Raw genomic sequence first — 69169 nt, forward strand, 5'->3', positions numbered from 1 at the left:
CCTGCCTGGCAGTGCTGGGACCTCACCGCCGTGGCTCTGGCTGCAGAACTGACTCCCCTGAGGGTGTTTCTGGAAACACACCGTCTGGTCCCACCACAGGCAGATTGAATGGGAGTCCCGGGGGATAGGACTGCGGGGAGAGGGGGAAGGGGCTTCAGGTCATTCTGTAGCAGAGGACTGGGCACCAGGGCCTCTTGAGAGTGGTCTCATCTCGTGTGTAAGTCCAGTGGACACTAGAGCAGACAGCAGACCTAAGAGATGAAATGCACTGAAAATAGATTTATTTCTCTTTAATGCTCACTTCCTATGTCACCGAGTGACCCTTACTCAGCCCAGACACTGGACTGTCCTTAACCCGGCAGTGTCTTCCACCCCCACCCCACCCCTGTCCTGTAACCCCACACCCAGTGACGCAAGGACAAAGTCACTTCCAGTGCACTCAGGGCACCAGCTAGAGCCCAGCATGAATTATTCATCACCACCCCCCCATCATGCTCTCAGATGAAGCCCCCAGTGCCGGCTTGAAGTCCAAAAATGTGGGAAAGTTTATTTATTTCTCCAAAACATTCCTGATTTGTAATGTGCTTTCTAAAAATGTTCTAACTGACCAAGCCCCTGCTATATTTAGCCACAGCATTTAAAGAAATGTTCCTTCCACTTTATAAGGCGGGCTTTGAACAACTGCTCCCCAGTCTGGTCCTTGTCTCCCCAGGAGCAGGGTGGAGCTTCTCTCTGGCCTACAGGAACGGTCTCGGTGCTGGGGGCAGAAATAAGGACTTTTATTCATTCCCAAAGCCTCTGTGTTCACAATGGCTGGGCTGCCAGCCCTGGGAGCCCCTTTTAAGCTCCTGGGCAAAGCAAGGAAACCCCAAAGGGATTTTGCACTCCTCGGCCTGTGAAAATCAACTCTCCTGTGGTTTTCCTAGGCTCCCCTGCCATACGGAGCTGCTTATTTTGCTTTTGGTTTCATGTTCAAACGATTGGATCACCTCAAGAGATGTAACATTGCAATGAAGAGATGGAAACGGACCCCAGCCCACCTGGCTGGGAGAACTGGAGAAATCAGCCCCCAGGAGTCTCCCTTTACCTCCAGCATCATGTAACGTGAATGAGAGCTGTTGGTTCCTGCCTTTGTTACTGAACTAAGAAGTCACCGTGGAATTGTAAAACAAATGTGTTTAGATTAGAGGCCATGTCTGTACACAGCAACAAAACCTCCCATTATTAAACGCTTTCTGGGTACCAGGCATTTCACATATATTAACTAACGTAATTCTGACAGTGGTCCTATGCAGGAGGAATTACGGTTATTCCCATTTTGCAGATGAGAACTGGCCTTGAAATGTATACCCTTCATTTAATTTACTCCTCCCAACGACCCAATGAGGCAGGCGCTCATATTATCCCCATTCGTACAGATGAGAAAGTTGAGGCATAGAAGAGCGTAGTTACTTTACCTTTAAGGTACTAATGTCACACAGCAAATAAAGGCAGAGCTGGGTCGTTAGCCCCTGTCTGGGGGGGCTAAGGCCACACATATGACAAGGTCAATGTAGCTCTCCCCAGCCCCACCTGAGTATCAAATTGCTACATGGTAACAAGTCAGTAAGACGTCAACGAGAGAGATGTGCCTACAGAGACCTGGAAAAGCACAGAGCAGGAGACGTGACCAGCTACCCGGCAGAGCTGCGTGCAGCCCAGATGCTGCAGGGGCACGATGTTTGTATTTTACACTGCACATCACGAGGGTCTGAGTCACACTTTAAAGTTCCTGTTGTCCAAGGTGACAGGATCTTGTGAACACCAGGGTGTCGTCTGTCCACCCTTCCAAAAGGCCGGACTTAAGACGCCACCTGTGGCCGAGACACTTCGTTTGCACCCTATTTCCTCTGGACTTGGGCAGGAGGACACGCTCGCCAGTGTGTGGCTCACATGTTCTGAAAGGGTGAGATAGCATCGGTCACACTCAGGACCTCACCCAGTAAGGGATAACTTTGTTTTAGGTGCTCAACAAACTGATAACAAATCTACGTACCATCATGCACAGACCCTAGCAACTCAGCAAAACTTTTCCAGGTTCAAATCAGTGAAGGCAGAGTCCGTATGGCCAGGGGACAGGGTCCTGGGGGGCTGAACTCAGGCCCAGGAACTGCCCACTTAAGAGGGCCCCAGATTAGGGTCTGGAACCTCCTTTTCTTGGAAGCTTGGCAGATGAGAGGATTCCAGTTTTCTAGAAGGCTAGGTGCAGCCATCAGTACTATGAGGGACATCCTAGTCTTGGCTCTTGAATATCAAAGGTGTGGTCAGGGAAACTGCAAGCACTGGTTCCAAAGGAAAGTCCTCTACTGTGCAGGGCCATCTCTGTTTGGCCCTCCCCCAGCTTTGTGCATTCTCAGCCCCTGCTCTGCCCCTGCCGGCTGAGCCCTATGGACTGCAACATCCCAGCTCCTGGTAGGCGGGACTTTGAGAAGGGTTCAGCCAATCAGACATATCAACATGAGGAGGGTGGGAGAGGAGAGAGGTGGAGTGTTTCTTCCGGCTGTTTCCTGCACTGCAGCTGCATCCACACTCCCCTGTGCCCACCCTGGGCTGGGCCAGTCTCTTCCCTTGTGTCCCTTCCCTGTAACTAGTCTCCTCATCGCCTTCTTTCCCAGACGGTTTCTGTTTCTCAGTGGGTTTCTGTTTCCTCCTGGAATCCTGATTCTCGTGCCTGATGGCGAGAAAGGTCACTGGTACCGAATCTTTGCCCTACCACCTCCCCTCTGGCCTCCCTCCTTACTGCCAGGATCATTAAAGATACCTGACTCAACTATGTACCTTCCAGACTTATGACAGGTCCTCCCACTCCCTTCCCACAGCCACCTCCCAGGGGAGAGCTAAATTCTGTGCTCTACGTCATCTGCCCACTGGTGTAGACCCTGGGCTTGAATCCACATCTGGCCGGTAAGCCCAGTGCATTTGGCATTTGGATGCCATTGGGAGAGACAGGACCACCCCTCCCCAGTTCAGCCCAGGCCCCCCGCTCCCTATGGCCCCACCGTAAGTCACCCTGAGAACCATGAACTTGGGGCCTCTGAAGAAGGACACGTGTAGTAAAGAACTTGCCATTTGGCTATTTAGGATTTGGTCAAAACTGCTTGAAATATGAATCAAATCCTTATTTTTCCGACAAACCGATGCTCTCTAATTTTATAATAAACTTTGCTCGTTATTGTGTATTTTTGACTCTATAAAACAACCCCTACTTCATGGACGCAAGACTCCAGCCGTCACGCACACGGGAAGCCCACCAAGTCCTGGCTCTCGCTCCAGCTTGTTCCTGGAAACGCCGCCCACTCTTGTGCTGCTAACATTAGCCTTCCAGTGTCTGGGCAGACAGGCCCTGGCCTCCAGCTGTAACAATATCATCACGTGTGGCCAACTCTTAACCCACACGTGGATATACACTGACCACTTTACATGAAATGGTAGAGACCACATGCGGCCTCCTTTTCAGAGAGACACAATTATATGTGAAAACGGCTAACCACATCCTGTTCAGGTTCTAGAAAATGGTATGGGGCACTGGAGACCCAGGAGGTTAATAACCTCAGAGGCAGCAAATATCCAAGGCCAGACAAAGTGAAGGTCTTTGCAAAGTTCTCTGATCGTCCAAGTCATGCAAGTGAAGGTCTCAGGTGGGCACATCTGCCAAGATCATTTCATAAAGTCCCTGTTCACCTCACTATAATACAAAAACTAAATTATGCCAGGCTTGAGCTATATAGAAAAACAAAATCTTTCCAAAAGTGTCAATACTTGGATTATTTTGAAAGGATTCTGCACTAGATTTGAGACTATCTGTCCCACCTACGTGCAAAAAAGATGAATTTCCAAGCATCGGTATGTACCAAACACACACATATATACATATATCCACACGCATACACGCATGAATGTATACATATATGTGCACACATGTATATGCATTACTTATTTATCATCGTACATATACCTGCCATATCCCCCATATGATGATCAGTATATGCACATGTGTGCATGTGTATGAGAGAGAGAGAGAGAGAAAGACCAGGACTTGAACCAAAGATCATTTACAGAAAACAAAATGTGTACCCCTTGTTTCGCTGAGAGCACAGAAGCACACCTTCAGATTGCCTACGAGTACGGTTACTTCTGGCTCACCCTAAATATTTCAGTTAAGGGTAGAATCCACTTCTTGGTCTCACTGATCCGTAATTTGTAGCCCATCAGTAAGTCTGGAACATTAGTAAAGCTATTGGATTACTAAGACCAAAGCTCCTCTTTCTCTTCAGTAGGGAGACATACACATAAAATGGTAGAGAATCCACAGACGATGACCCACTGTCCATTTCTCTTGGCTTTCCTGAACCACATGAATGTGGGGATGAGGGAACAGAATTTCTCCGGTTATATGGATGAACCCCCTCACAAAGCAGGTACACACTTCTGCCTTTTTTTCCCTGTGACATAAAAATAATGTTTATATTATAGCTTTGGAACTATAACTCTAAAATATCATCCTTTTAAAATGGCAGTATTAGGTTATTGACTTCTCCAGAAAAGAGCCCTCGTAAATTAACAAAACACACAAGATAGCAAATAAAACACACACAAAAAAGAAGAATAAATAGAAACATGTCCTACCTACAGAGCGGAATTTTCATCTTCCTTTGTGGCATTCAGGCAGTACCCGCTGGTCCCGGGTGCTCTGCTCAAGCCCCTGAGATGCTGATGGGGTTCCCAAACAGAATCCCAGTGCCCTGGTTCCTATTAACACTGTTTGTGTTCCCTCCCAGTAATCCACTGAGCCAGTCACTGAGAGGTTAACAAAAAAACAACTTTATTCACAGAGGCTGAGACTTTGGGACAACAAAACAGCTGATGGCAGCCCTTCCACCACATTTCAGATTCCCCACGAGCCTAGGTCTCGACAAAGTTATTCCAGTCAAGGACGCTCTGCAGCTCCCTGAAGTGTTCCCACCAGCCTGGGTGGAATGCCATCAGGGAAACACGAGTTTGTAGCACATGGCTCTAAGGATGGATTCTCAGAAAGTCAACTCTGTGCCTACTAATTATGAAATGATTATGACTGTCCTAAATGTCCCTTCCAACACATTAGCTAACAGTCTCTCTTGATGTAAAGTCTGTGTCCAGTTTCATACAAGTCCTGGAAACTATTTAAAAGTTAGTTTGAAGACCTAGCTCAGCCCACCTCCAAGAACTCATGACTTACTGTGCCTTTCCAGCATCACATAAAATTAAAGTAACTGGGAGGTTCAGAAAATCAAGTTCCAGAAGCCCTAAGACAACCCAAAGACAGATCACAAGAGTTCAGATGCATTTTCTGAAAGTTCCAAGCTACACTAAACTGTGAAAATCTCAATCTTCTTCACCAGATCTTTGCGGCAGACCCCTGCCTGGTGACCCACCCTTCCCAGCAGACTTCCAGTCACCTCCATAACGGGTTTATTTAGCTGCCGGCTCTGGGTCTGCGTGGTAGGGGTTGGAGGGAGGAGCGGGGTCAGGTTGCAGGCTGGGATGCTGTCGGCTGGGAATGTCTACAAGAATCCTCCCACTGTGCCTTCTGTTCCTTGAGGTCCAGAGAGCCCGGAGAGCGGCCTGCAGCTGACACTGGCAGACCCCTTGCTCCCCCCGCCCCGGCACACCTCTCCTTCTGCCTGCCTTCCATGTGTCTGTCTCACCCAGCCTTTTCCATGCACAGTGGTCCTTCACTGCACAGCTCTGGAAAATGCGAACACAGTCAAACCTAGATCTCGAAAAAAACAGGGAAATCAAAAATCTCAGTGTTGTCTGAGACATCTTCCCTCCTCCTCACACACTTCCGGTCTCCCCTGAAATCTCTGACCCCCTCCAAACAAAAGCAAAAAGACGGGATGGCTGTGGCTGGTGACATGCGCGGGGACGAGTGTGTCGGCTAATGACTAAAGCTATGTTACATAGAGTGCACCTTCTTAGCAGTTGTTAACATAAATGTTCTCACGGGGCAGTCGTTAGAATAACAAGAATCAAGTACTTAGCCAAAGAACAGAACATGTTGTCGTTACTGTCCAGAAAGAAGAAGAAAAGAAAATTTCTGTATTTAAAGTCAAAGTGTGGTTTCTCATCTTCCACCTGGATGTTGGTTGCAAATCCTCACCAGGGCCTTAGATCTGCCAAAGGACCTGGAGAACGGATCACCCTGGGGTCCCCACAACTGGACCTCGGGGCAAACCCAGCTGCCAACGCGCGTCATCCCAAGGGGTGAAGGCCAAGTCCTGAGTCCCAGCATGGCAGAGCTGGGGACGGTGAGCCCGAACGCCGGTGGCTCTCAGACTGAAAGAACCACACGACGTCCCTCTGTCCTGCCTTCGGGTTGTTTGGGCCTGCCCCTGCCCAAGACGCGCAGGACCTGTGGGGAGTGGCTGAAGACCGCACCTTTAAACTGACCTGAGGTCAAGGTGTTCTCCTGCTGGCGCAGTAGGTCTAAGATGCCCAACTCCCACGGGGCAGGATCTTTTTAATATCCTAAGACGTCCGGGTTCGGGCAGGTGCCCTCCAAGAAGGTCCCCCCACCTGCGCGCATAAGTTGGAAAGACTTTCCAAGGTCCACACCTCAGCCGAGGAAAAGATCTTTAAGAAAAATAAAAAGTGAATCCTTCCCCCAGCGGTGGGAGCCGTGGCGGCTCACAAGCAGCTCAGACCAGGGCGGGGAGAGACCGGCTCCGCCGTCCGCTTTACTGGAAGGGAAGCACGGGGTCAGGGAGCTGCAGAGGGAAGTAGGAGAGGAAGGGGATCCCGAGCTGGTAAAAGCCGCCCTGGACGTGCGGGTCGAGCATTAGGGAAGCGTTGAAAGGTGGCTGGAGGTTAGCGGGGGTGGCAAGAATCGAGGTGCCGAGACAGCCGCTGGGCCCCTGCTTGGCAACTCCCAGGAGCTCGGCCCCTGCAGTTGGCTTCTGGTCCTGCCGTCCCGCCAGGATACTGTCTATGCTGAAGCTCTTGGACTTGTCCGAGCTCTTCGGAGAGGCGGGGCGCGGAGGGGACTCCCGGCCCTCCATCGTGTGCTCTTGCTGGCCCACCGCCACTGCCGCTGCGACCTGGACATCGTCTCCCGCATCCCGCTCTGGGGGCTCGGGCCTGGGGCAGAGGAGAGGTGCAGGCGTAGAGGAGCCTCCCCCGAGGGGCCAGGGACGCGCGGGCGCTCCCTCGTGGCGGGGGGTTGCGGGGCCGGGGCGCCTTTCCTGGCTCCCCGCGTCTGGCTGCGCCTCTACGCCGCGCTCTTGCGTCTGGGCATGAGACCGCTTGGCCTCAGGGGCCCCGGGGCCGGGCTTGGGCTTCCTCTTCCGGCGACGGTAGTTGCCGTTCTCGAACATATCCAGGCAGCGAGGGTCCAGCGTCCAGTAGCTGCCCTTGCCCGGCCGCCCTTTCTCGCGGGGCACCTTGACGAAGCAGTCGTTGAGCGAGAGGTTGTGGCGGATGCTGTTCTGCCAGCCCTGCCTGTTGTCGTGGTAGAAGGGGAAGCGGTCCATGATGAACTGGTAGATGCCGTTGAGCGTGACCCTCTGCTCGGGCGCGTCCTGGATTGCCATGGCTATGAGAGCGATGTAGCTGTAGGGCGGCTTCTGGGGGGGCTCCGCCCGTCCCGCGGCCGCTAAAGCAGCCGCCGGGGCGAAGGCCAGAGGCAGCCCGGGTCTCTCGGGGCCGTACAGATAGAGCATGGGCGAGGCGGCCAGAGCAGGCAGCCGGGGACCGAAGAGGTGGCTCATGGCGAGCGGGAGGCGGTGATGCGCTCCCCGAGACGCAAGCGACCCGGGCGGGCTCAGGGACTGCGCCCAACGCCGCTGGGGCCCTCCCGGGGAGCCCGCCGTGCGTCCGTCTCCCGCTCCGCCGCTCTCCCCGGCCGCTGCACGCTCTGTCCCTTCTTCATGGCTTCAAAAATGTTAAATAATTGTTGTAAGTTTGCTATTATATGTTGACTTAGCGCTGGAAAATAAATTGTCTATGATAAACAGTCGTTGTGTTCTCAGCCCACCCACATTAATTAAAATTTCATTGCTGAAAAACTCCAAGCTTTTCTCTCCACGTGTCTTTTTGATACCAGCCAATCGGTTTCAGGGCTATTCCTTCATTTGTTTATAGAATTAGTCTGTTGATAAGTCCGCCCACCCAAGTTGAATCAAGCTGTGTTTATTTGGAAAAATTTCCGGGCACCCAATATATAAACGCACTGATCTGATGTTTGAAATATCACGTCCACCCCTTGACGCTGTAAGCACACACAGTCAGCGCGGCAGGATGTGGACCGTGGTGGCTGGGAGCCGGGTCTGCCGGGCCAGGAAGGAGAGGTGGGGATGGGGGGCGGTGCGCAGGGGTAAGTTTTACTGCTGACCTAGGGGAGCCCCCGCAACCCCCGGGGCCTCCCACAAAAGGTCTTTTCTTCTCCCTGTCTTAATCGGAGACGTGGACATGCCATGGTCTCACAAGATGCCTTCTAAGGTTTTTGAAAGCTTTTACATATGTGGTGGGGAGAGGCGTCACTATCTAAGAGGTTCGGGAGTCTGAGGAGAAAGGATGCCATCCTCCGTGGAAAGATTCTGGGCATGCCCTGCAGGAGTCAGGGCCTTCGCTAGGTGGCTAGTGTCCAAGAGGCAGCAAGCCTCGACCCCCAAGGCTCCCTGGGGACACAGGGAAGGGGACTTCCGGAGCCCAACTTCTCCTGAAGCAGAGGTATACAGTGCAGGGGAGCTGGAGAAGGGGTGCGTTACCTGGTCCAAAGCTCTGTTGAGGGAAATTTCAAAATAAACCCAATTGGAGAGTTCCGGGAGAGAAATTTAAGGTCTTTCTGCTGGGACTGAGGTTGCAAGCAAGAAACACCATAAAAGGGGAATTTGGCAGCTGGCGTGGGGAGAACTGGTATTTGTGAATGCGGGTCTCTTGCTTTATATTCTGCGCTTTCCTGTTTATAACAAGGAGGGGGGTTATAACAACTTTACAAGTGCACGCAGCTGGCCCGTGATTACATTAAGCATTTGCAAAGCCTGTTTGGTCTCCCCTGACCCACCCACTCACTCTGGGGTGCAGGCACCCCCCCCCACCCCAATGGATTTTACACTTAGCCACGTCAGACTTAGAATCAAAAACCCTGCGTGAGGCTGATTCCGTTGGAGGTCATTCTGCCCTCCCTCCACCGCGGTGGGAGGAGTGGTGCGTGCAGCGTGACCAGTTCCTGTATATGATCTCTGATTAATACTTTCTAAAGAAAAAAAAAACACTGGGGATAACTGAATTAGCGTTTCATTGAGTAAATCGGCAGCAATGCCAACGAGAAGAGGGAGGGGTGGGGAGGCAGGTGGGTGTAGAAATTGCCCAGGACTGGCTCCCACGGGAGATGGGGAGAGAGGGACTGCGCGTGCATCAAGGGGTGGGGATGGAGTGGGGCACAGCCGCTGCTGCCGCAGAGAGGGGACATAACACTGCAGACTGGCTGAGAGTGCTCAGAACTGCACCTCAAAATGGGGAGTCCAGAAGTTTGGAGGTTCTGGAGAGCCTGCGAGGGAGGGGATACGTGTGAAATACCGAAAAGAACGTGGCAATCAGGGTCGAAAAACCGGTTTGGGTGCAGGCACTCATTGAGGGAGAGCCAGGCCAGGCCCGGGACACGTCCAAGCTTCTGTCCAGGGAGCAGCATTTCTAACTGAGACCGAGCCTCCTGGGCCTAGGTCTTGAAGGTGGCCCTCTTGCCTGGAGGGGGCGGGGGCGCTGTCCACTGTCTAGATCTCTAGCTCTCCGGCACTTACCAGAGTACCCCTTTTAACTCTGGAGAGGGAAAAAAGACCCTCGATGACGCGCTTTTGCAACCCGCGGTCCCACAGTCCCCGGGGTTCCCCAAACTCTCCAGATCAGCGCGCCCTCCGCAAGCTCAAGTTTGGATCCAGCTCGGTTTCCAGCCTCTAACGAACCCAGAGTAAGAGATAAAAGGATGTCACTACGCACCACCACCCCCATCTCCGCACCCTGAGCCCTTCTTGGAACTTCCCGGGCAACCGGAGTCCAGCACGCACATCCCCGCCTCTCTTGAAAGGCGCGCCGCAGCGACGCTTCTCCTAAACTCGAAGGCAAATCCGAGCTTGAATTCGTACAATAATAAACACCACCCAATATGGGCATGGGCCGGGCGCGGGAGGGGACGTGCGCGGCTGGTGGGCGGGGCACTGATAGTAAAGGGGAAAAAAACAAAAACCCGAGTTCTAGTTGCGGTCTGGAGAGCGCATTTGCTGAAGTTTGCAATGTTTCTCGGAGGATGTAGCCGTAGAACGCCGGCCTGGCGCCCCAATCCGGCTCCCGCGCGGAGATGAATGCTGGGTTCCCAGGCGAGGAGTTTTTTGTAACTGCAGTAGGAAGGACAGCGCTGGGGCGTATTTCCGGGGAGCGCGAGGCTCAAGCCCTTTCGTCTGAGATCGGATGCGCCCTCGTGCGGAAGCTCTGTCCAGTGAGGACACAGCAGAGGCCCGGGCGGGGCCGGGGCGAGGGGCAGATGAGCGTAGGAGGCAGCCGCGCAGAATGGGTGTCCCAGACAGCCAGGTGGAGACACTGAACGTTTCAAAGTTCCCTGTAGGCTCATAAGTCTTCAGATCCCAGAAAAGCGCATTCACCTCTGAAGTCAGTGCAAGCGCTTCTACCAGCCTGCAGGCAAGCCCTGAGATTCCCGGATGCTCCAGGGAGGATCATAGCGCTTCCAACTCCGGGGCCCCAGCAGAAATCGGGTTCAGTGTGGGATGAAAACGGCAGACAGTACCATTCCCAGCCCCCACCTTTTAGGAGAAAGCCTTCTCCTTTCGCAGGCAGGGCAGGGGCCAGGCACCCACCAGGACCAAAGGCCTCAGAAACAGGGGCTGAAGGGGAGAGACGGGCTCCAGTCACTGCCCGCTCACTACCAGGGGCGCCTACCCTGCCTCTGCTCCACCCGTAAATTACAAGCAGACAGACAGTCGAGTTAACGACCTGCGTCCGCTCTCCAGATACATGCCTCACCCACTAAGTGTGAAGACATTTAACATACTTGGTTCTACCATGTGTGAGAACACTAATGGGCGAAAGACGCAGGACTTACTCACCAAGTACACCTTACTGACATCCTGAAAACATTGGAAAGGATAATGGTAATAAGGATACTATGGATAACTAAAATGTCCTGGAGGCAATTATATGCCAGCCCTGTTCGAAGTGCTTTCCTCGAGTTAGAGCACTCCATCCTCACAGCAACCCCAAGAAACAAAATCTTTATCGTTCCCATTCTTCAGAGTCAGAAACTAAGGCCAGGAAGTTAACTCACCCCATTTCCTCCTTGAGAGAGTGTTGCAAAGCCAGAAAAACAATCACATAATTGCCACTGTGTGTGGATGCTAAGGGCCCTGTGGCAGTTCTCTGGAGGACACTTGCAGCAGCTCTGAGAGATGAGGTGATCATCCATTTCACAGATGATGAAACTGAGGCTGGGCACAGAACACCCTGAGACATCAGAGGTGGTACATAGCAGAACAGAAATCAGAAACCACACTTTTTCCTTCAAAGGCAGATTCTCTGAGGTCTGACCACCTCAGGTGTCCACGAGACGCTCCCAGAGATGTGCCTAGAGTAAGCAAGGGGAGGGGGTCCTGCAGAGAGGGGAGGTTATTGGGCACCACAGAACTGGGAGATTTGGGCATTAAAAGTAGGAAATGGAGAGTCCTCACACCCCACTAAAACCCAGAAGGTCCTCTCCTCCCCTCCCCTCCTCTCCCACCTTGAAAGGACTGGGGAGCAGGGTCTTCTGCTGCTTCTCTGCAGTGGGTGGGGGTGGGGCAGGGGCTGAGCCATTAAGGTAACCATTGTCTGGTCAGCTGATACTGAGTGAGGCCCAGAGGGCAGGGTGAGATTTTCCTAATTACTGATGTTTTTAGAGCTCATCTTGTTCCCAGAAGTGATTTAAAGGGTCTAGAAAGGGGCGGTTAGGGCACACACACTGCCCTTCCCATCAGGTTAGCCTGATATATGCAGTCAATTGAGACGGAAGATTCCTTTCTCTTCTGTTATTCAGGTGAATCCGAACACCTAACAGCGCGTCCCTGCCATGGACTGAGCCCTGTGGGAGCACTGCCACCTTGTGCGTTGGGTTCATTAACCTTCACAGTAGCCCTATTCGATGACCCTCTCATTTTCCAGTTGAGAAATGAACCCAGAGAGAGAGGTAGCATGCCCCAAGTCACAGGAACCCTCAGCTGGCCTGTGCAGAGGGCCTAAGCTGGTGTGTGTGTGTGTGTGTGTGTGTGTGTGTGTACTCAGCTCAGAGAGAAAGGCTCCGCTGAGGAGCCTGCCTGCAAAAATAACACGAAGGCAGAGAGAGCCCAGAGGGGCTGCTGGGAAAGGGAAGGCCCAGGGCCAAGGGCCACTCAGTCATGGTTCAGGGTGGTCTGTCTGGACTCCATGACCTCCCAGCCTGGGTGGGCATAGAGAGAGCACAAAGCTGAACCCCAGGCTCAAGAGACCAGCGACTACCCTCCCAAGGCTCCCCAACTCCGTTCCCTTGAAGGGCCCTGCAATGGCGGCAAGCTCATCAATCTGTCAGCCCATCTCCTTCCCTCCACTTCAGCTTTTCACACCCTCATGGCCCAGGATAAAGCCCCCATGAGCCTGATGCCTGAGAGACACATTCAGGACTCAGATGCTACACCAGCGATGCCCCTCTGTCTCCGCGGCACAGCAGGCATGTTGCAAACGCAAGAGAAAGGCTTGCACAAGTCCAGGCAGTGGCGTCTTCCCAGGCACAGTGGCCGTCCCTGACCGTGGCAGCCCAGCCTTCCGAGTTCCCTGAAACATTCCACCCCCTTCCTCACATGCCAATGTCAAAAAGCAAACATTTCAAACATCTTGGTGCGCTGAGGCCACGCAAGAAAGAGGCAGGAAGGGAATGCTTCTCAAAGTTTGGGAAAGCATTCCAAATATGTGGGGCCAGACAGCAGTCACTGGTGACTCCGACCCGGCGTGTCCTGCTCACCTGGAGTCCAGCACCCCCCCAGCCGCCTCTGGCCTGGCTGGCACCAACACACAAACCCTCTGATTTCTACTTGTCCTTTCCACCATACTGAGAGGCAGGAGCGTACTGACCAGGGATGACCCCCGGAGCATATTCCATGAGACGTCAGGTACTAGCTCCGAGACCCCAGCACATTCTCAAGAAACTTAGTTCTGCGCATTAATCAAAGGTATCTTTCCTTGGTGCCAGTCTCTCTACCCACCTCAAGTTTATGGTTATTAATAAATTCCCATCAGGCTAACCTTGCCCAATACCTTGTCTAGGTTTTTGGATTTGGGGTGGGGAGAGGAGCGAGGAGGCAAGCATTCAGCCACAGGGACTTTTTTTTTCCAAAGGGAACCTGGGAACTCTGCTGTCTGTGCTGAGTGCAGCTCACAAGCCTCTCCCAGGCCCAGAGGTGACCCCCAGGCAGTCTTGGGGTAGAGGGGAGGAGATGGACCCCGAAAGATTTATGAGCCAAGTGCTGAAGTTCCCAGGACCCTGCTGTTTTCTTCCCTCCAATGCTGGATCTTCATTTCTTGCCACCAGGGAGGGGAGAGGGAACCACGGAGGGCCATAGCCCCAGCTATGTTGGGGGCGGGGGAAGTGCTGGGCCGCCTGAAATGCCCTTGCACTCACCTGGTCATGCTACAGATGAGAAGACCCAGGCCAGGGAAGGGAAGCCATTTGTCCGCACAGCAAGATGTAGTCTTCCGATTCCTAGCCCAGTGCTCCAGCAATTCCAGGATGCAAATCGCCACTGATTCGGGTGGTCAGAGGGCAGGCCACTTGAACCAGAGCAGGGAGGTCCAGCCAGCCACAGACCCAAGTCAGGCTTTGGAAGAAAGGTCGGAATGGGCAGCACACCAGCAGTCCTTTCTCCCTGAAAGCGGTGAAGCTGGGGCATCTGTTCGAGCCTTACAAGAAGCAGAGGCTACTCCAGCGGCAGCCTCTCTGGAGCTGGGACTGTTCAGGATGCTCAGGGGCCGCAGCGTCTCTCCAGGCAGCCTGTATCTGTCAGAACTGGACCCTGTTTAAAGACACAGTCCACCCAACTAGGGCCAGTCTGAGAGGCAGGGTTAACTTCGAGGGAAATGGTTTCTGCCATGGTCTTCGGGTTGCTTCTATGTTATTTGCAATATCTATGAGACCTGCAAAACTCTATCTTATTGGGTCAGGAAGGAACATGGTTATCAGACATGGCTTTATGCAAACTGCATCCCAGGAGCCTGCCACGGACTCTCAGGCCCTTCTATCCTGGACCTCCTTTTCCCTTTTCTTGAAAGGCCCCAAGCCTCCTAAGGACCCAGTGGCTGAAGGAAGGGGCAGCAAATGGATCAGAGAAGCAGACAACCCATGCCTGGCACATAGTTTTGCACCCAGGCAGCAGAGGTGCAGGGCCTGAGAAGTCCTGAAAAGCAGCGCAGCTGATGTCTGGACTCCCAGCTGCTCAAGGTGTCGTGCTTCAGGATCTTCCCGCTCCGTGGGGAGCAACAGATGCCTGAGACTGCCGCCAAGCCCTCAGGCCCAAGGCCGGGCTGAGCCAGCTCTGAGCTCAGTGCCCAGCACACTGGCCGGCCTTCTGGCACCGACCCGCACCTACCTTGGCCCCTAGTGTTTCAGACTGAGGGATCTTGAGGTGACGCTACACACCCCAGCCTCCACACTGCCACCTGGATAAAGCCCCAAACACAATCCCCCAAGTTGCCCATGTTCCCAAGGGAAGGGAAGGGCCCCTCGCCGTGGTCTCCACCCAGTTGGGGGAAACCTTCTGGAGCTACCCACTCTGGTGATTGGCCCACACACAGCGGGACTTCTTTAAGAAGCCTTCCGGAAGGTAGAAAACCCAGGGAGGTTTCAGAGGTGGTGCGGGGTCTGTCGCCCGCACTCCATCCCATTTCTCTCTCCTTTATTCTCCATGTGTCTCCCAGAGCTGGCCTGAGTGCCAGAACTTAAGATGAGGGCAACCTTTTTGGGGAGAGACTTTCTGAAACACCTGAGGAAGGAGAAAGTCAGCTAGAATCCTCTCCTCTTCTCCTGCGGCAAACAGCAGAAATGGAACAGGAGCAAAATGAAACCAGCGTGCCAGAACTGGGCAAGGAGCAGGGCTGCCTCTTTCTGCAGCTCACATGTCTCTGTGTGTGTGTCTGTCTCTCTCTGTCGCTGGCTGGTCCAGCTCACCCAACCAGAGCACTGTGGCCTGGAGGCCTGCCGAAGCCCAGTACGGAGCACTGGGGCTCCCCGGTCCTGCGCATTGTGGAAAGGAATAAAATGCAGTCGTTTGTTGTTGTTGTTGTTTCCACATGCCACCTCTGGGGCTACAGATCGAAAGAATCTGTGTCACGCATATGGGGAAATTTACTATGCCCAAACTTCCCCCAGTCTCATCTCAGCACAACACAGAGACATAATGCCACGTTTAAAACAACAATACAGCACCCAGGTTATGTTCCACGCCATTGCATCAGAGAGAATCACCTTTTGGGAAATCATCCTGGCCTGAAATGTTAGGGTGACAAGGAGCTTGTCCCTTGGTGAGGCACAGCTCACATACTGGGGTGGGAAACATTCACCAATTTAGAGCTCTGGCCCCAAAATTCAGACACAACGACCAGCAGGAGAGTTGTAGGTTTCAGCCAGTTAAACAGATAACAAAGCCTTTTTTCCTTGGCCACGTCTCACAAATGTTGTGTTGCTAGTAAAGTAAAAAAGACGAGATATCAAGATTAAAAAGAAAAATAATCTCCCTATTATTTAAAGTTGATAAATTTAGTCCTCAAAGCACTGGAAATTATTTTTGAAGGTCAATGAAGCCTTATGATTTTTCACTGCAATAGGGTAAAGATTTAGACACCCAGTCAAGGAGTAAAGAGATCTGAAACCCACCTCCGATCTGGGCACTACCAGGATGGTCACTGAACGCTGCAGACTCGGTCCCCTCCGGACCTTCACCGGCCCAGTTCGAACTCCCCTCCACAAAGCCATTAGAGTGGGCAGGGAAGTCCGCATTTTAGGAAATCCAGGGGAGGGAGGTCGCCCCTGGGTGGCAGTTAGCTAACAAAAAATATGTTTCCTTCTCCTACTAAATTGGGGATGACTGGACGTGCAGATGGAATGGCACTGTTTGTCTTGACAATCGGCATGTTTTTTTCTGCGTTTAGCAAAATGCATCACAGCAAACGACATTACAGCATGCAGTTGCTCCAGCAGACCGCCGACGGGACGGTTCCTGCACTGCCTCAACCGGGTGCAATTCTGATTTAATTGAAAGCCTTTTGTCACAAACAAGACAATAGGGAGGTGCCCCCATTTCTCTGTGATTTTCTTTATATATACGTCTGTCTACACATTTACCCACCTGCATAAAAAACAATCAAAACAGGTGGATTTGCAGACCCACCTTGTTGCTGCTTTTTTAATGCGAGTACACAAACACACTGTTTTTTGGGCAGAAAAACAACATGGGTTTATTTTAAGGTAAGTACAACAATTAAGGCCACATAAGACAAACACAGGTGAAGTTAAAATTTCTGAAGTTTTTTTTTTTCTTTTAGGAATGCTCAGGGAGAAATCTACTATACAAAACCATCACACTTTTGTAAGTAAAAAGTATCAGATACTTGACTTCTTTGTCAGCCAACAACAACAAAAAATAAATTATTTTCTTGCTTTGTAAAAGACCTACAACTGGGGAAAGAATTATACCTCATAATTGTACAGGAGGAAAACCCCACATAGGTTTTCTGAATTTTCAATTTGACAGAAATGGTTGGGCAAGATGAAAACTATCCAGTGAACTCAACTTTAAATATTATATTAATGGCTCTGAACAACAACAACAAAATAGCCTGATTACAAATCCACACGTTTGTACAGCACGGTTAGAGAGATTTAAAGTCACACACAGCACGTACGAGGTCTATAGAGATCCCCACAAACTTGTGGAGGTCTCTACAGAGAGTCATTGCTGGGTCGCTCTGATATTTGGTCCATAACTTAATTTTGGAAACCCCGAGTGTAGCAGAGAGCACAGCCATCCTGATAGGGGAAGGGGGCTTAAAAATGAATATTCATTTCGTTGGGCTGCGTCCCTTCACGGGGAAGCCCCTTGAGAATCTCAGAAACGGGGCGGCAAATTAAAGTTACCTGCAGCTTCCCAGAGGGCTGAAGCTGGCGCGCGCGCGCTCTGCTCCTGGGTCTGAGAAAAAGCGGGTGGACGCGTTTCGGTTCTTCTTTGCGTCTCTGCAAACCTGAACTGTCCGAGAGGGTCGCGTCTGGGAGACGAAGCCAGAGCGCTGAGAGCCGGTCAGTATTTCGTGCAGTCATAGGAATAGGGGGCGGCATGGCGGTACAGGGACGGCGTGGATCTGTAGGGCAGCTGACAGCTTGCGTTGCCGCTCACCTGGGGTTCCCCAAGGGTCGAGTTCTCAATCCCCAGGCGGTGGGAGTTGAACATCTCCCGGACGTTGGGAAAAGTCTGCTGCTGGGCCGCAAACGTGTGACCGGGGAGGTGGTTCAGGTCCCCGCTGTGGTTAAGATACCAGGAGGCCGCCTGGGCCGCGGCGGCCCCGGGCTGCGGGGCCGACTGGGGCTGGGGAGCCGGCGGAGGTGGCGGCGCCTGTGGGTGGTGGTGGCCGTGATGTTGGTGGTGGTGTCCGGCGGCGGCGAGCGCGCCTTCTTGGCCCGCGGCGAGGTTGAGGGCGCTCAGGGGCGACGTGGGGCCGCTCTGGTGGTCCGAGAGGGCCTCGTCCAGCGCCGGCGGGACGCACATGTGCGCCGGCCGCTCGGCGCCGGTGTACAGGCTCATCGCGCGCATGCTGCATTGGTAGCCCCCGGCCGCCCCGGCCTCCAGGCCCTGAGCGCACGGCTGACCGTAGGCAGCGGGCGGCGCGGCGGCGTAGGGCAGCGCCAGCGGCGGCACCACCAGGCCCGCACGCCCAGCAGCCGGGCTCAGCTCGCCGCCCGGCGGCGACGTTCGCAGCGTCATGATATTCTCCACGCTGAAGCCCGGCAGCCCGTTGGGCGCGCCTGCGTGGTGTTCCGGCAGCGAGCCGTCGGGGGAGCCGGCAGGCGTGGAGGCCGCGCTCCGCGGGCTGCCCTGCAGCGCGCTCTCGGGGCTCAGCGTCTCCACCTTGGTGATGACCGGCAGGGCGGGCGACGCCGCCTCACTCTTGATCACCACCTTCTTCTCGGCCTCCTTGGGGGCGTCCGCTAGGGGGGGCCCAGACGGGGCGCCCTTGGACGTTGCCGGGGGCGGCTCCTTGAGGTGGGCCCGCTCCTCCTTCTCCTTGGGCACGTCCTTCTTCTTGAAGCGCCGCCGGCGCCGCAGGAAGCTGCCGTTCTCGAACATGTTGTAGGAGTCTGGGTCCAGGGTCCAGTAGCTACCCTTGCCAGGTTTCTTGTCGTCGCGGGGCACCTTGACGAAGCACTCGTTGAGCGAGAGGTTGTGGCGGATGCTGTTTTGCCAGCCCTGCTTGTTCTCCCTGTAGAAGGGGAAGCGGTCCATGATGAACTGGTAAATGCCGTTCAGGGTGATCTTCTTTTCGGGCGCGTTCTGGATTGCCATGGTTATGAGCGCTATGTAGCTGTACGGAGGCTTTACCAGGTCTTTGGGCGCCGCAGGCTGGTGGTGGTGGTAAGGCGCATAGGAGCGGCCCATGCCCGCGCCGTACTGCTCCGGGTGGCCCGAGTAGACACCCATAGGGCTGGCCATGCCGCCGTAGCTGCCTGCCGCCCGGTAGTAATTCTGCTCGCTCAAGTAGGGCACCACTCCCAGGGCATTGGGGTCGGACACGGAGTAGCGCGCCTGCATGCTGCGTCCGAGACCGCTCGCCACTGCTTGTTCGCACGGACCGTGAGGAAGGCCCGGAGAGAGCGAGAGAGGGAGAGAAAGAAATGAGAGAGAGAGAGAGAGAGAGAGAGAGAGAGAGAGAGAGAGAGAGAGAGAGAGAGAAGGCAGTAGCGGGAGTGGGGGAGCCTCCGGTGCCTGAAAGCCTTGGGCGAGGTGGAGGAGCACCCGGCGCCCGGCGCCCGTCTTCGGACGGAGAAGGGGCGCTCGTTTTCAGCGAACCGGGCGGATCAGCATCCTGGAGGGCGCGCCCTGGGCGAGCGCAGCGCCGGCCCCTGCTCGCTAGCTAGCTCTCAGGACCCGGCGGGTGGCAGCCCGGGCGGCGGCTGGGGACGCGGCGGAGCCGCCACGCGCGCGGTGGACCAAGGCTGGCCCCTGGTCCGTTCCAGGAGGGGGAAGGCGGCTCTCCAAGCGACCCAGCAAATCGGTAGCCCTGAGGGTCAGCGAGCCGGGGTCCAGACTGGTTGCCCTGCCGAGCCCGGAAAAAGAAGCAAAGTCCCTTTTAGGGATTGGGAAAAGTTTCAAAAGTCGTCTTGCTGAAAGCGAGTTTTTACTTTTCACCGGCCACGCCCCCTCCGAGAACTTTGGACCAATAACTCGGCAGCTGTGGGGAGTTTGCAGCCAATCAGGGCGAGGAGCGCCGAATCCGTCGGCTCTAAGACCCAGACGCTGAGAGCCAGACTTCAACGCAGCTCTGTCTAAACTTGAAAAGATTTTTTCAAGAAAAGTTATATCTTATTAAATTTTATTTTATTATCACATTTTGTTTAGTGGGCCCACGTGCCGAGAACAAAAAGCAGCCACTCTCCTTTGCAAAAAAGTGAGTTTGAAATATAAAAGCGAATTAATTAATGTAGTCAAATATCCCTCTCCCCGAAGACCTTGTAAGTAGCAAAGACCCTGGGACTATTTTTCTTATTAATGAGTGATGAGGCGAATAATTAGATTTCCTAATTGTCGGGGCCCAGGTGTAATGGATTCAAAGCAAACGTGCTGGATTGGCAAAGAGGGGCCTCCCCTGGATGTTGTTATTATTTAAGCAAATAATTAATAATCAACAGGGAATTTCCAGGTTCAGGGCCGTCAGGAATAACCTATGAAGGTTTTAGGGGTAAATTGCAGAAATGGAATGCCCCTCACCCCTACCTGTGGAGGCTCGCCGCAATGTCTATGGGGGATAGGCGGAGCAGCGGAAAGGAGCAATGTCTTGAGAATTTAATCCTCTAAATTCTCCGTGGATTCGGTAAATCACCCGCGTCATGGTGGACAGTTTTGCGGAATTTAGGAGAGACAGTTAAAGAACTCCTCTCAGTGCCCCCTTTCCCTTCCCGTGTCGACGCCCGCAGCCCACGGACTCCAGCTTCGCCGCGGCCGTTCCCCCGCATGAGAAATTCCCTGTGACCAGCTGAGTCCCGCGCTCCCCAAAGCCGGGAACAATGCAGCAAGCCCGGGCCGGGGCAGAGCCAGGCTCCTCTGCCCGAGCGGAGAAACCCAGAAACCCGGCGACTTTCCACGGGATTTGGCCCCACGGCGCGCGTCCCTAGCGCAGGCTCCCGACCTCGGCGGGCGCCCGGAGCACCGACCTGGGTGCAGCCCCTCTGCACTTTGCAACCGGCACAGCCCCCTCGGGCTTCTCCGAGCTGACTTTTTATGTTGCAGTTGTGTTCGGGTGGTTGCTGTTCGATAGGTGATTTGGGCACCGGGCTCCGCAGTAGTAGGACGCGGAACGCGATTGCCAACGGCTACGACACCCCCAGAGATGCTGTTATTCGGGATACGGACTTGGAGAGACTCGGGGTCCTCACACTTCTAAACGTTCTTCTCTCTAGGAATCTCGGGAAGTTTGTTTATTTGTGGATTGAATACTTATTTTCCTCGAATAATCGGACCCCCTCTGCCCGCTTCCCCTGAAGGGGCGGGACCCCCATAAGAAGAACTAAAAGCTGATCAAAATTCTTCTGGAAGCTGTCCATCCGGTTGGGTAAGAAAGAAGACCCCATAAAACTTGTTTCAGGTTTCTTTTTCCTCCCCTCCTAACTCTTGTTAGATTCCCAAGAAAAGGGTGAGAGACTCCAGCGTCACTTGCAGCTTTCGGGAGGTGGACAGGAGGTACGGAGGACGTCTCACTCATTTCCAATGAAAGAACAAAAGGAAAAAGACTTGTATACATGATCTACGAATGATAGTATCTCATGATAAATTCAGAATCAAAGAGAAAGTACAAAACAGGTTCCTCTTACCTCAAATATTCTACTTCTGAAATATTATTTTTTTTATGGCTGTTCTGAGTTCTTTTTCTAACTTGACTTTCTTTTTGCAACGAAGTAAAATAAAACTACCTTAGCTCACAGGTGAATGGTTTGAACATTCTCTCCCCCCCACACACACACAACTCCCACTACGACTTTATTATTTTTAATACCTCTAGTACATTCATTACATCTTAAAAAAAAAAACCTCTGGCAAAAACTGCCTTTCTCCTGGAGTGTGTGACAGGCACTCTTGAGTTCTTCTTACACTTTTACTGGAAATGCAAGCTATTGATCAAGAAATAATCCTCAGTCTGTAGGTTTCTCAAAGAAATATTATTTACTCTGCTTTTACGAGGTGCTTTAAAAAGAAAAAAAAAAGGCTTTATCACTGAGCAGGCTAAAACCCAAAATAGCTAAGGACCATGGAAAATAAATTCAAAAAGATCAGTTTCTGCCTGAGTTGGCATTTACAAGGGTGCCCAAGTTTAAACCAATGTCATCTGAAAAGAACTAGGTTGAGTTGCCACAATCAGTACCCCCCTCAACTAAGTGGGGGTTGGAGGCCAGAAACCTTATAATCAAGACAGAAAAGGTGAGAGAGACATTTTCCTTTTCCCCTGGAATTAGGTTTCTTCTCCACTCAGTAGAACTCCAGGAGAAATGTTTGTTCAGGCTATTAAAACAACACCTTTCACACACCTGGACTTTGCAAAAACCATATTTCCAGTCTTTTCTTTAACCTCCCAGGGTATTTTGGAAAGGGGGTTGCTAATTTCTTTCTTATTTCTTCCTTTCCTGACCTGGTTGTCAGTGAGCCGAAAGTGGAATCGGGCCCCAGAGGGGCCTGTGTGTTTCTAGAATAATAAGCGATGATTAAGGCAAAAGATATCCAAGTCACCTCCCCCGCCCCCCTACCACCACCACCACCACCATCACCACCACAGACCGCATTGCACGTCTCCTGGGCGCCACCAGCCCCTCCACCTGGAGGTAGCTCCCATCGACCTGGGGTTTGGGCACCACCTTAAGGCCACCAGAGAAACTACTCTTTAAGAGAAAGATCAGACCATTCTGGTTACAATGAAGGTGCTGACACCTTATGGATACGACTTAGCATTGCAGGGCAGGAATAAAGCCTCCGCAATCCGTGAAAGTAAATAAACTGTGCAGTGCGGTGTGTCGTTTAAAAACAAGACATTTTCCACAGCTTTGCAATGTGTCAAGAACATGATCTATTGGAAAACAGACATGCCTTTGAAATTTCCAGTGGAGTGAGAAATTCTCTCGAGGTAGATTCTCTCTGGTTTTAGGCAAATAAATCTGTGCCTCTTAGGTGGCTAGAAGTCTGGGTATTATTATATTGTTGTTGTTGTTGTTGTTGTTGTTGTTGAACAAATTGCTCCTCCATGTCGTCCCAGGGCATCTGTCTTTCTGCAGTGCATGTGGGATGAGTTTCGGGGAATTCATCAGAGAAAAATGCTTGTACTACTCGTGTATGTAGCATTGGCTTTAACTAGAGGAAGGTTTTTGAATGTGTCTGCAGCCGCGTCTGCTTTTGAGGCACAACGGAACTGAAAGAGGGGCCATCCTTTCGGATGTTTGTATCTTTTGCCTCGATATCCTATTTCCAGTACTTTTGACTCGATATCCTTCAAACGGTTCCCGTCTGGACTCACGAGATATCCCAGGTTTCAGGGAAAGGGACTGGGATGACGAGCAGTGCCAGGCTTCCACAAGCCACATGCGGTCTGGTGGACCCTTGGGTTAAACAGAGTCAATGCTGCTTCTTAAAGTTCCACCGCAATGCAGCTCCTAGCAATCCTCTTTTTCCAGGACAAAAAGGGTGTCCCTGGTGAAAACTATCTGAGCCCATTTTACTGAGCATGACTGTCCCAGGGAGTCACCATGATACGGCACCTTTCACAAAGGGGGGTGTCATGAACTAGGAAATAACAGGCGTTAGGACTATCCTTGGTTAAAAGATTAAAGAAACTTCACAATTAAATGCAATATTTGATCCCAGATGGATAATATTGTGTTTTATTTTATCTTATTTTTGTTGTATTTTATTGCTTTTGCTACTACAGTTGTCCTGCTTTCTCTCCCTTTGCCTCTCTCCACCCAGCCCCACCCCAGCCCTGGCTCAGGCAGTCCCCACATCACTGACCGTGCCCGTGGGCTGCTCACACACGTAGTTTGGCTAATCCCTTCCTCCTCTTTCACTCAATTCCCGCCCCCCCTCCCAGATGGAGAACATTAAAAAGCGAATAAAGGGCAGGTTTGAGAGTACCTGGGGAAATTTGAAAATGGAGTATATATTAGATCATAATTCTGTACCAAGGTTAAAATTCTTGAGTGTGATGATCACATGGGGCCAAGGAAGAACACGTTCTTGTTTTTAAAAAGTATGTGTGAACTGCTTCGGACTGACAGTCATCATCTCTGCCACTTCAACACGATTTGACCGAATGTGGGGCAGAGGGGGGCTGAAGGGAGGAGGAAGAGGAAGGGGTCAAAAACACAGTCAAATGAGAACGGTTGTTGACTATGTATGTAGGTTTTTGCTGGGTACAGTTCTTGCCATTTTTTCTGTAGGTTAAACATTTTCAAAATTAAAAAAAATATTCAGAGAAAAACACCTTTGCCGCTGTGAAAATTAAAAAAGGGATATGACACAAAGCAAACATCTCTCTATGGAGGAAGTTGCAGACCCTAACGTGGGGACCCAACTTGGCCCCAGTGTCCCCCTCTCCTTGTGTTCTGGAAATTTCTGAAAAAAGCAGTGGACTTATTGTGTTAAGTTGTGGTTGTTAAAGAAAAAAGAAACTGATTCTCTTGAAAACTTATCTGCCTTATAATTCAAACATTACCACAATTAATACAATCAAAGATGCAAGAAATCCGAGAGTACTGTAGGTGTTTTCGAAACAGAATATTGATAATATGTGTGTTTCTTTTTCTCACTTTTTTAAAATTTATTTTAATCATTGTTCAAGTACAGTTTTCTGTCCTTTACTCCCATCCCAGCCCACCCACCCATCCCTCCCCACCCACTGTTTCTTCTTAAAGAGAGTTAATGACAGGCTTCTCTGTGCTGCCCATTTCATGTGAGTCCTATATAGTTGCCTTTAGCTATATTGCTATGTAACCATGGTGTATCAGTCAGTCAGTCAAGGCTGGTAGATGCACAGTAACAAACACCCCAAGTCTCAGTGACTTAATCTTGAGCCAACCCCAGCTCAGAGGGGGCTCTGCTCATCAAAATCACTCAGGATCCTGAGAATGTTCAAAGTTGCCTCTCCTGTTACCTGGGCAGGGACAAATGAGGGAGATTCTGCCCTGGGATTTTTGTTCCAGCCCACCAGTGACACGTGTCACTTCCATTCACAACTCTTTGGCCAGAGATGGACATATGGGCCCAACACACCAGAGGACAGGAAGTCTCCCCTTGCCCAGGCACACAGGGCTGGCTGACATTGGTTTAGCAGCCTTATGTCTGCCACACATGCCCCAGGCGGGTAGTGGCTCTGCCTTGGTTCCCTCTGCAGTCCCAGTGCCTCGCATAACACCATGGCACACAGTAGGCGTACAAGAAGCATGTAGCAAGTGAATGGGTGACTTTTCCAAGACTGCTTCCCTAATGTATGAGAAAATGCTATGTGTGCATACCGGGTGTCAAGCCCTGTGCTAGATGCTCTGTCTGTGACAGCTCATTTAACCTCCTTTTGGGGGTATACACCATGAACATCACTGCTTAACGGGTGAGAAAACTGAGGTCCAGAGATCTGGAATAACTAATTCAAGTGTTGCAGCTACCAAGTGATGGAATCAGGATCTTTTAATCCATTCCTTTGCTGTCTCTTTGAAATTAGTTAAGGTCTGGGCCTTGGAAATTAGAGAGGACTTAAAAAGTTAAAATAGAAACTTCTACATAAATAAAAAGTCTGTACGGAAACATACCTATATATAATTTTCTGACTATATATACACAGTCAGTAGTGTATGCATGAAGGCATGACTTCTGAATGCACATGACTCAGTGCCTGTGAAACACCAACTTCACACCCTGTAATTAACCCTGTCGGGTCCGTGACTCATTGTCAGAGCCCATGAAGCAGGCTTCCCCCAGGAGGTGCAGACAGACAGGGCTTAGATTGTTGGATAAGGGCAGGGAGAGAAAGAGGTAAGGAGATGACTTGTGTTTCCCCAAACTAACAGCTTGTGGGGTGGGTGCTCTGAGCCCCAGGGAATACTAGACTTGGATCGCAACCAGGGGGCAGCTTTGGCCGGTGCCTCAAGGTGACTGCTGGGACTCAGGGTGGTGATAACCGGAGAGGCTCCAGAGGGACCCTCAAGGACAGAATGAAGTCAGCAGCACAGAGTGGCTCCTGGGATCAGAACTTGGCTGGCACTGGCGGCTCTTCACCTTCAGGAACCGCAAGAAAGCCAGGAGTATTCTCCCACCACGTGGGTGCACTGCACTGCCTGGGCCCTCCGCAGGGCCTCTGCAAGTGCTGCTGTGCCCTTAGTCCAGGGCCCTCAGCCCCTGACTGCATTGCCACCTCCTCTGAGGCCTCTCCCAACCATCTGTGCACTTCTCCTCCCTCCCTTACACACCCCTCATCCTGATTAATTTCTGCCCTGTCCGACACAGTCCTGCCCGTCCCTCTGTTTGTCGCCTGCCCCCCACCCTGCCCCTGCCACCCTCACCAGGACACCAGCAGCAGGAAGGCAGACTGGGACCTGGTCTGCCTTATGCACCCCACGGCACCCGGCGCCCAGCACCCAGTGCTCTGCTCAGCATGGACTCTGTGCTTGGAAATTCCAAACTGAACAAACAGATGTCACCTGGGGGTTTCAGAGACACCCCTCCCTCCCGCCATAACCACAGGCAGGGGCCGCTATTTAGCGGTTCAAACCCAGAATTCAAGTCAAACGTGCATGGACACTTATTTTAGGCAGAGGCTGCCTGAGGACTGGGCGGGCACTGTCCAGTGCTCCCTGGCCCCCACACTGTGGCAGGCACCAGGCTGTCCTCGAAGGGACTCACAGGCTGAAACTTTAACTTTAGCAAACACACGAAGAGTCCTCACTGCGTTGCAGGCACTGTTCTCACAGTCAGCGTCAATCCTCTCCATCAGCGAGAGGCAGATGCCAGTAGGCTGTCACCCTGCCCTACGGATGAAGGAAGCGGAGCACAGAGACCTCCAGTCACTTGCCCAGACTCAGTGCTGGCCGCAGACCTGGGAGCTGGGCTTGCTGTCCCTTCTGTGGCCCTCCTGCCCAGAGGGAGGGGCAGGCCTGAGCAAACTAATATTCTAAAAGGGGAAAGAGGACTCAGGAGAGCTTCTTGGAGATGTGGGCAGTCAAACTGGGCCTTGAGACCTGCATAAGGAAAACTTCACACTCAGATGGACAGCTTTTTCCTTAACACTGGAAGGTGTCAGATTTATCGAATTAAAATACAGATGCCCACACTGTTGACATGGGATATAAATACACTAAAAAAACATTGTTTATCTGAAATCCAAATTTAATGGGGATTTTGTATTTCATCTGGCAAACCTGACCTTGGGGAAAAAGAAGTTCTTTAAACACCTTTTTGGTTATGAGCTTATTAGACAGTCTACATCTATTAAGTGTTAGATGCAGCTCCAAACAGCTATGCAGCATTCAAGTTCACAGTGAAGGGGGCCCACAGGAGGAAATCTCCTCTCCGCCCCGCCATTGCGCAGCGCTAGACGCAGGAGACACAACGATGGCTGGCAGCTTGAAATAGGGAAGAAATGATACTGATTTTATTTACTTATTTTTAAAGATTATATTTATTTATTTTTAGAGGGAGGGGAGAGAGGGAGAGAAACACCAGCCTGTGAGAGAAACACTGATTGGCAGCCTCCAACCGGAGACTTGGCCCACAACCCAGGCACGTGCCCGACAGGGAACCAAACTGCTATGCTACCCTTGGGTCCATAGGTTGACGCCCAACTCGCTGAGCCACACCAGTCAGGGGTCTGTGAGCATGAGTGCCATACATTAATTACATGGCTAAAAATCCGATAGCACCAAAGAGTTAAAATGAAAAGAGCATCTTCTTGCCACTCCCCTCCCCCAACTCTGAGACCATTAACTTCTGTCTCTGTTTCCTCTGGCAGTTACCAATGTTTCTGGAAAAAAAATAGACTCTGTTGCTATTTCTTTTCTTGGTGATGATCTCTATGATCCTGTGCCTCCCCGCTCTGTGTTTAAAGATGGTAATAAGTTTACTTAGAAGAAATTGGCTGGTTCCTGTGTGCGGGGTGGGGTGGCAATTGAAAACATGACCCACACGGTTCCCGGTTATCCCTGCTGCAAAGTGTGTATGCTTTAAATTAGCATTTGGGTTCACCTGAGGATGCCAGAGCCCTCCCTCCGCCCCTGCACAGCTTCCCAGAGAGACTTTTTTCAGTTCCTCTGCAGGTTCCTTGTATGCCTTTAAGTAACGCCTCTTCGCTTTCACTGCTTCTTCCATCAACTTTGACGTTTGTTGACTCCCAGCTTTGTTAGAGGAGTTTGTCTGTTCCCTACCCTTCCTCCTGAGAGTTCCCAGGCCAATTTGGGGTGAGATTTTTGGCCTGTGAAAACAATGGTGGGGGAGGGGCAGGCATTTCCGTGATGGAAAAAATATGAACAGAACCTGGTCGCAGGAGAAAGCCAGGGCTGAGCTGATAGGGGTGTATTGTCGTTGGGCTGAGAGCTGAGGCTTGGATTGTCCAGTTGAAAAGTTTGTGTTCTGCCAGGTGGAGGCAGTGGGGAGCCACAAGGTCACAGCTGGATGTACAGGTGGAATTCAGGTGTGCAGAGGGCAAGAAAGGGAAAGCGGAAGAGGAGCAGGAGGGAAGAGCAGAAAAAGAGGAGGGAGAGGAGGAGAGGGAGAGAGGGAGGAAGATGAGGAAGAGGAGGTGGAGAAGGAATCGGAGGAAGAGGCGAACTCAGGGAGGGGACAGAATGGGGAGGCAGGAGGCTGTTGTGGTCTGGGCATGGTGAGTGACATCTGGCCTGGGTGGTAGCCATGGGAAGGGCAGAGTATCACTGTGACACTGTGGGCATCCTTGTCTTGCCAAAGTACAATCTCCTGTGAAATGCCAGGTGCTGGTGATCAGGCCTCACCTGATCCCCAGGATGGGACAGGGCACATAGCTCAGAGCAGAGCCAGTGACAAAGGAATGTCTGAAGGTGGAAAGGTAACTTCTAGCTTCTCAGGAGGCAGCCTTGGCTGTTACTAGAATTATTCACTTATTTTCCTTTTGTTTTTAGCGCTTGGGGTGTGTGTGTGAATATGGTGCAGGTAGACATCAGAGAGCTCAAAGCTGAATGTGACACTCAATGTGTTAAGCCCATATCTGTGACATGTAGGGGACTGGAAGGGCAGATTCCAGAAGCATACCACGGAGAGATTTAGCAATCAGTGCCCCAGCACCTTGGGTGAATCACTGGGCCTCCCTTCCCCTGTCGATCTAACAGGATTGTTATGGAACAATGAAAGCGAACGTCTTTAGTGTGCTCGCTGAGGGCTGGGCAGGCATGGTGGCCTGGACTGCGAGTGTAGCAGCCCACCCCATCCTCCACACTTCACAGAAAACTGCTGATGCTCAGAAAGGTGGCGTTAACTATCCAAAGTCACACAGCACTCCATGGCCCAGCTTTTCACCCACTTACCGTTTTCACTGTATTTCTTCTAGACAGGTTCTAAAGCACTTGTAAGAAAATGCCTATGACAAGCTTCAGAATCCTCAAGTGATCTTGCACACGAATGTTTATAGCAGCTTTATTCATAATTGCCAAAACCAGAAGCAACCAAGATACCCTATAGTAGGTGAGCAGGTAAATAAACTGTGGCACATCCAACCAATGGAAAAGTATTTGGCACTGAAAAGGCACGGGCTATTAACCCATGAAAACACATGCAGGAACCGTAAAGGCCTATTACGAAGTGAAATAAGCCATGTGAAAAGGCTGCCTGCTGTGTGATTTCAGTTCTGTGACATTCGGGAAAAGGCAACACTATGGCAACAGGAAGATCAGTGTTTGTCAGGGGTTAGAGGGAGGGAAGGGTGAACAGGTAGAACACACAGGGTTTTCAGGGCAGTGAAACTACTCTGTGTGATCCTGTAAGGATGGATATGTGCCGTTATACGTCTGTCCAGTCCACACAGTGTGCACTGCCAAGAGTGAAGGCTCATGCAAATGGCGGACTTTGGTTGTGTCTGAGCTGGGGCTACCATAACAAAACTGCCATAGACTGGGTGACTTCAACAACATTTATTTAATGTTGTTCACAGGTTTTGAGGCATGGAAGTTCAAGATCAATATGAGGGCCCTCTTCCGAGATCACACACACAGCCCTCTCACTGTGTCCTCAAAGGTGGTAGGAGATAGGAAGCTCTGTGGAGTCCCTTCAGTAAAGGCTGTGTGTCTTGCCCCAATCCACCCCGCCGCAGGCCCCACACCTAACACCATCACACTGGGAATTAGGCTTCAGCATAGAAATCTGGGGGCACACAAGCCTTCAGTCTCTTGTGACACCAATGTATCAATGTACGTTCGTCCATGTCAATAGTACCACCGTGCTGGGGGATGTGGATAGCAGGAGAGGTTGTGTTTGGAGGAACAAGGGTGTATGGGAACTCTGTACCCCCTTCTAAAGTTTGCTATGAACCTAAAATGGCTCTAAACAATAAAGTCTATTTTAAAAAATTGTCAAGTGACCAAATGCAAGCTTACATATATGATCATGTTTGAAGCATTTGGGTTAAAGTTTTAGAATACTTTTTTACAAGAGAGCCAGCTCATTTCTTCTAAGGCATCTCTTTTAAAATTATTTATTCTTTTACGTGCCAGAATTTGGGGACACTTGTAACATGGAAATCTGGTGTAAAAGAGCTACATGGAATGTCCTTTCCTCTAGCACCTCGCTTTGTGAAATTGCCATTGGGGGAGATTGATTACGTTACCATCAGGGGGATGTACCAGCCCAGCCACCTGAGGGACTTGGGCTGTTGGCTCCAAGCCTGGTCTCTGCTCTGAGCACAACTGGCTAGTATTGAGTCTTGCACATTGCTACTGCTGGGGCCAGACCATCTTGCATAAAATACTTCCCAAAGATCCACTGCATTTTCCTGAAAGTAGGAAAGGATACCCAACCTCTCTGACAGATTTGATTTTGTAACCTATTGTACTCCTTTTGCAAGCCTGGTAGAAGACATGGCCACTTTCATGTAGCATTAAGGCCTGTTAATGTCCTTATATATTAATGCTATGGGTACCACCTAGGAGTCCAGAGTTGTGATCAGGAACCACAGATTTGCAGTAACCACAGCAAAGGTTACACCATGCTCTGTCCCTTCCCATTTGGGCATCTTTGGACAAGGTTCTTCAACATCTTGAGTCTCTGTTTCCTCCTCTCTATAATGCCAGTCACAGTTGTCGCCTAGGGTTGTTGAGGGGGTCATATTTAGATATGACCTCTATGGCACTTAGCCCAGAGCCTGGCACATTAGTAGCATCGTTCATTACTGTTATGTTCTCTCTGATGAAAGTAAAGGGCATGGGATCAGTTCTGTGAGACCTTGAGTAAGTCGCTGGAACATCCAGAAACTCACTTTGCATATCTGTAAAATGAATATTAAAATGCTTTGTCTATTCACGAGTTTGTTGTGAGGATTGTATGAAATACTGGATACATCATTTTGAAAAGCAGGTATACTTCTTGAGTACTTACGATGAGCTATGCATGTCGTTGCTAAGGCTATGCACTCTCTCACCAGGAGTGGGTACTATTGGCTTGGTTTCCCCCCACCTCTGTTTGAAGGGAAAGGGTTATCTCCCTAATACACGAATGCAAGGACAAACTAACCTTCCTCATCTTTTCAGCTAGATTGCAGGCAGTGAGGTCATGGACCTGGTTGTCCATTCAGCCCCATCTCTTCCAACGGCCCTTGGATCGACTCATCCTGTGTGTTGAATGAATGAGAGTACAAATGAGTGAATGATGTATACGAGCAAACGCAGGCTGCCACGTTTTTTCAATCTCCAGGAGATCCAGAGGCCACGATAATATCTAAGGGATGTGGGCCCAAAGTGTGGCTGGCTCACAGCCCGCTTACAACTCACCCGGCGGCTGGGGTGCATCTAACCCCAGACCCAGTGAATTCCACCCCATCAGCCTGCCAGCAATGGTCTGCAGCTCTCAGAGCAGAGGAATCTCATTCTGGAGGAGCAATCAAGGCGGCTTCCAGCAGGAGGCAGCCTCTGGGGATTAAGAGGCAGGGTGTGTTGGAATTGGCAGTGGGATACGAGAGGCCAGGGGCGTCTTCACTTCCGTAGCCCAAGTGCCCAGCAAACGGACGTCGGAGCAGGCGCTCAATGCAGGGGTGCTCCATGAACAAACCCGAGTCTCCCTCGCCGACCTTCCTCTTCGCCCGCGCCCACCAAGCCTCGGGGACGACTCCCCCGACTCCCCTTCGTGGTCAGTGCGCAGGCGTGGGAGAGCGCACGCGGGTGACGTCATTTTACATCGACCCCCCCCCCCGCCCCGGGAGTTGTCGCGCACTGATAGCGTCGCCATGGAGTCCAGGGAGGGTGAGGTTCCGTGGGAGACACCCGGGGGCTTGGGACTGCTGGAGAGAGGGCCCGGGCTGCGGAGAAACCACTGGGGGCCAGTAGCGGAGGCGCGTGGAGGGATCACAAGGGATAGAGTAGAGGGACCGCTGGAGAGAAAGGAATGGGACGGAGGGTGGGGCTCGGGGGTCGGACCCCCGGGAGATACGGTGATAATGGGATCAGAGGATGGAGCGCTATCTGCTGGGTAGGTGGTGGTGTCCGTCCGCTCGCCCGGTACCAGACATCTACCCCCGTGAGATCTGCCCTCCCATATAATTTTCACTTTACAGAATGGGAAGCTGAGGCTCGCAGCTGCTGGCAGGGGCAGGACCGGACACCAATGTAATTGAAACGCTGCGGCACTTAATCACTGTCTTCTTAACAAAAGCTTTCTGGGGCCTCGGATATAGCAGGCACTGGGGAGGCTCGCCCCAGAGTCCCTGGGCTTTGGTGATGTGTTGCAGGGTTGCCTGGCAAAGATCACACTAAAGTGGGCAGCGCGCCAGGGTCTGTCACGCCAGCCCTTACTACACGTGCAGCATGTGAACTGCAAAGTAAACAGTTGCTGTTAGTACAATGGAACGAGGGGTGGGGGAGGGGGGAGACCTTTGGAGATGCCTGCCAAGTGCCAGGACTGAGCTCAGCTAGAGATAGAAGGCAGAGTAAAACCCACGCTGACCTGACCATCCACTACAGAACAGGGTTCAGGCATTTCACACATTAATATGTGTCGCCTTTTATTATCCTAATCATTTCCTATGTTTTCGTAACTCTCCAAGGGCAAGGATATGACCTTTTATTCTCTCCCTCTCCTCCCAATTAGCCCATCGCTTTCTAAATGGGAGGCACTCAAACGTCTGTGATTAATTGACTCTGGCAAGCGTCCTGATGTCTATGCTTCTTGTGTCCCCCAGCGTCCAGCACGGTGCTGGGGATGTGGTAGGACCTTTGGGTTGTTGGTGAAAGTGGTGAAGCCTTATGATAGTTGTATCAGTGTGATTGTTTCTGTTTGAAAAAAAAAAACAAACAAGCCAACAGTGAGGGTGCTCTGCATTTTTAAAGGAAGGACATCTGTCTGCGATTGAGTCCTTAGAGAATGCTCTCTGGGGGAGGTGGCAGCTCAGCTGGTTCTGAAGCGAGAGGAGGAGCTGGACCTGGGAGGAGGAGAGGAGAGGAGGTACTAAGGCCTGAAAGAGAGAGGGCAGGCATGTGGGACTACACTGATTGGGCCACTTTTTGAATTTGAAGTGAAGAATGATGGGAGATGCAACTGAAGTGGCCAGCAGGGTTTTGCAGCTCATTCCACCCCCTGCAACAGAGGGATCCACAGAACTGTGGAGCAGGATGGAGGGGAGACTTCTGTAGGTGGAGCCAAAGCTGGGCCTTGAAGACAGGGTTTGCTGGTGAGACAGGGAGCTGAGCAGACTTTCCAGCAGAGTCCAGGAGGTGCAGAGCTCCCAGCCAGAAAGAACAGCTGAGTGCTGGAAGCTGCCCCGGTAGCCCTACCCAGGCTGACAGCAGTATAATTTCGGCCTGCGTCTTTAGAAATGTGTGTGCTCCCTAAGCATACCCGAGTCTGTGTGTTTGATTTCTGGAGTGGTTCAAAAGCACGGCTAGAGTTAAGAGGCACCAGGAAATTTCGGAGTAGACTCCAGGAGGCTCTGGGGTCTGGCTGAGAAGAGTCTTGCATGCACTCCATGCCAGCGGATCTAGGTCCAGGCTGAGGGCATAAGCAGTAGAAACGTTTAGCTGTGGCCCTTACACCTTAGAACTACACATAGAGGCTTCACAGATTGATAACAAAAATGGGCAGAAGGCTGTGAACACATATATCAGGAACAAAAGTTTGGAAACTACACACTGCCCATTAGGGGACTGCTTGAATAGATTTTGACCTGCTCGTATAGTGGAATACTGTGCGACTGAAAAAATAAGAGGGTGCATTTTGTGCACATGTGGACTAATCTGCAACATATTGAGTAAAAACAACAAAGTGCAGAGCAGTGTGCAGCTATGTGGATAGCGCACTCCCTGAGGAAAATAAAATGAGGGTGAGAACAGAAGTGTCTCCTGTGTGCAGCCTGAGCTACCCGGGGAAGGATGCACTAAAAGAAACAGGTGCATGGATTGCCTTAGGGGAGGGACTTGGAGCCTGGCACACAGTGAGGAGGGAGGCTTCGCTATTAGAATGTAATTTATTCCCATAATTTGAAACCACACAATTCAGAAATGTTTGTGGTGAGAGCCCGCTGCCTGCCCCACCCCCCTGCCCAGCCAGGCAACTCCCAGCTTTCGCTCGCTGTGGGGCTGCTCCCTTGTGCTGCTTTTGAGCAGCCTCCTCTCATTTAAGGGAGACTGAGGACCTGAGAGGTTACACCTGCCCCTCCTTCCTGCCTGAGTGACGAGAGGTGCCCCAGCCACACGCACTGTGTGTGAAACCTCAGGTTCACAGTCTGGATATGTTTAGTTACGGTGAGCACCACCTACATGCTCTAAAAAGAAGAGGCCAGCTTTTCGCTGCCAATGTCAGATACACATCAAGTACGATGTTGATAAATCCCTGCAGAGACTTTCGGGTGACGTAAGGTAGAAGAGTGTAATTTCATTGTAAATTACATTTGGGCACTGAATCTACTTCTAGGTTGGTAGTAAGAGTATTTGAGTAAGTAAGATTACCACATAATTCACAAAGCTGACCGAATACTAAGTTGTTATGAAAATAAACCAAGTAGTAGATGTTAGAGTAATTTGAAACAAACTACAAGGTTATCATTTTGGACCAACAAAAACAAAATGTCGGTGAATATTTTAAAATGTATCAATATGAATATGCTGGTTTTGTTTTTTCTATTTAACTGGAAACGTTTTTATATTTCTTTGCTCCAATAGGAACCCATAGTTAATACAAATTTTATTACGACTGCTCCAATCAAAATATAAGTGTTGCCTAAAATTACATTTCCAAAGTTGGATATAAAAGAAAAGATTCCCACACTGACAAAGGGGTTGTAATTGGTAATCCCGAATAATACTGGTGTACAAATCACTGAGGGTTAAGGCAAGCTTCCCGGACTTCAGCAAGAGTAAACCAATCACAGCTATTTGAAGACTAAGCAGCGTTAGGTGACTGAGCAGAATGGGTATCTCCGGGAATCCTGGGTTACGTGGTTTGGGTTGCATTTTGCTCTCCTACTGCCACAGGTCAGTAGAACCAGGTTAAACATTTGGGTCATATTGAGTTTACTGTTTTTGGACTTGAGCCATTAGTCATGGGTGTAGAACTTATCACTAACCCCGATTCGATAACACAGAGACAGAAGCCCTAGAGCCCGCTCTGGCCTGGGAGGGGGTAGGGGTACGGCTGCCGCAGGCACGCAGGCAGATCTGGGGCGCATGCGCTGTGGGATTCTTTCCTGCCGTTTTAATCAGTCATGCCCTTGTCTCGGTAGGTGTTTCCAAACAGGACATTCGTGAGCAGATCTGGGACTACATGGAATCACAGAATATAGCTGACTTTCCCCGACCTGTCCATCACAGGATTCCCAACTTCAAGGTACTGAAGCATTCCAGGAGCATTCAAAAGGGAAACAGGGTGTTCCTGCATGAATAACAGTAGTAGTGCAGTTACAGTCCTGTTTCATGGTGGATTCAAATTCAGCAAACAGAGAGGTGGCTTGAAGTCCAAACTCCCAGGCTGGGGTGTTTTTGTGTTTGGAGACATCCCTTATGTTACTTAAGCTTCAGTCTTGGGCCTCTTGCCTTTCTCTGCAGCGTGGGCTGGCTGGTTGTCCCATGTCGTGGGGTGGTGCTCAGTCTGCTGTTCACCATTTGATGCAGAGTGAAGTGTCTGCTTATCCCGGCTGGAAGCACGTTACTGTGGTGGCTTCGCACGGAGTTGGCTCCCTAAGGACAGCAAGGAGGGCGTGCACTGGGACAGAGCCCCACTGCTAATCCCTTTGGAAAGAGACAGCCTGCGCCAGTTCCTGATGATGCGGGCCTCAGTTTCCCAACTGTTCTGAGTAGAAGGCAGTCAAATATGTCTCTTTAGGATGGTATTGATAGGAAGAAGTTCGCTTGAAAGAGGCAATATACACAGTTCATAATCTGTGACATAGATGTTTCCCAAGAGGAAAAGAAAGCGTGTTTTGAAAATACACTGATTGCTCTCCGATCTGACATGAAGGACGCAGCCCATTAGCCTGCCATCACCCCCATTTTGGCTGGACATTCTCTCCCCTGCTCAGCTTCCAAGGAACCAGCCCCAGCCCTTCTCTGGGTCTCAGCAGAGCTGTTCCGAGGCCACCCTGTCCTTCTGAACAATTGTTCTGTCAGATGGTTTGCGTTGCTACTTTGTTTTGTTTCAGTGCTTGTTGCCCCAGGGAAAGAACTGTACTGAAGTACAGGGAAAGACGCACAGAATCAGTAATAGTCTTTAAAAAGAAACCAACTAGGAGAGGGACGGAGTTTCCCAGTTAGTACTGCAACCTTGATTTATATTCTCTGTCTTGATTTAGGTGCTGGTTGCACAGGTGTGTTCATTTTGTGACAAGTCTTTAGGCTCTCACGTGATTTGTACACTTTGCAGGGAGTGTATGTTTTATTTCAGTAATAAATCAGGGCTAGGCTAGCTTTCTCAGCCCCTTTCTACCCTGCTTTCTTAGTTGTTTCTTCGGGTGACTCTTAAATCTTGTTTCATAATCAGTGCTTCCACCGTCTGGGTGGGGCCCTGGAGCAAACTGTGCGGGCTGCAGCTGTCCTCTTGGTAACTGTGCAATTGCATTTAACGACAGGGCGCTTCTCGTGCCGCTGAGCATTTCCCACGCTTGCGGGAGTTCCAAATGGCCAGAACCGTTAAAGTCAACCCTGATGCTCCCCAGAAAAACGCTCGCTTCTTCGTCCTCGACGTAAGTGCAGCTCTGTCTGTTTGCTTGACCAGGGCTCCTTTCGGGCTTGCCAAAACATCAAAGACCTGGAAGTGTTTGCCAGAGTGCAGGAAGTTAAAGTGGACCCCGATAAACCGCTGGAAGGCGTGCGGCTGTTGGCACTGCAGGTAACCCCACCTTCCTGCCCCTGACCGGCGGCCAGTGCTGGTGGCCAGCGAATGTGTGCAGACCTGTGTCTAGGAAGATGGTCCTTCTGACTCCGTCCCACGCAGAACGCGCCCTGGAGTTGTTTTGTCGGAAACAGTCCTGAAGTCTCTACACGCTTAGCAGTCAGTCAGCTGGGAGTCCTGAGTGTTTCTAAATTCAGAGATAAAGGACATTCAGAATGATGACATGGAGGTCTTCTCAGTTCGGATGTGCTCCATCAGAGGGGGAAGGTTATAATCTGTTCATTTCCTTCTGCTACATTTGTAATATTATAGTTCTTTGAAACTTGATAACCTGTGAGTTAGGAATCTGATGTGAGTCCCCAGAATATATAAACTAAAACAGTGTGTCTTAGCTACACAGGCCCCTTTCAAGAAAAAGTTTCTCCAGGGTTGCTTTAAATTAATTTCTTATAATTCAGTAAGTATAAACATAAACCTTGATATAAATTTTAATGCTCATAGCTCTTATGCCATGATAAAACAAAAATAAGCATATAAATTAAGCACAAACAAAACTATAAAAGCAGTAACATTCAAATAACCGGTAGTTCTACGTAATGGTAATGTTGTGTTGCCGACACTGTGACTGTGGCACTGAGGCCGCAGTGCAAGGTCTTCAGGAGTGTGTCTGCGCTGCCTCACCCCTCGGGGTCCCTTGGTCCCCGCAGCTCCTGAGAAGCCGGGGCTGTGCGGCGGGGGGGGGGGTCGTCGCCCCCCCGAGGTGAGAGGAATCTCCCCCGGGGACGGAGGGCTGTAGGCACGCTGCCCTGGGTCTTTCAGCTGTTCGGTGCAGGAAGTCATTGTCTTCTGTTTGTGGTGCGCCCCAGGAGGGGCCTCTGGTCTAGGCTCTTCTGGAAGCATTCTTTCTTGCCAGCCTTATTTTCCCAGTCCGTAAATCAGTTCAATGAACTAGAGGCAATAATAGTAGCAGCAGTGGGGAAGGACCCACAGTGGGCAGTTACATGTGAGGCACATTTCTGTCTGAACAGTTTCCTATATCCATGAATCCTACCAACAACCCTGTGGGAGCAATCCCTATCCCCATAGGACATCGAATAAACCAGAAACAAATAGGTCAAGTTCCTTGCTAAGCCCCTTATCAGGCACCGTGGAGCCAGGACTGTGACCCACCGTGGGACCAGAGCCAGCTCTTGGCTTCTGTGAGGCGTAGGTTGTTCTTACCCACCAGCCTGAGCACAAAACCACAGGCCTTGAATGTGTGGGAGATTTTAGACTTGGCCAAGGCAACCTGTGGGAGGAGTGCAACCCGGTGACAGGGCGGCACAACTGAGCCCTCACTGGCACTTTATTTATTTAGGGGAAGCAAGCAGCCACGCTGCATTTCAGGCCCTATGCTGAGCACAGGGATGCAGGAGCAGAAGCACACACCGACACCTGTGGCCCCTGTGCTCCAGGGTGACCGGTCCCTCGGTGGTCTCTCCGAACTTGAGTGGGTTGAGAATCACCTAGGATGCTCCACAGTCCCACCCAAGTACAGGCAAGGATGGTGCTGCATATGGCCTCAGGCCACACCTGAGGACACAATAGCTTGTGTGTGGGGGTGCAGAGCTTCCCAGGCTCAACCCAGGCCCAGAATTGGAGTCTGTTTCTAATGAACACCCGATGGTGCTCGGGAGCCACTGGCCTCGGCCGAACTTGCTGGCCCCAGCGGCAGGCTGGTGCCCTCAGGGGAGCTGGGAGGTGATCTGCTGCCGGGGTCGGTTCTGTCCGAGTCCGAGGCTGTGAGTGGTCTGGGCCTTGGTGAGTCTTCCGGTCCCACAGACCGTGCTAACGTGCAGCTGGGGTTGAGACCCACTGAGCTGTGGGGCGAGCACAGCTTCCCAAAAAGGGAGGAGCCAGAATCAGCCTGCAGCGTGCCAGAGTCATCCAGAGACTGCAGGTGAAATGCACCCAAATTACTTAACACGCAAAGGGAAAATAGGATGTGGTCATTGTGTTAAAAAGGCTTTTGGGTTGAAAAATCTCTGTTTAGGTAAGCCAGACTGTGATTTTATAGGTCTCTTGTTGGTCTCCGGCTGCCATCTCCTGCACAGAAACTAAAATATACTATTTTTTACACAAAAAAGGTGTTTATAAATTTTATGGTTGCCTTATAGCCTACCCCGAGTGATCTACAGAGATGCCCTTGGGCAGTGGTTCCCCGATGCCCCGGCGGACGCGCCCGCCCCCAGAGCCTGCGGCCATTCCTAAGCAGTGCCTAGGGGTTTCTGCGGCTGCCACTGCTCAGGGCCCGCACTTCGACGGTCTGAGAGCTGAATGGGAGAACGGGGCTGTTGACAGAGATCAGCGTAAAATACTGATTATATCAAGTGCTGACCGCCTAGGCTGCGAATTGAACAGCAAACTAGATATAAGTGCTTAATGGAATAACATTATTAATGCAGCTCTAGTTTCCAGTTTCAAGTGAAAACAGTAACTGTATAGCACTTAATGCTCAGAACAGCATGAGAGTTATGCTCAGACACAGGAAAGTTACTGTTGGGACTTTTGTAAGACAGACCTTTGTTTGGATTTATATTGTCATTTTTGACCTGTAACAATTTCCATTGGCAAGTGAAGTAGAACTAGCAAGTGTAACAAATGCCCTTCTTTTTATCCTAAGGCAGGGTGAAGTAGTGACCCCACACGTAATTTACTTGTTTGCATACCAGTGATTTTCTTGGCACGCTGCAAAAAATTGCAGATATGATAGTAACTTGCTTCCATTCCTGAAATGTTAAAAACATACTCAAAAAAGTTCCTATTTCATTTTGTAATTTACTGTTTGTCTTTGTTTTAAAAGAGCAAGAAAATGTTGTTGGTCCCAACACCACGACTGAGAACAGGGCTGTTTAATAGGATCACCCCACCCCCTGGGGCGACCAAAGACGTCCTGAGGAAGTGTGCCACCTCGCAGGTAAGGGCGGGAAGCAGGCCACTCCCCAAGGAGAGAACGTCCTCAGCCGCAGCTTCTGGTGAGTTAGAATAGCATAAAATACACCACAGAGTTTGCAGTGTATTTTTAACCAAGTCAAGTGAACAGAGATGTTGAAGTATTCAGCAATCCTGTCATTAAGGGGGCCAAGCAGAGAAACTATGAATACGTGGATTCCGTTTTTGTAACTTGGTTTCTATTTTGCACCAAGCTGGCAAATTACAAATTCTGTTTAAAAGGAAAAGGAAAAACAAATGACCCGGTACGCGGGCGCCTTCTAGTGTTAATCCGTGCCGTGCCCGGTGCTCTGCAGCGTTCCCTCGGCGCCCGCCCTCCAGAGCAGCTAGCTGGGGCGCGGGGCAGACTGTCCAGAGGGTGCTCAGTAGGAAATGGCCTCGCAGTTCTAAATTTGTGATTGTGTGTGTGTGCGTGCGTGCGTGTGTGTGTGTGTAAAATTAGTATGTATAAATATAAATATGTATCTTGTATGTATATAAGATTTTCCTGAATGTCTCACAAGGTAGTAAAACCAAAGTGTGTAAGTATTACATTAGGGTGCATTACAGTGGAGTTTGTCCTGTAGTTTACAGATGAAGAAATAGAATTTGGTGGCTCTTCAGAGGCCTAGAGTACACTCCAGTCACTTGATTTCTTAGTTTACTGGAATAAAAAATAGAGCATCAGGATATTCCTTTTTTAAGGGACTTTCCACTTAAATCTAATGTAAAAACCTAAATGCTTTGTTGTTATTTATTGATAATCTGTTTTATTCCAGAAATAGAATTTGATGTGGCTTTAATAATACTTATAAAGTAAAATAATAAAACATGTGTGGAAAAAGAAGCAAAGGGAAAAATAAGGGCAGAAGAATAAAAGACAGCAGTGGTTCTGGTCGCTGCTCAAAAATGCAAACCCTTTGATTGTCTGCACTTGGGAGTGGCAGCCACAGATTTGAGCCCGCGTGTCTTGGAGCCCACAGGGAATGTGATCAGTTGTAAGTCCTAGGTCCATAACCGGGACAGCAGTCTTCTCCTGGGACCCGGGTCCAGGTCAGAGCACCCGTAAGAGCGTTCCTTTCCTCTCTGGAAGGTGGCCACCGCACTGCTTACTGCCAGGAGGTCCCATGAGGCACGGGCCCCGACCGGTCTCACGCATGCCCCCCTGAAAGTAGAGCCGGGCCTGGGGAGCCAGGCCAGTTCTCGTGACGGGACTTTTTAAGGGTGGAACAGCAGAGCTCGGGCTTTTTGGTAACATGAGATGCTGCACTGAAGTCAGAGATCCAGAGTCATTCTCATTCACTTTACCAAAAGATTCTCTTTTACTTTATGGCATGGGGGAAATGGTCAAGTGGAGAGAGACGCCAACAGCCACCTCCACATGCACATGCAAATTTCAGTGCGGTCATTATTTTGCTTACCAAGCAGTGGTGGAAATACTGCCGCAGGGCATGTCTACCCCGAGACACTCGATAGCGCCTTGTTTCTTGGCAGGTATGTCTCTGAATTTGTCCCTCACCACCTCCCTGCCACCGTCACACCCCAACTGCCTGTGTCTGTCACCACTGTCTTTGTATATATGTGCTCTGACAAAGGAGTGTTCTGGTGACCACCCCTGCGGGCAGACTGAAAAGCGTGTTAATCGAGTGATGAGTCTTTCTGCCCATCAGTGATTCTTTTTGTTGATTTGCACGTGACCTTGGAGAACCCGGAGACTCCTGGTTGCCCATGTTCTGTCTGGCTAGACTCACCAGGTGGGGCTGACCGCACAAGGGGAGAGGAAGTGTGACGGCCGGTTCTAAAACAAACCCCTGCGTAGCTGTCTGCTCACCTAGGCCGCCAGACAGTGAGGCCTTTAACACAGAGCTGGGAAAAGGGCCCTGGACGCGAGCTGCCTGCCTCCGTGGCCCCTGTGCGATTAAGAAAAGATGGGCTTCCCCACGGTGGGAGCGGTGTGCGCCAGCGGCTGGTTTGACTGTCGGGAGTCCCCCAAACTCACCACATGCACTCATCCTGGAAGTGGCTGGTCAGGTACTGCAGAGGGGCCAGCACCAAGCCCAGAGACTCACTTCTGCCAGGTACTTCTCCGTACACCGCCCCATTCTGATTTCCCGAGTTCCCCTGCAGCCTTGGTGTCAGCGTGCTGACCAAATCAGCGTCCCTGTTGGTTAAGTACAGGCCTCCATGAGTTAGTGCACGTGGGTGTGCTTTTGGTGCATTTTGGTCGAATGAGTAATAATATTTCAGAAGTGAGTGTGCTGTGCGTGGCCTCCAGCGTTTCATACTGGGTTACGATAGCACCCACGTTTACTGGCCTTGTCTCATGTGCCAGATTTTACCTCCACGACGTCCCTTCATTCCAGCATCAGTTCGCCAAGCCCTGGAGTGGTGTCCCTGTGTTAGAGATGGGGACCCTGGAGCCCAGAGTGCTTCCTCCTGCTGAGCTCACGGGGCAAAGGCATCAGGACCACGTCTGTGTGACTGCTGAGCTTGCGCTCTAGTTACTGGGCTTTTCTGTGTCACAGAAAGAAATGATTTGCTGAAAATTATGAAATTGATATCCTATCCACCTGTGCTGTCAGTTCCCCCTGGCATCTTCCTGGGGGAAGGGGCAGGAATGTGGTAAACTGTCCCACAGTGGGTTTCCCGAAATGCCGTTTCCGCAGGACCACGTGTTTGCCATAGGGCTGTGCGAGTGTGTGTTTCTCCCAAAGGGTCGGTGGATTCAGACCCTGATGGCTTCTTGCCTGTGAGTCAGGGGGCGGGGCAGCTGCTCGGGCTGGGGAGGCCTTCAGGTCCGTGTCTCTGTCCCCAGGGCGTGAGGAACTACAGCGTCCCCATGGGCTTGGACTCCAGGGTCCTCGTGGACTTAGTCGTGGTGGGGTCTGTCGCCGTTTCTGAAAAAGGTGAGAGTAAAAGCAGAAACTCACGGGTGCGACCCCTTCCCCTGCAGCTGGCTGCCCCACCAGCTCTCTGTTCGCCTCGCAGACGCTGACAGAAAGTAATCACAGCTTTCTGGACGCCTGCCTGGCTCCCACACCAAGCGCCTCTACCGTTCATTTTGAGGAGGGAACGCCGTCCCTCCCACTCCCGGCCCCACTCAACACCTTTACAGCATTTTCACTCTTCTCAACGGGGAAAAAGAAAGTGAGATGATCTCCCTTCAGGTGGTGAAAGGCTTTCCCCCTGTTCTTAAGTTAACTGGAACTGGAGCTGAGTTTATTTGCAGTATGTCAGTAAATAGTTGGTTTTGGAGAGCCTCCAGGAAATGGAAAAACATTAAGTACTAGACCTTGTTTTTGTTATGAAGCAGCAGCCTCCTGGACAAGACAGGGTGCCCGAGCCTGCCCGTGAGGCCTGGGGCGTGGCCACGCAGGGTGCAGGGTGCGAGCAGCCTGGGGCCAGTGCTCTGCCAGGCCACCCTCGGGACTTGGGACACTGCGGTTCCTGAGGCACCTCTCCCCACTCTGCCCTGCTCCACCCCACGCCCCGCTTGGTGCTCTTGGAAAACAACCTGCTCATTCTTTGGTGGGATCGGTGGTTCCAGGTGGGATCTGCCCACCTCAAACCTGCGTTCATGCGGTGTGATTTGGGGCTCCCACTAGGAAAGTGTTCTCTCTCTTCCTGTCCTTCTGAGAGATAAAAAGAGATGCTATCCTAAGACACTCATCCTCAAAGCTCTCTATTTGAAAATTAATCGGCCAAAATCAAGTTCATTCTTCAGGAGAGGTTCCCAGTAAATAGTTGGGGAGAGATGCTCTGAGTCAATTTTGAGCTTGGTGTTTTTAAATGCTGGACTTTAAAATCTTCACTTTAAGTGTACTTTTTTTTCCCCAGCTGTCTGAGCTAATATGTGAGGTATTGTAGTTCTTTATCTTCGCTTTTCCTGTGCACAGTTACAGGTACTTTATCTGTGTCATCAGGGATGAGTCTGCACGCGGGCCTACCACTGGCCAGGAGCCAGGCCGGCAGGCTGGGCCCATGGTGGGCGGGGGGTGGGGGGGGGAGTGGACACTTGCACAACTGCCACGCGTTGTGCTCGGTGTCAGACGTGGAAGTTAGGATGGGCGTCAGCGGGGTCCGAGGAGTGACCCGCGGGCCTCCAGCCGGGCACCATCTCAGAAGTGACACCAGGGCGAGCTCTCCATGCCCTTTGTGCTTGAGGCAGGGGGGAGAGGAGCGGGAGAGAGAGGGAGGGGCCTATTACCCAGCAGAGCCCTCTGCTGGTGGGGGCCAGTGGTCCCAGAGCCTCGAGGCCAGGGGACGGGATGTTCTGGCAGTGGGAAGTCAGCAAAGATGTCTTCTTTCAAAAGGTCATCAGGAGTTTTCTTTTTTAGCTCGGGATGTGTGAAGAAGAAACCATGTTCTGTAAATGTCATCGTCCTGATTAAAACAACAAACCTGCTGTGCCCACGTTTGTGAAATCCGAGGGGCCCGAGAGCAGCCCCTCTGCCCTTCCCTTCCTGCTGTCCCCCAGTCCCCACGGTCGGCAGTTCCTTGTGTCAGTGTACAGGACGCCTTCACCGTGGGAGGCACTGCAGGGGTCGCATGCACTCTGTGTGCAGGGGGGAGGGGTCATCCCATGCCTGTTTTCACGGGATGGACAGCCACAGCGCTTGGGGCCGTGCGGATGACGCTCTCCGAGTCTTCTCCACGGGTGGGCCTCCTTCTGTTAGCGAGCCCCGGCGAGGACGTTTAATGACCTCCAGAGTTGGGTTTCGTTTTTTCCCTTTCAGATGGTGTCAGGATGAGGTGGTGTCTGGTCAGATAGCCTAGTGGGTGGGCCTTTGGGGACTATTCTGAGGGAAGAACTGCCGAACCAATGGGTGGATGTTAAATCCCGATGGCTGTTGTCAGGTTTCCCCCCAGAAGGGTTGCCTGCCTCCCATCCTCAGCCCCGAGTGCCTTGCCACTCTCCCCACTCCTAGCGGATAACTGGAGTCACCCGTCTCTGATTTTTTCCCCGCCTCATGGTGAACACTGGTGTTTCATTTGTCTTTGATTTGCATTTAGTTACTGGTGAAGTTGAACATTCTCGTGCGTGCTGTTCATCTGCCTGTTTCTTTCTGTGGCCTGTTCATAGCCTCTGCTATTTTTCTGTTGAATTGTCTTTCTCTTATTTCTTTGCATGCTCAGTTGAAGGCTTTTAATGGTAAAAAGCATGATGAGATCTGAATCTCAGAATGACTCATGAGCAGCGAGGCTTGAACTCTTGGCGGTGCTGCTGCTGCTGACGTTAAGTAGAAGTCAGAATTTCTGCACTGCCCTGGGCTTCCTACCCAGAGGAATGTGGAGGCCCGTTTGGGAGCCAGAAGGCATTTTAATGTTGACTGTCTTGCCGCATTCTTTCCTCCCGCTTAGCTCCAGATAATGCTCTCCGTTGTGCCAGCTGTTTACAGATTTGCACCAATAGCGCTGGTGCTGCCAAAGCCCCCCTCCTCCAAGACCTGTGGGTGGACTGGGTGGCTCAGTGCTTTTCACAAGGTGAGGCTGTGCCGTCTTAAATCACGTATCTCTGACTTCAGTTTTTATTTTTACTTCAAGGGAAAGAGGTGAAAAAGATTATTTTTATCGTTGACACTGTTGCAGGGGCCCTCCCAGCCCCGCCCCCTTCCCTCTGGCCGCCGCCACACTGGTTTCCGTGTCCATGGGTCCTGCATGTGTGTGCTCTTCGGCTAATCCCTCCCCTTCTTTCATCCAGTCCCCCCTCCCCCCCTCCTGACAGCTGTCAGTCTGCTCCGTGTGTCCATGCCTCTGTTTCTATTCTGTTCATCAGTTAAACACTATTCTTTCTTCATTTGTAAGTAGTCCTGCTAACACAAAGCTCACATAAGTGCAACCGCAGTTTCCTTTTGTGGCACGTTGGAGAGGTCTGCAGCTCACTCCACTGTGTTCCAGCCACTGCACATGCTCAGCCTTGTTGCTCCTCTCTGAGTCCTGTGAGTCCATTTTTGGTGGGCTGCCCACAGGGTCACCATGGAAGTTTCTGTGGGAGGGCCAGGGGTATCGGATCCAGGTGTCTCCTTTCACTGTGATGCCATGGAAAGTGCACTCCTGAACGTCCCCCCGGACCCTGCAGAGAGACTGATACCCTGTGTTGTCTCCTAGGCTGGAGGATTGGGAAGGGAGAAGGCTACGCCGACCTTGAATATGCCATGATGGCGTCCATGGGAGCAGTCAGCCAGGGAACGCCAGTGGTCACCATCGTCCACGACTGCCAGGTGCTTCCTGTGGCCAGGCAGAGCCACTGCCATGCTCCTCTGAGAGTGAGGGGGAGGGAGAGAAGGGCGGGGAGAGAAAGGGACAGGCAGCAGCAGGCTGGTCTCTGCCTTCCCTCCGTGCTGTCCGTGAGTGGTGCTGGTTCGCCGGGGCCGGGTCTGCAGTGGTGCAGCAGCGAGGCCTCCTCCCCGCAGAGGGTCTGGGGCGGCATCGGGCTCCTGCTGAGCAGGGCAGGGAACAGGATGGGAGCCCTGTTCTCCATCAGCTCCTTTACCCACCTCTGTCTGACCAGGTTGTCGACATACCTGACGTGCTCATGGAGGACCACGACCTCACAGTGGACTACATCCTCACTCCGACGAGAGTCATCACCACAGGGTGCACGCGCCCCAGACCAGCAGGAGTCGTGTGGTCTAAGGTGGGTCACCGTGTGGCCTCGAGGGCAGCCACAGCATTGCGCAGCCAGCTCTGGGCCACCACTTAGAGGCATCTCCTCTCTTACTGTGTTCTCCATCTGGCATGGCAGTTGTCCCCAGGCCTGGGGTGGCTGGAGTTAGAGTTACTGTGAGCTTTTGGATAATTCGGCTTCGGACTCTCTCTCCAGGCAAGCGCCTAAGACTCTACTTTGCAAACCTGTGGGATTCTGAGCAAACCTGTGGGATTCTGAGCAAACCTGTGGGATTCTGATAAGCAGCCAGGTTCAAGGTCTCCTTCTACAAAACATCTAGCTATAGACGAGAGAAATGACCAGATCTACTAGGAGGGCTAATGACCCGAATTTACTTGCATACTACCTAAGAGATCCTGTCATTGGAAAGCTAGTGGGCCCTTCGAGGCACAAATGACGTCTGTGGAAGGCAGCACGTTTTCTGGCTTCATGTTCTTCTGAGTGTGCTCACGCCAGCATTTGTTCACCTTGGGCATTTGGAGGGACCTCAAAGCACTTTCCTCAACAACTAAGCTTTAGTCTCGTGCAAGAGAACTAATCATTTTGGTGAGTCGTATCTCATATTAGAAATACTTGTGGTGTTTCTGTTTATCTTTGCCTGCAGCTGCTCAAACACACTTGAGCGTTTTAGAACGACAGGGATTTTAAAGATCACCCAACCCAGTCTCCTCCTCTCCAGTCAGGTAAAGTGAGAGCCGGAAAGAATGCAACTCATCTGAAATCACAAAACCAGCGTGTGGCTGAGGTTAAATTAGAACCCAAGTCTCTTCTCTTGGGTTGGACGTAGATGCTGTGAGAGTGAGATTTCTGGCTTATGTTGTGCAAAGCAGTATTCGTAGGGGACAGGTCTGTTAATTTAATCATTAAAGAGAATATATATTTATAAGTGACTGATATCTGTATGCTTCAGTGAAGCATGATTGTAGCACATAAAAGAAAATCAAATTTGCTTTATACTATTTTTTTAGTTGCAGGACGGAAATGTTCTTTTTTATGTTTGATTAACAAGCAAAATCTTTCATTTTATGTGGCAAGTTGAGAAAATGTAACGACTTCCTAATTGCCGGCCAGGAAAAACAGCGGCACTGCGTGGACCTGTCCTGAGTGTGGCGTCCAGCCTGTGCGCTTGGCTCACAGAAGCCTTTCTGGCAGCTATGGGGCACCTGTCAGCCTCAGCCATTCTGCAGAGAAGTGGCAAGCCAGGAGCCGGAGAGTGTCCATTCAGAACTTGCCGGCCCAGTAGCCAGGAGATTTTCCCATTTAGAACTTGTAGGGAGTGTGGAGCAGGGCAGGGTGGAAGAGCACACTGACGTTGACTTTGTCCTTCCTCTTATCCAGTGATGGCTTTCGAAACAAACAGCTTTACAGGAAAGCCGTGCATGTGTGCACTGCAGTTTCTAAAGCTCCCTTTGCATGTGCCAGTGTGGCCACGCTGTAGACTTTCAGTGAATTTGTAACGTGAGGTTAAAACATTTTCATTATTCTTCAGCTGCTTACCACTGGTATATGTCCTAGCTCTGTAATGTGTGCAGAAGGACATATTTTTGCTTCATGTGACATGTTTTAGAATGAAATTTTCCCTGACCGGTGTGGCTCAGTGGGTTGGGCATCGTCCTGCAAAGTGAAAGGTTGCAAGTTCAATTCCTGGTCAGGGCACATGCCTGGGTTGCAGGTTCGGTCCGTGGTCGGGGTTCATGGAAGAGGCAGCCGATTGCTGTTGCTCTTGTACCTTGATGTTTCCCTCTCTTTCTCCTTCCCTTCCCCTCTCCCTAAAAAATAAAAATACACCCTGGCTGGTGTAGCTCAGTGGATTGAGCGCAGGCTGCGAACCAGACATCACAGGTTCGATTCCCAGTCAGGGCACATGCCTAGGTTGCAGGCCATGACCCCCAGCAACTGCACATTGATGTTTCTCCCTCTCTCTCTCTCTCTCTCCACCCCCTCTTCCCTTCCCTCCTAAAATAAATAAATAAAATCTTTAAAAATATATAAAAAAATAAAAAATAAAAAAATACTAAAAAAAAGAAATAAAACAATAAAATGAATTTCTGCTGCCTGAGCGTAGCGCCTTGCCCCGTGGGCCAGGTTTCCTGAGCGCACTTCCTTCTGCCGAGGGAGCTCTGTGGTTCCAATGGGCAGAGACGTGCAGGGGTGCTCACCTGGCTGGGCGACTCGGGAGCAGGCGCTGGCGGAAGCCCGGTGCTCACCAGGAGGCGAGGCCCACGGGTGCCCGTTGCTGCTGCTGGGAGTGGGGTAATATTCGGTTCTTCCCTGCATATGTGGTCACATTTTTTCTCTGATTGTAATTGCAGTTTTAACTCGATCATCCTTTGTAAGTACTAGGTCTAGTAACTTCGGAATCGAAGTATGAGTGGTTTAAGTCATTTTTAAATATTCTGAGAGAACACAAGGATGTGAGCCCTCCAGGAAGGTGGAGGGGGCACGGGGAAGAGTTGGGTTGGCTGCGCTCAGGGCACCGTTGGGGCTCTGGGACCCGGAACCTCTAGAGCACTGGTCTGTGCACTTAGTCACCTTTCAATGAGTCAGTCTGAAAGAAGGGCCGAGGGACGGACAAGTGGGCAAAAAACTCCTTTTGTTCAGAAAAGAGTAGTCACGTCTTGTGGATATTCAGAGCATAGACATGATTTTTGCCTGTGTGCCTGAAAAATGGACAGTGTCAGAAGGAGCCAGTCTCCTGTGCACAACCTTTCCCTGGTGGCTGCGAGTCGATGTGCCATTCTGAAGACCGGGGGAGAGGACAAGCACTCCCCGCAGGGGCCTCGGCCACGGCCGTGCCTGGGAGCAAGGGCTCTGACCCACAGAATAGGCTTTGCTGAGGCGGAGAGTATTATGTGCTGAGCACTGGGAGAGAGAACCAGGTACCCGAGTTCAGTTTGCAAGGAGGCCCTTGACTATGCTTAGGTGTTTGTTTCTTTAAACCTTACTCTAATTCATTGACTTTTAACCTGGGGCCTGTGCACTTCTTGTGGTTTGGAAGTCCTTGAACAGACATTGGGAAATTGTATACAGAATTGTGGGGGAGTCCTGGGGAGGGAACCGCAGCGTCTTTCAGAGGTCCCTGACGCCCTGCCAAAAATAAGAACCATTGCTCTAAGTTACATAGGCTTCTGAATATAACGAGAACATTGATGCTAGTCAGACTGTTTATTTTTGTAGAAAAATTGCACCTGTCTCGCGTGTGCTGATCTGCACTCCGCCGTGCCCGCGTCCGGAGGCGGGGGGGCCTGTGCCTGGGCCGCTGCCCACCTCTGTGCAGCTGGTCATTTGCCAGCTCTGTGCCCAGAATAAAGACAGAAAGGATCATTAAAGATGAGGACCGTCAAAAGGGACAGAAGAGTGTTTTTCTGTTCCTTCTCTGCCTCCCGTTTCCTCTGATAATACTAGACCGATCCTGCCCCAGGCTCAGTCGCCGGGCTCAGCCTAACCCAACAGGCCGACGTTCCCAGGGTCCCTGCCCCGCCAGGGCGGAGCCGGCGGGCTCCACACCGAGGGCCAGGTAGAGGACCTTCTGGCCTGTTCAGGCGGCCTCCGTGGTTGAACCTCATTTACTGGTGTCCTTCGTTGCAGGTGTCAGGAAATATTTGTAATATTCATTAGGCTAGAAGCCGAAGATGTCCTTTGTATAGAAGTCCTATCCATTGAGACTTAACATTGTATGCAGTGTGTGTTATTTTAGACTCGTTCATAGAACTGTTTTGAAAGGTAGTGTTCTGTTTCAGATTTGCCTTGGTTCCGTGTTTTCACCGAGCAGTGCTCCTTCAGTGGAGGAGACAAGAGGAGGAGGAGATCTGAGTGGCCGGTTAAAGACCTCATCCTGCCTAATGGCAGAGATCGGGGGAGGGGACAGGTGCGCAGGCAAAAAAAAAAAAAAAAAGATTTTAAAAAACACCATTGTCCTGGGGAGGTACCAGGGGAGCTGCCCTTTGTGGCCCTGTAACCCTCATCCCAGTGAGCTCAGCTGCTTCCCCTCTGGGTAGGAGGCCTTCGGTTTTCTGTTTTCTGGGCCTTGAGGAGACGAGAAAGCTGCCTGTTCTTGCCAGCTGCCAGGGCAGGGGCAAGGTGCAAAGCTACTGCTGCAGTGGGGGACCCACATCACAGAGGCCGGGGGGACCACTCACATCTGGTCCGTTGGCGCACGTGACCTGGCGTGCAGATAGAGACTGCTGCTGAGAGCCTGTGTGGCCGAGGTCCCCATGGGATTTCCATTTCTCCTCCCTCGGGAGCAAGTGGTGGTCCCTTTCAGACCGCCTGAGAATACCTGGAACTGCTTTACTTTTTCAGATCAGCTGTGAGATGATGGGGAGAATCCCGATACTCAGGAGCCTCCGCTCCCGAGAGAAGCAGGCTGGGAAAGATGTCACCCTTCAGGATGAGCACCAGCACGCGGTAGAAACCCGCAGCCCACACACAGCCCCCCCAAGCGCTGTCAGAAGACCCTGCGACCCACCACAGCCGGAGGTAGGGGAGGACGTGCCTTCCAACTCTGTCTACGTTGGGAACCTCCCCGGGGACGCCCGAGTGAGTGAGCTGAAGATAGCCCTCGGAGAGCGTGGCGTGGCCCCACTGTGGCTCACCTGGCAGGGGCCACAACACAGGGCCTTCCTCCACTACCCGGACCCAGCCGAGGCCCAGCGGGCCGTCTCCTGTCTGCAGGGCTTACACCTGGGTGCCAACACCTTGAGGGTGGCGCTGGCCAGGCAGCAGAGGACCCGAGACCTGACCGGCGGCCGTGTTGGAGAGCTGCACCCTGACTGTTTCCCCACCATCTGACCTGTAACACGTGGAACTTCAGAGACCTGCATACTGGGGGTGTGGTGGGGCTGTTGCTACATGAGCTGCATTGGCCAAGTTCAGTCCTTTCTAGGAAGTTGTGCCCTTCAGTGCCTACCTGGTGGTCTCCTGTTGAGAAGGGGAAATGAACCAGGAGTACGCTTGCTCCGTTTAGGAGGCGGAAAGCTCGGTGTGTTCAGTTCTGGTTTATCGTGGTCCTTTAGCCTATTCAACGTTCCGGCTGTGCTGGCTTCTCTGTAGAGGCAGCGTTTGAGAGTGTTCAGGGGACCGACTGAGCAATAAACAAGCGGGAGTAAATGGGGGCAGCGATTTAAGAGAGTTCGTGTCTGGATTTGAGGGCAGTGAGGGATGAGGAGGGGATGGACAGAGGGTCCTGCCAGGAGAGGTCTTGGCGGGCGCCCAAGGCAGGAGCACAGTGGGGCAAACCAGAAACCACGCTTGTGCCCCGGAACCCTTGGCCTGGCGCTGCCGGAGGGGACAGCCGTGTTCAGTTCGCAGACGCCCAGTACTTCATTCAGCCTCCTGGGGACAGGCCCCCTGTCTCCACCCAGTCCTGGCGTCACACACGGAGAGCTGATCTGACGTGGGCCCTTGGTGGAGTGGTCTCACCCCTGTCCCCTCCTTACCTTTTGAGCCTTTCTTCTCCCTCCAGGCTATATGCTGTGTTCTCTGGGCCAGTGGCCCGTGCACACAGTGGGAAGCGCTCTCCGTGGGAGGTGCTGGCCTTGGGAAGGGAGTCATCCCGGCCTACATCACAGACAAAGTTCTGCTAATGCCCCCGCACTGCCATTTGTCCAGTGCCTCATGTTTTCTGAGTTTTCCCCACCAGTTTCTTGTCCCTAAAAAACAAGCTGGATTTTGGCTGAACTGTGCTTTCTCAACAGAAGCACTTTTGCAGTTGATCCTGGGCAGAAAGTCAAAATAAGCATTTAAGTAGAGATTTTATTTTTCAAATGTACATGCATAGGAAATTTCATTTTTTCACCAGAGGGTCTCACGGAGTGTATTTTAAGTGCATTATTATGCCTCAAGGGGCCAGGCAGGCCTTGCACGAACTTTCAGAAAAATCTTCTCAGGGTGCTCAGTCCCCCTTGGAAAGAGCATTTTCTTCCTGATTTTACAATGAAAATGCTGTGGGGACTTCAGAAAGAAAGTCCATCCTGGGGACCTCAAACAAACAGATCTTTCTCCAAGGAAGTGGGCTTCTTCAGGAACAGCGAAGAAGAATCACGGTTGGGGGCGCGAGGCCTGGCAGACCTCGGGAAGGTCTCGAGAATGAAGGGGAGGGCTGCTAAGGAAGAGCCCGTTGGAGGAGACTGGCACGTGAAAGTGTACTAGCTTTTCTTTGTTCTTCCCTTCCCTTCCTGTTTTTTCCTCACCGAAGGATGTTTTTATTGACTTTAGAGAGAAAGGGGGGAGAGAGAGACAGAGAAGTGTAGATTGGATGCCCCCCATATGCGCCCCCACTGGGGACTGAACCCACAACCTGGTGTGTGTGTGCCCCGACTGGACCGGGCAGTGCTCCAACCCACTGAGCCTCGGGCTGGGGCTGGAATGACTTTGCATTGACTGGGTCATGGCAGCCTCCCATTGGCTGAGCTGTTACTGGGCCAGGAGAAATCTTTTCTTCCTCCTGCAGAGGTGAGAAAGCAGCAGCATGTCCTGTCACAGACGCAGGGTACCTTCCTATTGGGGTCATGCCTCAAGGGACCCACGTCTGAGAGATCCCCCTTCTAGCCTCTGGGCTCCACTCCCAAAGAGGTTCCTGTTGAATGATTCCCACTGTCCTGGGGTTTGCTCGTTAAGTGCAGGCTGCACCCTCCTCTGCACAGCCGGTTTCTGACCATTCGTTCCAGAGCAGCAACCCGACCATCCCTACCCCTCAGTCTCTTTGCCTTTGTTTGAGTTTGTCGTTTTGTCCAGAACACATCCTGTATATAGCATGTTCTTGTTTACTTTTTGTTGACGTTTTTATTGTTGATTTGCCACCATTAGAATAGCATTCCAGGGGAACAGGAAATATTTCTCTGCCTAGCCTTTTCACTCCCCGCAGTACCCCAGCTGCAAGAACAGCTCCTGGCAAATGCATGGCAACTCAGGAAAAACGTAACCTGCAAGCGGATCCATCCACGCCGAGAAAGGGAGAAGCTGCATCCTGCCCCTACCACCCTCAGCCCTGTGTCCAGCGGCGCTTGACGCCAGCCGCTCGGGCTGCTGAGCCACACACGTCAGGAACACTGCCTCCGGGCCAAGCTGGGTTGCCTGGGTTTTTCTGTCACTCACAGACAGAGTAATCTAGATTTATTGGTATTTCAACTTTATCCTTTTCATGCTTGTGGAAAATGAGAATAAGGAACACTAATGCTCACGTGCCTGAAATAAAAGCACCCCAAATGTAATGGCCTGTGTCCACTGTGTGCTCCTCTGTCCTCCTGCAGGCAGGCCTTGGGTGGCATTTCCCAGAGCTGCCAGGAGAGCACTCAGATTGGTTCCCGAGACTCTCGAGTGCCTATCAGGACCATAACTGTGTCACACAATGATACGGCAAAATAGCGGAAAACGACCACTGGACAAGGTGCTGAGAAATAGAGACGTCTTTTAAGTGGCGCTGTCTTGATTTCTGGGTTCACCCTGTGTTCTGAACGGTGGTGAGCTTTGCCTGTAGATCTGACTCGTGCCAAAGCTGCAGCTGCACAGCTTCCAAAAACTCACAGTGGACGCTGGCCCCGGGCACCCAGAAGCGCAGGTCCCACTGGCGTCTCTGCTCACATGCCCTGGGCTGGTCCTGTGGTGGTGGGTCCAGGTTTTAGCTTCCTCATCTCTGGAGCGAAAGGGTCAAACACGTTGGTTTCTGAGGCCTGGCCAGTGCTGACATTCTGTTTCTTGGAGCTTTGCCAGTCACCATCACTCAGATCTTTTTCTGTCTATAAAAGTAGACATAGCCACTGTGAAGTTTGGGATATCAGAGGTATAAAAGGGCATTGCCCATCGTCCCTTCCTTTAAGCAGCCTTGATTGACATCACCCTTCGTTTATTTTCAGTCTTTCTTCTGTGCAGTTTTAAAGCAGCATTAGTAACGTGAGCGGTAGAAATGGACAGATTCGTTGGGAGCATTGGTTCTGCTAGTGTTTGGTACAGTGTACCACGGCGGTTGCTCATCTCCAAACACAAACGGTCATAGTTACAGTAATCCTTAGACTTCTGAAGGTCAGATGAAATAACACATCAAAAATGTGTGGTCTGCACGTAGCATGTGCTCATGACTGTGCTCTCTGCGGAGGGCCACTGATCCCCTCTCAGAGCTCCTGTCTGACGTCCTTGCGTCGACAGCAAGAGGCTGAGGCAGCGTCAGCAGCCAGCCCCCGGCCTTCGGGCTGTCGGACATAGTGGAAGTGGGCAGGAGTGACTGCCGCGCTGAGCCTGATGGAGAGCCTCTTTATGGAGCGTGTTTAAGCAGTGATTTCTGCTTCAGAAGGGCCCCTGGCTGTGGAGTGTACCGAAGGCAGAAGAAGGCACTGTCACCCACGTGCCCCTGCATGACAAGCTACAACCGGGTTCCTTCCAGCCCTCAGGCAACTGGATTGTCGACCTGGGAACAGTACCTTCCGGGGAGATCTGAGAAGAAGTCGGGGACAGCACAAGAGTGAAAGCACTGTCCCCGAGGAGAGTCCACTTGGCCGGTTTCTGGGATGTGCACAGTCTGGACACGGTTGCGTAAGGAGGAACCAGGTCATCGTGGGGCCTGTCAGAGACTCTCAGAGTGAAAGAACCTGACCCCGGAGATGAGAAGAAGGAGCTTTTAGGAAAAGGATTTACCCCAGGAAACAGGTAAATTTCAGGCAACATCTGCTCTGTTCTGAAAAGTTTGAGAAAAGAGTTTCCATTTTCCTGTGAAAAATTTGCACCAGTGTTTTACCTTCTCTGCTCTGATCTCCAAGTGCACAGGGAACCCCGGGCTCTAAGATTAAAAGCCCTGTGGGGCAGATCACTGTACTTAACAGACAGCTTGCTGAAAGTGGGCAGACGGGAAAAGAGTTGGGCAGGATAGGTAAAGATATTTTTACAAAATAAAAATGTGTGATTTTAACATTGACATTAGTATTAGAAGATGTGGTGTGGAGGAGAGAAGGAAGTCGGCGGGGAGGGAGAGAGCTGGAGGGAGGAGAGCAAGCTGCCGCTGATGCGGGGGAGGCAGGCCGCGCCAAGCTCCAGACCTGGAGGGCGCCCCGGCTGCAGTGGGCAGTGGCAGAGCACAGACTGCCAGCCCAAGGGACGTTCACGTGACAGCCCCATAGCAGGCTCCCTGCCCACAGAAGAGCCACCCGGCACTGCCCCTGGGCCCCCCGTCTACAGAAAACGGGCAGACAACAAGGAACCTCCAGTCACTGAGGAAAACCAGCATTTATATATCTATATATATAGATAAATATATATATAGAGAGAGAGGTTATATATATATATATATATATATATATTTTAGATTTTATTTATTTTTAGAGAGGGAAGGGAGGGAGAAAGAGAGAGAAACATCAATGTGCAGTTGCTGAGGGTCATAGCCTGCAACCCAGGCATGTACCCTGACTGGGAATCGAACCTGTGACACTTTGGTTCGCAGCCCGCGCTCAACCCACTGAGCTACGCCAGCCAGGGGAAAACCAGCATCTTGAAACAGCGCTGAATCCTTGTGGAAATGTCAATACAGGAGTTGGGAGGTGACTAGAAGGCCATGATATCCGTTAAAAAGAGAATAAACTAGTAAGGAAAAAAGCAATACCGAAGGCAGAACAGACACAGATGTGATTGGAAGATTAAGCCACGTGATTCTTCCTGGACCCATGCAAAGGAGACGGAGACGAGAAACGTGAACCACTGGGGAGAGTGAACAAAACCTGATTCGGCGAAAGAAGACTTGACTCCATCTTGAAAAGTCCTCCAAATGCAGAGCAAGGGGAGCATTCGGACCCGTCACCCCCATACAGTGTCAGCAACTCATCGGAAACTTGGTTTTCAATACAATAGCAACAAAAACCACTAATAACTTGGGACTACACCTAATGAACAGCCCAGGGCTGCTATGGCTAAAAGTATAAAGTTTTGCCAAAAAACGTGAACGAACTGCATGATGAGACACACTAGGTGTTCAGATGAAAAGGTTCAGTACTGCATTTCTCCCTGTGTTGACGTTCTGTACATGACAGTTGCATCCCAAAGGATGTTCTCATGGAACTTGATGAGGTGGATTGTGAACGCTCACGAGGAGCTGGGAGCAAGGGGGAGGGATCTGCCTTCTGGAATCCAGGCCCACTCCCAAGCGTCCACCCTTACAGCAGTACGGCACGGGCGAGTCGGCACATCGAGGGGACGTAACAGAAAGTGTTGCAGCAGGCGGGGTTCCAGAATGTAAGAGTAATTTCAAAGGGAGGGGAGGATTTTCTTCTTAAGAAATGGAATGAGAGCTATGGCTGTTGTTTTGAAAGATGGTTAGAGCAATTCAGTTTTCTTATCACACATAAAAATAAATACCAGGCTAGTTTAATAGACATAAAAAGAAACACAAAAAGCTGGAGTTCATGCAAGGGAATGTTTTATAACATTGTGATAGGGAAGGGCTGCACGAGCAAGACTCTGGAGTCAAGGAGAACTTGATTCTGGTTCCCCTCAGAATGTCAGATTTTGATGGGTGTAGGGTCCAAATGACCTCAAGATGGACTATCTGAAGAATATTTGCCTGGTAGGAGAACTGACCGGTGCATTGCATGTACTTATTTAGTGCTGTCCTCCTCAGCGCTACCTGAGGCCCCAAACCGTAGCCACGTGCAGAAGCAGGGCCAGCACGTCGCTCAGCCCCAAGCTGGAGTTGCTGGAGCCCTCAGTGCGGAAGACCCCTCACCTCTCTGTGGGCTTCGGGAGCAGGCACCCTGTTCGTGTCATACTTCTGGGAAGGGGAGGAAAGTTGACAGGACCATTCAGTTTTAACATCTGGAAAAGAATTTTTACCTTTAGGAGGAAACTCAGACTTCTTGGTATCCAGTCTCTCCCACCTTCCTTTCCTTCCACAGGCTTCCCCTAAATTCTATCACACTGCCCAAGAGAGTGGGTGGGACACGGCCAGCTGGCCAGACACAGGCATCTTGTTGCCGACACCTTGGCACCACCTGCTGAGCAGCAGGGCTGGGGTGCAGGTACTGAGGTGCCAGGGGTCCTTGTCGACATCTGCAGGGTTTTTTTCATAGATGGTTTCTGTTCTGTATGTGAAGTCATTCCAGTGATGTAAGTGGTCCACAACTGTTTTCTCAGTGAGATGAAGAGCGGTGGTTGGTTACCTCTAACCCTCTTGATCTTCCATCAAAGTATTGTATTGACCTGGTCCTGCCCTTTGTTGAAAAGAGTATTTGCATTGGATTCCCACCATTCTGCAAAGTGATTAAAATAGAAAGATGCAAAGGAACTCTTAAAAATAAGCATTATAGCCCTGGCTGGTGTGGCTCAGTGGATTGAGCGCTGGCCTGTGAACCAAAGGGTCACTGGTTCTATTCCCAGTCAAGGCACGTGCCTGCGTTGCAGGTCATGTCTCCAGTAGGGGGCATCAGAGAGGCAACCACACATTGATGTTTCTCTCCCTCTCTCCCTCCCTTCCTCTCTAAAAATAAATAAATAAAGTCTTTTTAAAAAGCATTATAGAACATTTAGAAAACATCAGGAAAAAGAATAAACTCACCACCTTAAAGAAACATTGTGACTTCTGTGTCCTTTTCTAGTGTTTGTACTTCACATTGATGCTTTTATCTAGTATTACTGAAGTCGTTTTTGGAATGATAGCCAGGATAAATATTCTTTTAAAAAATGATTTTATTTAATTTTTTTAGAGAGGGAGAGAAACATTGATGTGTTGCCTCTCACATGTGCCCCAACTGGGGACCCAACCCACAACCCAGACAGGGAATTGAACCAGTGGCCTTTTGCTTTGCGGAACTCGGCCCAGTCCACTGAGCCACGCCAGCCAGGGCTGTCTTCCACTCGTCACACCCGTCTCCGGAATGCCCAGGGCAGTGCTTGCAGCTGCACTGACACAGACAGGTGAGTGCGTCCACCCTGGTTCTCGGAGCCTGGCTCCCCGTGTGGACGAGCATGTGTTTCACATGTCGCCGGGGGCCAGGCCCCAGCACACACTGCCTCAGCCCCATGAGGTTGGGACACCACGCTGCCCCCACTTCTGCAGATGAGAAGACTGAGGCCGATCGGGAGGAAGTGACTCCCCCCACCTGGGGTCCCATGGCCAGCCCTGGCGGAGCAGGGCTGTACCTGCTGGAGGTCATTGCTGCAAAGCCAGTGCTCCTTCCTCCTCTGCGCCCCACTTCTCCCATCCAGTGGCCCCTACCCTGGGCAGAAGGCCCCCTGAGACCAGGGCTGCACGATCCAGTGGGTAAGAGCTCAGCCTGGTAAGAATTCCTTACCTGTGTGAACTGTTACAGACAGGCTGTCCTCACAGGCTTGGGGCACTCTTTCAAGGTTCCAACTCAGGCGGAGGGAGCTGGTATTTGGACCCTGGTCTCTGCCCCAAGGGCCGTCCATGCTGCTTCCCTCCATCACATTCTCCACCTGCTGTGAGCAAGGATCGTGCTGTTCACACCCATCCTCCCCAGCCAGCCAGCAGCCCCAAAGCCACTGAGCAGTGCCTGCCCTCCCCTTACCCCCTTGCGGGGGAGGGGTCTTGCCCACCACTTCTGGAGCCCTGACTCGCCATTGACCTTGGGCATCATTTGGCCTCCCTGGTCCTCGCCCAAGGGCTCACACATACCTCACCCCAGGCACCATGTGAGTAGAAAGGAGCTGGTGATGACACAATACGGCACATGAGAGGCTGAGAACAAAACTGCCCAAGGAAAGCGCCAGTGCAGCTGAAATCACAGAAGAGCTTGCCTGTGGCAGAGACTGGAGAGAAGAATGAGCTGTTGGAGGGGAACACTCGGGAAGGGGAAGGGCCGGGTGTGGGCATGGCGAACGCAGTGTGAGCTCTCAGCTCCCTCCACCCACACCTCCATCCGCCGGCACCGCAGCAGACACGCAGCTGTCCTCCATCCTCCCTGCTGTCCTGCTGGGGCCAAGAATCCCCCACACTGCATTTAAGGTGTGAGGCCCTGATGATCCCATTTGCCATGAAAAATGAGGACCCCTTCCCTTCCCCTCTTCTAACCTTGCTGGGAGCATTACCGCACCTCGTCACCTGCCCTCCCCCATGGGCCCCCAGGAAGCATCTGGCTTGCAGATGACTCTTCAAAAAAATTTTTGATCTTTTTTTAATCCTTGTCTGAGGATATATTTATTGATTTTTGAGACAGGGGTGGGGTAGGAAGAAACACTGATGTGGAAGAGAAACATCAATCAGTTGCCTTCCATAGGCTCCCTGACTGGGGATCGAACCCACAACCTTTTTGGCCTATAGGGTGATGCTCCAACCAACTGAGCCACGCTGTCAGGGCAAATCAGAATCAGAATCAAAATTCTGATTCTGATTTTCACACCTGTGTCCCCCAGCACAAATAACAAAGTGGGAGTTGCTGAACTCACTTCCCCTTTGTCTGGATCTAATCTAACCCACACTCCAAATAGAACAGATACCCCTAAAACCTAAGGGCCATGGACTCTGCTCCCTTTTAAAATGCTTTTTCTTTGGGGGCTGGACTTCCTGGACCACCTTTCTTCAAAATAAGTCTCACGCAGGATCCCGTGCATATGAGCCGGAGGAAGAGGCTGGCTGGTGTGCAGGTGAACGTGAGACCGCCTCCCAACAGCCTTCTTCAGCAGGTGCCACCTGCACGAACGCCCCGCCCAGTTTTCCCTGCAGCTGCGGTGAGAAACGACATCCTCAGCTCCATTGCTTCCTCGCACCTGCCAGCACTTCCCTCCTTGTAACAATAGCTCGCATTTATTGAGCTGTTTCAGATGCTGTGGAAATAGTCGAAGTTGGCTCCTAAGTTCTTTTGCATTCCTTTCCTCTAGAGAAGGGTCTGTGCCCCATCTCCTTGAATCTGGGCTCTGAGGTAGCCTGGCTGATAGGCTGTGGCAGAAGTGAGCTTGAGTGACACTGTGAGCTTGCATGAGGAGCCTAAGGAGGCCAGCTTCTATTTTGTCTTCAAGGGACACTCTTGGGAAACAGCCACCATGCTGTGAAGAAGCCCAAGCTGCTGTGGAGAGGCCCACATGGAGGGGACCCGCCGGCCAGCACCACCTCATCGGCCATGTGGGTGCATGCCATCCACACAGGTGCACCGTGGGGGCAGTGGGTCCTCCAGCCCAGCTGAGCCGTCTCATGCTGGAGCTGAGGCAAGCTGCTCCCACCGGGCTCTGCCCACACCACTGTCAGGAGTGAAATGAATTATTTTTGCCACTTTAAAACTGGAAGACGATTTGTTCCTCATTAATAATCAATGGTATAATTTCATTTATATTATAGATAATGATTCATATACAAATGACTACATTCTTGAAGATATAGTAGTATGTAAATATAAGTTGTATACACAGAAACAAGCACATAACTTCAGTTAGTCCTCACAATCAATTTTGAGGGACCCCCCCATTGCATGGACATAACGAGGTACAGAGAAAGAAAGTGACTTTCCCACAGTCCCTCACTAGTTGGTAGTGAAGTCAAGATTCACATTGGAGCAGACCACGGACTAAACCAGAATTACCCATGTAATTCACAGCGGAGTGTCTTCACTTTGCCACCTAGGGCAGAAGGGGGCACACAAACCGGGGGGACTTTCTCAAAGAGGAGTACAGCAGTGGGGTGATTTCCCAGGGCACACGGCATGCCCGTGGCGTGGATGGCCTCAGAGCCGGGTCTGCTCAGTGCAGAAGACTGCAGGCTAGTCTCCCAGAGCGAGCAGTGGGTTTGGTCCAGTCTGGGTTTCATCTGTTCCGCTCCCTTCAGTTCTGATCTGTGCATCTCCAAACAGCGACCCCTGTTGGAAGCCCGCTGTGTGATGGGCAAGGGCCAGCTTTGCCTCATCAGTAGAGAGGGAACTGAGGCACCAAATTGTAGTGGCTCGCTCCCTGGTGCGTGGGAGAGCGCTGCTGGTCCTGCATCCCACACTCCCCCCATGAATCCCCATCACTTTGCCAGTCCTTGTCTTTACCCTGGGTTTTCACCCGAGCCCACCTGGGCGTTTTCAAACCAGCGGAGATTTCTCAATAGTGGAACCCACACCCCTGTTCCTCTAACAGGACAGGCATTCGCCCTGTGAATGGACCCCTTTATTTTCAATGCCCATAAATCACAAAGCTTAAAATGGGAGCTGACACATGTCCATGTAATGTGGATGTTTTGCACTTTAGATGGTATGGAGGCAATAAACTTGAGCCCAGAAGTGCTGAGTTGTGAGCAAACTAAACCTCCTTCCCAGCATCAAAGGGAGGCTGGACTAATTCACATAACCCTTGGAACAACCCCACAAAGCAGGCACTATCACATCTTTCCGGTGGGAATGATGTGGCTCAGAGAGGTCATATGACTTGCTACAGTGACACAGCAGAGCTGGCCCAAGCACCAGGGTCTCACCCTGTCGGCAAGGGAGAAGCCTGTCCTCTGGACATCTCTTGACCACCAACAGGGCCTCAGGGGTAATTGGAAGCCACAGTGGCTTGTGGGGAACAACAGAAGGATGACTTATGACTGAGGAATGGGGTGTTGAAGCAGCGCATGCCAGGGTTTGCAGTAAATTCAGCTCTGGTGTGCACAAGCTGTGTGTCTTTGGGCAAAGTGCTTACTTAGCCTTTCTGGACCTAGTTGCACCTGTATGCACTTCATAGATTTTCATTAATTTAAGCCTCACAGTGATGCTTAAGTAAGCCCACCATTATTCCCATTTTACAGATGGGGAAACTGAGGCAGTGAGAGGAGAAGCATCTGCCCAAGCTCATAAAGTTAGGAAGAGGTGGAGTCAGGACTTGAACTCAGGCCTTCTGACTCCCACACTTTGCACCACTACATTTGTTATCTGCTTCTCCTGGGACCCACACAGGTGTCTGGGTGATGGGGGTGGTGTTTGCTTTCTTTTCACTTCTCTAAGGTTTATTTATTTTATTTTAAATAAGCCCTATTATTTGTGTAATTAGGAAAAGACTAATTTAGTTTGACCCTCTCCCCCAAAAAGGCAGCTACCCCTTAAGAAAGGTCAAAGGGTCTGAAACACCCAAATCAGGTTCATCTGTGCACATGGTTTGCTCTCCAGGCTCCGGTGAAATCAATTTTCCTTCCCAGGGTTTATTTTTATTGTCTCTGGTCTTGTCCCAATGCAAACCGCGAAGCAGACAGCAGGTGGCGCTGCCACCTCATAGAGAAACAGCCAGAGGGGGAAATGCCTGGGGAGGGTGAGGTGCCTCTCCTCTCACTAGGAGTGCCCCTGACCCTGAGCTCTCTCCTTGGGGAGGGCATCACAGGGATGCCCCCTGGAAAGTTAGCTGGGACCCACTGCCCTCGTGCCCTCACTGGCCACGTCTGACGCCATCTCAGCAAGCCTCTGACTATTTGCACGGAGATGGCCCACCCTCCCTGCTTCACATAAGATGTGACCACGCAGAAACACAGTGTGCTGACCTATGTCTTGCTTCAGGGGAAATTTCCAAACACAAATATTTTTACCCTTTTCCTGGGGACATCCGAGAACTGAGACTGCTGCCCTGTGGCCGTAAACCCGGGACACAGGAGGGTGTGTGGTCCATGCCTCTTTGCTGCCGTGATGTTACTAGCTTACTAAGATGCTCAGAGAAGCTTGTCACAGCGGTGTCTCCCCAGGCCCCATTGCCACCCACTGGCAGCGTTTGTCCCCGCACTGCTGTCCTGCCGACACAAAGCATTGTAGAAAATGAGCCCTGGGTGCGACCTACGTCTGGCCCCATGGACTTTGTCCACTCTGGACAGGCTTGCTCTTATCCATGCCCCCAGCCTACACTGTAAGAGTTAGGGGGGTACCTTGGTGACGGTGTTCACCCTGGAATCTTTCTGCTTTGGCTCAGGTTGCCTTGACCTTGGTGACGTCGCCTCTTCAGGATGCGGACATGAGCCCCACCCTCAGCCCAGTCTCCAGGGGCTGGCGAGTGCTGGAAACAGCACACCGGCCCGTCCGCCCATGATGGCGTGTGTGTCAGCCGCTAAGTCTAGTCGAGTTCAATGGCAGGCACATCGTGGGGGCTCGTTGTCTCTTGAACGAATGAATCTGAGGTGGTCTTTCTTGTTTCTCTGTTCTTTCATGCCAACAACATTCTACACTTACACACATCTGTTCCTCCTTCCCTGCCCATCTCCAAAGCATACAATATCGTCGTTAAAGGCTCATAACTTGTCTTGGTCCTACAACAAGTCAGTGTCCCAATGCGAATGGTCAGGTCCTCTTCCCCAACTGTCTAGGCTATTGCCACCCTGCTTGCCCGGCAGAGTCCTGCCCCAGGGCGTGCCTGTAGGATATGCTGAAAGAGGGCCGTTTGCCTTAAAGCAGCCCAGAGCCCTGAGATGCCAGCGCCCCAGAGATTCCAGAAGCAGGCCAGGGAGGTGCAGACACACATGCAACCCCAGCTGGCCTCTCTCGCCGTGAGCTTCAACTTCCGAGGGTTCGTTTGGTTGTTTGCTGGTCTCAGGAGAAAGTCAAGTCTTCCTTGACTTCCCAAGGAAGTCAAGAGAGCTCTCATGAGGGGCCGTGGTGGAAACCTGTGGAAGCTAGGTCCACTGTCCTGGGGAGAAGGTGAATGGCAGGGGTCTGAGCTGGGGCTGCTGCTCCAGCCTCCTCACCCCATCTGCATGAACCCCCCACACACACAGCTTGATGGCAAGGAGGGGGGTGAGAGGCACTGTGTTTAGGGACCCCCGGCCCACGTGTGGACCCTGTGCCCTGCCATCTCCCCAGTGGGAGCTGGCAGCTGGTTCGTGGGCCGCACTTCAGCTTCTCTCTTTTTCACTAGACCCCGTGGCTGGAGGGAGATGGGGGTCCGGGATCCACGTATCACAATGGTCAGGACAATGGGCTTTGGAGTCAAGAGTCCAGGGTCACAGTTTAAATTCCACCGCTTACCAGCAGTGTGTAGAGCAAGTCCCCTGGGCTGTCCAAGCTCCCTGTCCGCATCGGGAGGGCGGGAGTAGTGCTAGGACCTACCTGAGGACTGCCGAGACGAACCGGGGGGAGGGTGTGTGTGAACAGCTCACCAAGGACTCACAGCAGTATGCCTGCCCGCCTGCCCCAGGAAACATTGGCAAAACATTGGCGGCGTGTGTCTGCCTGCTGGGCTCCACCTTCTCTCCATCAGCTCCTTTTTAGACTCACAAGCCACCTTGGGCAGGAGGGGGCAGCAGAGGCCACGCTGAGCTGCCTTCTCCGGTGATGGAGGAGAGACTTCAGACTTGAGCACTCACCAGGATCACTTGGGAATCTGTAAATACTGTGCATTCCGGGGTACCCCCTCCAGAGATTCGAATCCCGCAGTTCTGCGTGCCCTGCCACACTGCTCCGAACTCTGCAGTTTGAGCAGACCACCCAAGTATTTCTGATGAGGATGGTTTGGGGGCTGCCCTCTGAGAACCACCATCAGACGTGAAGCCCCGTGGGGCCCAGGGACCTTCTGACCTGGAGGTCAGAAGATCCTGGGGGCGAGTCCATGTTGGAGCCCCAGGCCCAACTCCACTGTCAAAATTCCATCTCTCGAGTCTTACAGATGCCCTCCTCCTCCCTGGGAAGGGAGGGAGCATCTCAGTGCACCATACCAGAAGATGGGGGTTCAGTGGTTCCCAAAGTGGGTGCTGTTCCAAAGTCCCTGAGCAGGAGGCCTTGGAAAACATGGATTCTTGCACCTGGTATACCACCCACCCCACCTGCTCACACCGACTCACCACCAGGCCTCTGGGGAGGAGGGTAAGGCATGTGTGGATCGCACGGCCACTCCTGTTGGTGCCGCCATCCCGAAAGGTCCTTGAGGACAAGATTGTTAGAGATGACAAAACTGAGGTTCAGAAGTGACTTTGCTGGTGGTGCTCCGGGGGCGGCAGAGCTGAGAGGAGGCTCTAGCTCCATATTCTCGCTACCTTGAGGGAGCCGCCTGCCAATGGGGGGCTCGCATGCAGGGAGCCCAGCGCTGGTGTGACAGCACTGCCTTCCCGCTCCCAGCCCTCTCGCCCCACAGGGAAAAGAAAACAGCGGGTGGCTGTGGGTGTCTGTGGGCCAGGCGCTTTCCCATCAGAAGTGCACACCCGGAGCGCCTTCCAGCCGCCAGAGTTTCTGCCCGACGTGGGCCCTGAGAGCGAGCTTCCTGCGGTGGCCCGCCGCCCGGGCTGCAGTTCCCACCCGCCTGGGGCTGGGGAGCCTGGAGGCCGCACCTAGGCGCTTCTGCTGCCAGGGGGTGCGATGGGTGACCTGCTAAGGCTCAGGTGCGCCCACGGCGTCGGCTCTGCGTGGAGAACCACAAAATTTGGGGCATTTGTATTCCGTGAACAGAACTCTGTCCCGTACATCCTTGCCGCTTCCCCGCCTCTGGGCCTTTTATTATTGGGGAGGGGAAATACATACATCCAAGACTAATGCCCTAAAGGCAGCACAGAGATTTTAACTTAATTCTGTTGGAGATGCCCCTATGCTAGAATGATTCCCGATTATGCACGCTGGGCCAGTGATTTTGCACCGGACTCAGAAGGGCCTTTACTTTTTAAGCTTGCAGCTTTTGACGAGCACACTTTTACCGCCGCGCACGGCTGTGGAAACTTCGCCCTGAGGCCTCTGGCTTGAGCCCGGGCCGAAACGCGCCCTGGAGGGGATACAAACTAAGCGAGTTGGGTCTCCGCGCAGCAGTACCGGCGGCGGCGGCGGTGTGAAATCTCCGCGGGTGAGGAGGCAATTTCGCCTACGGAATCCGGCCCTTTCAGGTTTGCTCGGAGCCGAGCTCTTCTCGCGGGGAAGGCTGGAGTTTTCGGTCATCCCCAGGCCCCAGGTCAAGCTCAGAGACAGCAGCCAGGCCCATCCCAGGGCTCCCCGGGTCGGTTTTCCTGTACCCTGGACGTGGGCCGCTGGGAGGTCCCACTGAAATGCAGGCGCCACCAGGAGATGAACAGGAAGCCACGGTTCGCTGCCGCCCTGGTCTCTGGCACAGCAGCGGCGCCAAAGCCGCGCACAACCGGGGCGCCGCACCTAGGCCTCTGGCGCTCCAAGGGTCCAAGCGAGCGGGCGAGGGGGCTGGAGACACGGCAGGAGGCCGGGGAACGCGCCGGCTGGGCTGGCATTGAGTTTCTCCTAATCAGCCCCACTTCCCCGGGCCTCCGACCTAATTGGGGCTCAGTCTCCGACGGAGGGAGGAGGAGGCTCGCTGCCGCCTGCGGAGGTTGTCTGGGTGAAAGAGCGCTGGTCCCGCGCTGGAGGCCTGGGGACTTTTCCCGGGCACCAGTGGGAAGCCGGGGATGCGGAGAGGTGGCCTGCCTGAGACAGTGCCTTCGCCATGCACCGCGAACCTACTCGCTGAGCGCAAGGCCAGACGCGTGCAGGCGACAGCAGGCTTCGCCCAGAAGACCCCGGCCCGACGCTTTGGCCCGCCCGAGACCCCGAGGGACGCGGAGTCACCGGTCTTTTCCTGTCCCCTTTATCTCGGTTTTATAGACAGCTGTTAGGCTGGGACATTAATTGCCCGGGAGAGTTTATTGATAATTTTGATGTAACAGAGCACCGGAGAAATTACCCTCACGTCCAAAATGTCAAATTTGAGAAGAACCAGGTTCAGAGACACTGCGGTGGGTCTGGAGCGGCCGCACCGACAATGCGAGTTTATCGTGTTTGTTTTCCCAAACAGCGGGGACGGGAACAGAAAGAGGGTGATCAGCGGGAGACGCGAGCTTTTAAAAACGTTTCTTTGCCCCTAAGGATTCAGGGGGAAATGTTCCGGGAGTGGAAACACGTCTATCACCTTGCTCTCCCGCCAACACCTTTTTTTTTTCTCCCCCACAAATTTTACTTGCGTCTTGATTTGGGAAACACAAGCACCGGGCGTGCGCACACATTAGAAAACCCTACAAAAAACCTTAGAGAGCTCTCTTATCATTGACAACCAATGAGATATTGGACGGTAAAGTCTGTAACTCACAGTAAAAGTCTCACTGGTCTTAGAGTGGGGAAAAAGTAAAACTATAATGTATATGTATTTATATATTTTTGCATACATATGGTCTTCCCTGGGAGGAGGACTATATAGCTTTTCTTTAAACATTTGATTATTTCTTTAAAAAGAGAAATGACATTCAGAGGGGCAGGGGGCTCTTCTTTAAAAACAGAAGCCAAGAAAAATAGTTACTCACGCCCAGATTTCACTACAATGTAAAATGAAGAGTGAAAAGACACAGATTAGCAAGAAATAAATAAATACATAAATAAATAAAAATAAAGAAAAAAGAAAGAAAGAGAAAATGGGAAAGAAAAAAGTATTCAGAATCTCCCATATTTTAAATTTTAAAAAGTCCACCCTATCTCGAGCTGATTTTTGTCTACATTTTTGGAGTTTGGAAGATATTCTACAATCCCAATAAAATACTCATGCGATTTTATTGCTAGTTGATACAATGTTAAAGGCCATGTACAAATGTTATACATTTTTATTTTTGTTCTTTTTTTAGGAAAAAATACACAAAAGGCAGAACATCCTCAAATTGTCATTTTATACAGTGCAGAAAGAAATTTAAAATATGTGTCACAAATGCTGCACCCCAGCAGCCAAAATACTAGAGAAAAAGGGGGTAGTCCTTCATTTTATATATATATTTATATAAAACATATGGGAATTTGTTTTTACACAAATCGGGCTTTATTTCAAATTTACAATGGACATCTAAAAAAACTCTACGCGGCAAATATTGCCAACAAAGTTACACCATTAATACTGATAAACGGAGGAGCCTATGCGGTGTGTCGATTACTAGGGAAAGAAAGAATAAATAACAGGATGAGCCTTGCTATAGTTTTAAAAAGTGCCTTAACCTTTCCGCCGCCGCAATCCTGGATTCGAGCGCTGGCCGGGCCACCCCCGTGCGCGCCGCGCTGTGTTCGCCTTGCTGTCGCACCAGAAAGTTTACAGTAGAGGTCGGGAGACAGCCGGGTCTGGTGAGCACAACACCCACCAAAAAAGTCCAAGTACAGTTCAAAACAAAACCAAAAAGACTGCAGAGAAGGAAGAAGAGGAAGGCGGAGGGGGATGGCAGAGGCCCGGAGCGCCGCCCGCTTCTGGGCTCCATTGGTTTCTTTTTCAAGACGAGCAGTGGCTTCAGAGATGCAAGTCGTCCGCACAAAGATCCACCTGTGGCTGCTGCAGGGCTTCGGAGGGGGGGAGGCAGAGCGCGATTGTTTGCCCCCCACTTCCCTGCAAAAGACGGCTCTAAAAAGAGACTTGCGCATTCCAAGACATTCTTTCCAAAAAAAAAAGTTAAAAATAAAAAGATAAATACTCAACCAAAAAATAAAAGTATTTGATAACGATGGTCTCACATGTTTGCCTTTCTTCTAAAATATCTGCCCCCAACCTTGTCCACTGGAGGGAAGGGTGGGGAGAGACCTCAGCAGAATTTTTGTTTAGATGTTGAGGGTTTTCCCCCAACACAGCACCTTCTCAGCCGGTTTCAATCGGATCAAAAATAGATGTTTATTTACCAACAGCTGCAGTCAGATCAGGCCCTACCGCCACCATTTTTAAAAATTTTTGAGGGAACGGGGGACGAGGTGCCGACCACTGCGCTTGTGTCTTTGCCCTGGGAATTCCTTTTCAAATAATCCGATTGGGGAGGGGTCAAACCCTGTTCTTCTGCCGATGGTTATACCTCGAGAATAAAGCAGTTTCTTGC

The 69169-nt window shown here is 51.6% G+C and overlaps 4 protein-coding genes across 10 annotated transcripts in view; 1 reads left to right on the forward strand and 3 right to left on the reverse strand.

Annotated features, from left to right (window-relative positions):
- Positions 1-4848: 4848 nt before the first annotated feature.
- On the reverse strand, positions 4849-7931 carry FOXL1 (forkhead box L1). The gene has a single exon (XM_045818863.1). It carries the CDS (start codon positions 7782-7784, stop codon positions 6756-6758), a length of 1029 nt encoding a protein of 342 aa, XP_045674819.1. The 5' UTR covers positions 7785-7931; the 3' UTR covers positions 4849-6755.
- An 8576-nt stretch (positions 7932-16507) lies between these two features.
- On the reverse strand, positions 16508-19417 carry FOXC2 (forkhead box C2). Its single transcript, XM_045818833.1, has one exon. It carries the CDS (start codon positions 18879-18881, stop codon positions 17376-17378), a length of 1506 nt encoding a protein of 501 aa, XP_045674789.1. The 5' UTR covers positions 18882-19417; the 3' UTR covers positions 16508-17375.
- Positions 19418-31763: 12346 nt separating this feature from the next.
- Positions 31764-53711, forward strand: MTHFSD (methenyltetrahydrofolate synthetase domain containing). Of its 6 annotated transcripts, none has more exons than XM_045818646.1 (8): positions 31764-31789; positions 35260-35363; positions 36747-36860; positions 39706-39819; positions 42649-42739; positions 45942-46054; positions 46345-46470; positions 50803-53711. In XM_045818646.1, exons 1-8 carry the CDS (start codon positions 31774-31776, stop codon positions 51289-51291), a joined length of 1167 nt encoding a protein of 388 aa, XP_045674602.1. In that variant the 5' UTR covers positions 31764-31773; the 3' UTR covers positions 51292-53711. The 6 variants fall into 6 exon arrangements, with proteins under 6 accessions (XP_045674602.1, XP_045674603.1, XP_045674606.1 ...); XM_045818647.1 differs by lacking the exon at positions 36747-36860 and adding an exon at positions 36601-36714 and having other exon boundaries at positions 31766-31789; XM_045818650.1 differs by lacking the exon at positions 31764-31789 and adding an exon at positions 32106-32152.
- Positions 53712-67912: 14201 nt separating this feature from the next.
- Positions 67913-69169, reverse strand: part of FOXF1 (forkhead box F1) — a 5036-nt gene continuing 3779 nt past the window's right edge. For both annotated transcript variants that reach the window (XM_045818776.1, XM_045818775.1), the window contains one exon: positions 67913-69169. This exon is cut by the window's right edge and continues 225 nt beyond it. The gene's annotated coding sequence lies outside the window, so the exon portion shown is untranslated.

Source organism: Phyllostomus hastatus, unplaced genomic scaffold (genome assembly GCF_019186645.2).
Source record: "Phyllostomus hastatus isolate PE091 unplaced genomic scaffold, TTU_PhHast_1.1 phas_scaffold_345, whole genome shotgun sequence".
NCBI lineage: Eukaryota > Metazoa > Chordata > Mammalia > Chiroptera > Phyllostomidae > Phyllostomus > Phyllostomus hastatus.

What these genes read in the sequence shown, in the direction of transcription:
- FOXL1 (XM_045818863.1), bottom strand. Translation starts at nt 7,784, where the DNA reads ATGAGCCACCTCTTCGGTCCCCGGCTGCCTGCTCTGGCCGCCTCGCCC.
- FOXC2 (XM_045818833.1), bottom strand. Translation starts at nt 18,881, where the DNA reads ATGCAGGCGCGCTACTCCGTGTCCGACCCCAATGCCCTGGGAGTGGTG.
- MTHFSD (XM_045818646.1), top strand. An exon ending in ACAGGATTCCCAACTTCAAG is followed by an intron (nt 35,364 to 36,746) that starts GTACTGAAGCAT and finishes TTGCTTGACCAG; the next exon opens with GGCTCCTTTCGGGCTTGCCA. An exon ending in TGTCGCCGTTTCTGAAAAAG is followed by an intron (nt 42,740 to 45,941) that starts GTGAGAGTAAAA and finishes GTTGTCTCCTAG; the next exon opens with GCTGGAGGATTGGGAAGGGA.